Source organism: Periophthalmus magnuspinnatus, chromosome 17 (genome assembly GCF_009829125.3).
Source record: "Periophthalmus magnuspinnatus isolate fPerMag1 chromosome 17, fPerMag1.2.pri, whole genome shotgun sequence".
NCBI classification, from domain to species: domain Eukaryota; kingdom Metazoa; phylum Chordata; class Actinopteri; order Gobiiformes; family Gobiidae; genus Periophthalmus; species Periophthalmus magnuspinnatus.
This window is the reverse complement of record NC_047142.1, coordinates 28,474,370-28,546,458: the sequence shown is the minus strand read 5'-3', so window position 1 is coordinate 28,546,458 and position 72,089 is coordinate 28,474,370. Positions and strand designations below refer to the sequence as shown.

The window sequence follows — 72,089 nt, the reverse complement described above, 5'->3', positions numbered from 1 at the left end:
GGGCACAGATGAAGGAATCTGTGGTTAAAATATCAAGCATCTCAATGTGTACGGCTCTGGAGCACATGCAGGTGATTAGCAAGCCGTAGCGCTTCAGCTCCCTCCGGCCTTCCTTTACATAAAAAGGACCAAAGCAGTCCATACCGCAGTAGGTGAATGGCGGAGTGGCCTCTCTGGGAGGTCTGCCATCTTCTGCTGTTCTGGGCACCTTCTGAACTTTCTGCATTGTATACATCTGTAAATATGAGAGGATACAACCTTGCTGCATCCAAGGATCCAGTATCCATTTGCACGGAGTTCATTCATAGTGATCTCTTGCCCCTGATGGTATGTTTTCTCATGATAGTGCTTGACAAGTAATGTGGACAAAGGGCTATCTCTTGATAGGATCATTGGATACTTCACGTTGGAATGTAGAGCAGCATGCGTGAGACGCCCTCCAACTCGAAGTATGCCTTGGTCATCTAGAAATGGACTCAACTTGTGTAGCTTATTGACCTTGTCTTTGGTTTGGATTACAGTGTGCCGTTGGAGAGACCTTATTTCACGTGAGAAGGCTTTTTCTTGACTCATTCTGATGACTGTTAGCTCTGCTTCCTTTCTTTCTTCAAGATTACTGACTTCACAGGATCTTTTCTTACATTCCTTCACTTCTTTTGCAAGGCGCTTGAGTCTGGCAATGGCTTTGATCATTCTTGACCAGTCAGAGAACTTGTGTAAGCGATCTAGGAGTGACCTTTGTTCTATAGCTTGTGTCTTGAGTACTTGAACCTTTTTGACTTCTGGGTCACTGCTTGATAACTCTCCCACCTTGATTTCACCGCTGAGCATAACCTTTTGTCAGAGAAAGTCTGGACCTTTAAACCAGTTCAAGGCTACAAGTTGTTCAGCTGTAAGGCCTCTAGAGGCATGGTCTGCTGGGTTTTCTTCAGATGCCACATACCTCCACTGTGTAGGCTCTGTGCTTTGTTTGATACGCTCAACTCTGTTTGCGACGAACACATGGAACCTCCTGGCTTCATTTCCAATGTATCCAAGGACAACCTTTGAGTCTGTCCAATAGGTTTCTTGTAAAAGTTCTACTTCTAGTTCCTTTTTCAGCATATCACTGGTGCGAACAGCAACTACAGCAGCTGACAACTCAAGTCGTGGAATTGTTGTGAGTTTAGACGGTGGAACTCTTGATCTACCCATAACCAGAGAACAGTGGACTTCACCTGATGTACTGACTGCTCTGAGGTAGGTACACATGCCATATCCAGATGCACTTGCATCGGAGAAATGATGCAGTTCATAATGCTCTGCCTTAAAGTCAGTTGGAGTGTAGCATCTTTGAATCTTTACCTTTGCCAAGTTTCTCAGATCAAGCAGCCAAGATTCCCACTGTGGTCGAAGACTTTCGGGTAAAGTGTCGTCCCAGCTGAGTTTATCTCGACACATCTGCTGCAAGATCTGCTTTCCTAGCAGTATGAAGGGTGACACAAATCCAAGCGGATCGAACACGGAGGCAACTGTGGACAAAACTCCTCTTCGAGTGAGTGGATTTTCCTTAACAGTCACTCTGAGTTGAAACTGGTCTGATTCCACACACCATTGCACACCTAGTGCTCTCTCCATTTGCACTTCACTCAAAGCCATGTCGAGTTTTTTGGCAGCTACAGCACATTCTTCTTTCGGCAGTGAATCTAGGACCTTGGTGCTGTTTGAGATAAACTTGTGTAACCGAAGACTGCCAGTACTACAGAGCTCACGTGCCTCCTTTACTAGATGTATAGCTTGACTTTCTGTATCGACACTTGCTAATCCATCGTCGACATAGAAGTTTGTTTTAATAAACTTGATGGTTTCTTCACTGAAGCGTCCTTCTCCTTCAGTTGCTAAGTGCATGAGGCCATAGTTAGCGCAGCCTGGGGAGGAAGCCGCACCAAACAGATGAACTTTCATTCTGTAGATTGCAAAAGGAGTGTTGAAGTCACCATTCTCCCACCATAAGAACCTTAGATAATCTTGATCAGCAGCACACACATGAAACTGGTGGAACATGCGCTCTATATCGCACATTATAGCAACCGGGCCTCTGCGAAAGCGACACAAGACTCCAAGCAAGGTATTTGTAAGCTCTGGGCCAGTCAGAAGATAGTCATTAATGGATATTCCGTGAAATTTGGCGGAGCCATCAAAGACAACTCGAATCTTTCCTGGTTTCTGTGGGTGGTAGACCCCATGGTGTGGGATGTACCATGCTGGGGTCTTGGCGATGTCTTGCTCAGGAACCTTCTCAGCGTCACCATGAGCTATGATTTCCTCCATGAACTTCTTATAGTCCAAGTAGTACTGCTTGTTTCTTCTCAGTTTTCTTTCTAAGCACCTAAGCCGATGAACGGCGCATGATTTGTTGTCAGGCAAGTTAGGCTTATCACTTTTAAATGGAAGTGGCATCTCAAAATGTCCATCCTCTTTGAGCCTAATGCCTTCCTTCATCCTTGCAAGAAACCTGAGATCTTCTTGAGAGATATTAACGTCTTCTGTAGCTCTTTTTACAAAGTCAGACTCCAACATTTTGATGACGTCAGCAGGTGAGATAATTTCTTTTATTTGAGTTCTGCACACGTAGTGCACTTCACTTGTTAAGTTTGAAGATGGCTGAACACCTGGCACCACTTGCTTCACAATGACTTGGTGGCTCACTCCAAAAGCATCTCCATAATCAAGGCATGGATTTCCAAAGCCCACAATACTCCAGCCCAGATCAGTCCTTTGTGCAAATGGTTGATTTTCTTTGCCACACACCACCTGACGAGGGACGAGTGCTTGAGGGCAGTTGTAGCCAATCAAAAGGCCAACATCACAACTTTGAAGAGGAGCAATTTCATCAGCGATGTGTTCGAGATGGGGCCAAGCATTTGCAGTTCCTGGTGTTGGAATATGATCTCGATTTGCTGGAATGAAATCTCTTGCATACACTACTGGCAGAGGAATGACTATGTCTGAATAAAATCCTCTTACTTGCAAACCGGAGAGCTTGTGACAGGACACAACTGCGTTTCTTGATGACATTGTGGTAAGTTTTAACTGAACTGGTTGACATACAGTATGCAGATCTCTTGCTGTTTCTTGTAACATGAAGGTCGTGTCACTCTGTGTATCAAGGAGTGCATACACTAGAACTTCGCGCTCTGGCTCGCTTTCAGCTGAAACCCACACTGGAACGATAGAGGACGTGTGAGTATCCTTGACGTTCTGCATTACTCTATTTGAAGTTGCTTCACTTGTTGGTTGTGTGACATTTGTGTCTGGTGAGATTGAATCTGGTTTCCTTTGCTTTGTCTTGTCACCGCTCTTTGCTTGATTGTTTTTTGTCTGAGTTCTTTCTTCTTTAGTGCGAGTGTCATGAAGACTTGTTGGGTGTTTTTTCGTGCATGTGCCACAGGTTTCTCTGTTTCCACAATCTTTAGAGCGATGGCCTGACTTCAAGCAGCCAAAGCATAACTTCTTCTCTTGTATAAACTTTAGTCTTTCTCCAATGTTCTCATTCATAAACTTAAAACACTTTTGTAGACTGTGGCCTGCCTTCTCACAGTAGACACAGCTTCCATTGACAGCCTTTTCATTGGAGTTTATTGCCATAACCTTTGCTCCATGACTTCTGTTTCTTGGCAACCTTGTCCTTTCACCTTCACTTGGTTTCAAAGCATAGAGAGATGTTATGGGGTTACATGCGATTTTAGCTTCGCGTGAGATGAATTCAACAAAGTGGCTGAAACTTGGAAATGTGTGGCTCTCTTCTTGCACTTCCGTAACCTTTCTGTTCCACCTTGATGTGAGCCAGTCAGGAAGTTTCGTGAGCATTTTTTGATTTTCATTGCAGTCATTGAGTACTTCAAGACCTTTGATCTGTGGCATGGCTGCCATACAACTGCGAAGAAAGTCAGCGTATTCTTGAAGTTCCACATTGCCTTTGGAATTTATCCTTGGCCATGCATCGAGTTTGTCTCTGAATGCTTTAGCAATGATGAATGGATTGCCATACCTCTCTTCAAGAATTGTCCATGCTGCATGGTAGGCTGATTCTGTGCCAAGAAGAAAGTAGCTTTCTATGGCTGTTCTGGCAGGTCCACCCACATACTTTCGCAAGTAGTACGTCTTCTCTTCAGCTGGTATGCCCTTTCTGTCAATGAGAGTCTGAAAGGAAATCTTCCAGTCATTGTATCTGAGTGGGTCGCCACTGAATATAATCGGCTCAGGGACTGGGAGACGACTTGCATTGAGAGACTCTGCAAAGGCTCTTACTAGCTCTGTTGTGTTGACTTCTTGTGTGAGTGTCATATTTTGAGGGGCAAAAGGCATTCTGAGGGGTGAGCTTTTGGTTTCAGACTTGACCTCATTTTCCTTGTCAGAGGTGTGCTGGTGAAGCAGACCATATATTTCTTCATCTGAACATTCACTCTGCTCATATGCTTGTTGTCTTGCCTTAGCAGCTTTAAGTCTTTTAATAATCTCTAGCCGGTTTACTTCTCTACGCCTTGCTTCCAGCTCTCTTTGCTTCTGTGCAATTTCTGCTTCTTGTATTTCAATTTCCTTTAATTGATTTTCTTGTTCGAGCAGAACTTCCAAGGCAGCTTCATTTGCAGCGACTTCAGCTGCTGCCTCTTGTCTTTTAATAGAATTCCTGCTTGAATGCCTAGAAAGTGTCTTTGCAAAAGAAGAACTACTGTGGTGAGACCTAACACTCATCTTTGCTGGGGCGGCAGACTTAAACAGTGATTCTGCATCTTTCCATACTTCTTCATCCCCTTGACCTTCTACACTTTTTGCCTTTTGGGACCTTTCAGGAGCTTCAATAATAGTTCTTGTTACTGCATCACACGTGTCCATCCTGCGTCTTGTATCATTGTCAGGAGAGTCAATGCGTCTTAAATCATCATATGCATTGCAGACATTGTTTGCAGCACTTGTTATCTTGGTGACATGTTCATGGAGAAGATCTTTTGAGCATTGCCCATCCATAGCTTTCTTAGCCTCTTTAGTTATAGCCTTCCACTTCTCATAGCACGTGCTGAAGCGATGTGCGGCCTTCTTTACCTGCTCATCGTGCAGCTCTTGCCCTTTTTCCGTTAGCGTACGGACTCTTTGGCTCCTTTGTGCATCTTGTGAGGTAGTTGGGATATCATCTCCAGTGCATTCAGCTTCTGGTGGTTGCTCATTTGACTTAAGTGTTGCATCAGCATCTTCACCAACTTCGGACAAAACATCAAATTCTGCCATTGTTTAGTTTGGGTTTGAGTTTAAGCATTCAAGGGAGTGATTTAGATTAGTAAGTATTTTGTAGTAAGGAAACAGTTAAATGTTGGGTTGGTTACTAATACTAATACAACTTTAACTTAAAGGCATGGTAAAATATAATATTATCTTCTACTATAACTTAAATAATGAACTTAATTTACTGTATGCTATGAGCAACCATTACATGTCTTGAATAAACCAGTAATCTTACATCATCTCATTACTGTTACCAGGAATCATTGACTATGAACAATATCCAGGTTACTTAACACAAAATAAATGTTACTATTGTATAAAAACACTTAAACTTGAACAAAAGGAAAATAAAATTATCTCAGTCCTTTTGATCAAAACAAACTAAAATATCTTATTGCAGTCTCTTTTCAACTTGTCTTATTTGCTTATGAAATAATCTTAATGAAAGTCCTTGATGCAACATTCATTTGGGAGAACCTGGATTTCCCGCGGTTGTTGCGTCTTTACGTGCGTTTGGCTATGGCTTATGGAGGCGCTGTCGTCCCTCCCGTTGCTGGCGCTGGCACCGTCTTGTCTACCCATGCGGAGCAGATGAGTTCTCACTGTAGCACCCTCAAGGATTTAGCATGAGCACGAGGTAGAGAAAACAGGGTTTATTCTTCTCCTTAACAACCCGTGAGAACTATCACGAAAAAGAAATACAATAAATAAATATAAATGAATTTCGTACGATACATACACATTACATAAAACTTAAATTACACAAAAATAAAGGTACACAAACCTCGTGAACCAACATCCACGAGGGGCTAATTGGTATCTTGGGCTCTTTCTTCTTATTCTAAATACATTTAATAAAGATGTCAAATGTTGTTTATTATTTCTATATTTGGCCAATTTATTATCTTACCGGAGATCTTGAAAACGTGGCTGTGGCAAAACGCTGATGGCTGAGTGCGCATCTGATTAGGGTCGGGCGGAACTTTATTTAAAATCGTTTATTCCGTGGGTTTTACCACTAAATGGCGTAAATGCGAAATTTAAAGACAAACATTGCATAGAACGCATAAATGTGAGGGACTGTTACAGCTAGAATTCTGACCCTTAAAGACCTGTTAGTCCACCTTTAAAAAGTCCACCTCCACTCCACTTATTATCCTAAATTACAAACGCCTGTTTGAGGTCATTAGCTGCATAAAGACACCTGTCCACTCCATACAATCAGTAAGACTCCAAATACTAACATGGACAAGACCAAAGAACTGTCAAAATGCACAAGAGACAAAATTGTAGACCTCCACAACGCTGGAAAGGGCTACGGGGCAATTGGCAAGCAGCTTAATGAAAAAAGATCCACTGTTGGAGCAATTATTAGAAAATGGAAGAAGCTAAACATGATTGTCAATCTCCTTCGGCCTGGGGCTCCATGCAAGATCTCAATGATCCTACGAAAAGTGAGGAATCAACCCAGAACTACACGGGAAGAGCTGGTCAATGACCTGAAAAGACCTGGGACCACCGTTTCCAAGGTTACTGTTAGTAATACACTAAGACGTCATGGTTTAAAATCATGCATGGCACGGAAGGTTCCCCTGCTTAAACCAGCACATGTCTAGGCCCGTCTTAAGTTTGCCAATGACCATTTGGATGATCCAGAGGAGTCATGGGAGAAAGTTGTGTGGTAGATGAGACCAAAATAGAACTTTTTGGTCTTAACTCCACTTGCCGTGTTTGGAGGAAGAAGAATGATGAGTACCATCCAAAAGAACACCATCACTACTGTGAAGCATAGGGGTGGAAACATCATGCTTTGGGGGTGTTTTTCTGCACACGGGACAGGACGACTGCACTGTATTAAGGAGAGGATGACCGGGGCTATGTATTGTGAGATTTTGGGGAACAACCTCCTTCCCTCAGTTAGAGCATTGAAGATGGGTCGTGGCTGGGTCTTCCAACATGACAATGACCCGAAGCACACAGCCAGGATAACCAAGGAGTGGCTTCGTAAGAAGCATATCAAGGTTCTGGAGTGGCCTAGCCAGTCTCCAGACCTAAACCCAATAAAAAATCTTTGAAGGGAGCTCAAACTCTGTGTTTCTCAACGACAGCCCAGAAACCTGACTGATCTAAAGAAGATCTGTGTGAAGGAGTGGGCCAAAATCCCTCCTGCAGTGTGTGCAAACTTGGTGAAAAACTACAGGAAACGTTTGACCTCTGTAATTGCAAACAAAGGCTACTGTACCAAATATTAACATTGATTTTCTCAGGCGTTCAAATACTTACTTGAAGCAGTAACAAACAAATAAATAATTAAAAAAATCATAGAATGTGATTTCCAGATTTTTTTTAGATTGTCTCTCACAGTGGACATGCACCTAAGAAGAAAATTTCAGACCCCTCCATGAGTTCTTGTTTTGTCTGATTTTTCCTGTTGTGTCTGATTTTTCCTGTTGTGTCTGATTTTTCCTGTTGTGTCTGATTTTCCTGTTGTGTCTGATTTTTCCTGTTGTTTTGTTTTTTGTGTGTTGGCGGCACGGTGGCTGAGTGGCAACACTCATGTCTCACAGCAAGAAGGTTTGGTTCGATCCCCGGGTCACCAGGCCTTTCTGTGTGGAGTTTTTCATGTTTCTCCTCGTGTCTGGATGGGTTTCCTCCGGGTACTCCGGTTTCCCCCATCAACCAAAACATGAACGCCCTTCGAGACAACTGTTGTTGTGATTTTGGGCGTTACAAAAATAAATGAATTGAATTGAATTTCTAACTGGGAGAACTTGCAAAATCACAGGGTGTTCAAATACTTTTTTTCCTGGGATCTGCTGTAGCCACTCCTCCAGTTTGGGGGTTTCCAGTCCATACTCTGCACAGATATTTCTGTACACTACGCCCGCCACTTGGTTATGCCGCTCCATGTATGTTTTCTCTGCCAGCATCTTACACCCTGCAGTTTTGTGCTGGATTGTCTTAGGGGCCTCTTGGCACAGCCTACACCTTGGGTCTTTTCTGGTGTGGTAGATCTGGGCCTTTATTGCTCTCGTGCTCAAGGCCTGCTCCTGTGCAGGAGAGCAGTGAGCTTCTTTAGCCAGTAGACGTGGTTCATGTCAGGGCCTGGTGCAGTCCAGTTTTTCATACCTGAGACTCTTTCCTGGATGTCTGCCACTGTGATGGTAACTGGATTCTGTTCAGGGAAGTTGCTGTGGTCTTCTCTCAGAGAGTCCAGCCACTGTGCATTGCTGTTATGTGATGCCTCCTTCTCCCATATAACTTTCCAGTTAGTACTGTTTGGTTTCCAGCCTTGGTGGGTCTGCTCTGGTGTTATTACCCTGCCACTGAGCGTACACTTTCACCAGTTGTGTTGTGGACAGACAGTTTATTTGTCTGGCTTCATTATCTTGTGTGTACCTCTTTAGGAGGTTGGCCAATGCTTTGAGCCTTTGTTTGGCAGTTTCTACTACTTCAGGTATGGGCATCTGAAGTGTATATCAGCTCATTGGTTTCTGTGATTGTTGAGGTAGGGATTGCTCTCAATGCTGCATTCACATCTTCTAGAAGACTTTCAGATGGTACTTCACTTAGTCTCTGCAGGTGGCGTTTTTTTAGCTACTTTTATTATGAACCTGTTAAAAATAAACCCTCAACCGTTTCAGGTCTCGAACAATAATAAAAAATACTTTAACTTTTCACTCCATTTTAAAAATGTAGTGGAGTAGAAAGTACAGAAACTGTTCTCAAAAAATGTGAAGTAAAAGTAAGTATCCACTTTAAAATCTACATAAGTAAAGTACAGGTACCCATTTTTTTTATTAGATTTTTTTTTTTTTTTTTTTTTTTTTAGATATATATTACTTCTACTTCATTATGTTCCACCACTGCATTTATGTATTTAAAGATGAACCAGGTCACACCATGATTTGGCATTCAATCTGTGCTTTATGCTACTCTCTACAAATGTGTGGGATTGGAACACTATTCTCTACAAACGTATGGGATTAGAACACTACTCTCTACAAACGTGTGGGATTACAACACTACTCTCTACAAACGTGTGGGATTACAACACTACTATCTACAAACGTGTGAGATTAGAACACTACTCTCTACAAACGTGTGTGATTAGAACACTACTCTCTACAAACATGTGGGATGGGATTAGAACACTACTCTCTGCAAACATGTGTGATTGCAACACTATTCTATATAAATGTGTGGGATTAGATTACTACTCTCTACAGACATGTAGGATTAGAACGCTACTCTCTACTAACATGTGGGATTGAAACACTACTCTCTACAAACGTGTGGGATTAGAACACTACTCTCTACAAACATGTGGGATTAGAACACTTCTCTCTACAAACATGTGGGATTAGAAACACTACTCTCTACAAATGTGTGGGATTGGAACACTACTCTCTGCAAACATGTGTGATTGCAACACTATTCTATATAAATGTGTGGGATTAGAATACTACTCTCTACAAACATGTAGGATTAGAACACTACTCTCTACTAACGTGTGGGATTGAAACACTACTCTCTACAAACATGTGGGATTAGAACACTACTCTCTACAAACATGTAGGATTAGAACACTACTCTCTACAAATGTGTGGGATTAGAACACTACTCTCTACAAATGTGTAGGATTAGAACTTTACTCTCTACAAATGTGTGGTATTACAACACTACTCTCTACAAAAGTGTGGGATGGGCTAAGAACACTACTCTCTACAAACATGTGGGATTAGAACATTCCTCTACAAACGTGTAAGTAAAATTTGCTAATTCAGAAAAAAATGAAGATAAATGTGATTTGAATTGACCTGGCATATATGGTGTATACATCATGAACGACATTATGAAGAGTTGAGTTTGAAGAGCTCAGCACTTCCAAAACACACACAAGTGTGACTATAATCCACAATATAATGATAATTCTGCTTTTATCAATGGCATTGAAACGGTGAGGGACAAAACAATGTGACCTTTCCCGTCTTATCTTTAGATTAAGATGTACGTAATACAGGAAATATTTAAAGTCAAGGCCTGAATTATATTGTTTATCTGATACAATTAGAAGGTCACAAATGTATTTCTTCATTTGATAGGGACAAGTCTGTACATTAGACATGTAACATACTACAGCATTTATAGCTAAGGCTAATTTGCAATGTCCCTCCCTACATGGGCTGTGATGGAAATTTAAGTACATCTATGTTGTATCTTTAAAAGGCTCAGCCTAGACATGAACATGCATAAAGGCTCTGTCTCCATCCTCCAGGAAAGCATTTGTTGTCTTGTCCTGTCCTCAGGTGTAAAAGTTAATTATCTCATGGGAGTGAAACAAAAGTCACTGTTTGAAATGTATTTAGTTTTGTCATTCTGGTATAAATACACAGAGCTCAGATGCTCAGGGGACTCAGACTAGGGACTTAGACTGGGGAACTCAGAGGCTTGGGGGGCTGGCAGGCTACCCGCCTGTGGCCAGGGCAGGCCCGGACCCTGTCCTGTCTGTATCTGCTGTAACAAATAATAAATCGTTTTCTATATTTCAAAACTCATCAGGCTTCGCAAATGGATTACTTTTCATCTAGAATTGTAATTTTTCCACAAAATGGGCTTTTACAATATGCAAAAGTAAAAAAACAAAACAAAAACACACACACACACACACACACACACACACACACAGGGTTCAATTTGTGATTTTACAATAAATAAAGGCAAATGCAGATTTATCCGTTGTCACATGTACGACTTCTCTTTAAAACTGGTTTAAGCTCATGTTTAAAACCAGCCCAGTCCAAGTCCAGTTTCAGCTCAAGCTTTAAGGATTTCCAGAGTTTAGCGCCCTAGACAGAGACTGCCCAAAGGATGTTTTTCTCAGGGCAGCTTCACATTTCCATTGTCCGCGCCTCGTGTGATGGAGCCGTTGCTCTGAGTGGGACTATGAGCTAATGGAGGACACCGGGAGCTCTACACAGCAAACACTTATACATCAAGTTTAAATTGCAAAACCTAAGAACATTTTCAAAGCTAAAAGTGGAATCTCTGCAGTATCTGGCAGTGATGTGTTCTAACTGGTTCTTATCTAATATTTTCATGGCGCTGTTTTAAATCATCAGCACGTGATACAAGAACTGATCTGAGAACAGCTGAAGCCAAATATCCCACAGACTGTCTTTATTTTTCAAGAAGTTTTTATTTATTAGTTTTAGGTCCATCTATAAAACCACTTCATACAGTTTTCAGTAACATTTTCAATAATTTTGCAAGTCGTTTACAGAAAGACATTTTTGGTCCAAACCATGTTCAGCATCCCATAGCAATACACATTTTTAATATACAAATTTAAAAATCAAACAATGCCACAAACATGAGTTTAACGATCCACTGTGTGACTTTTCTGGTGCTTGCTTCCATTGAACTGATATTGCATTCCCTGGAATGTTCCACGACATGGCATTACACTTATATTTTCTTTAGCATTTATTCAACTACAGATGTTTTTATTTGTAGAAAATCCCTAAAATCTTCATGTTTCTGTGAGGGGGCTTGCCATACATCCCACTGGTCACTCGGTCAAAGCAATAACACCTCTTTGGACACACCTTAAAAGTTACTGAATGCATCTTTACGCCTAAGTTGGTCCATTGTCCTCCCTTTAAGTTACCCACATTATAAAAAAAAATCAGTTGTAACAGAAATTAAAAACTTAAATAACTATATTTAACAATCTCTCTCTCTCTCTCTCGCTCTCTCTCTCTCTCTCTCTCTCTCTCTCTCTCTCTCTCTCTCTCTCTATATATATATATATATATATATATATATATATATATATACATATATAAAAAAAATCTTAAGTTATTAAGTTAAGAAATAAAATATGTAAACAGTACAAAACAAAAAACCTAAAACTTAAGCAACTGAAAAGAGTTTTATAAAAAGGCAGAAGGAAAAGTGGATGTTAAACATTTAGTAAAGTACATTTGTAGATAGCAGTTCTGATTTAGCGTTTTTAAAAAAGCCATTGGTTTTGGTGCGAATGTAGAGAGCAGAGGTTTGTAAATGTGTCTATTAGATTCTCTTAGATACAAGTATTATTCTTTAGGACTAAACTGGAGAAGTAGACGGAAGGAGGGATTTGAACATGTAGTGAAGTGTTATATGAAACAAATACATGGTATTCATGGTCCAGAGTTTGATGGCATTATTTCAGGTGGAGGGCAGGGGCATATAGAACTCTGTGGAAGAATGGGATGAAGTGGCAATAAATTGCATTTTGAAACTACTCTACAGTGAAAAACTTTCACTGTAGTTGATTTATACTGACACTAATTACTGGACCTATCTACATGAAACAAAAACTGGAACAGAGATATTAACCATAAACTAGGTCCACATGTCTGGCAGTTAAACACCAAACTCTACCTAAGAATGCTAACCTGTCTCCAGCTCAGGTTAAATCAGGAGTGGACAAACCTTTTGATATATGGGCCACAATGAGTTCTAAAATTTTACAGAAAAGCTGGGCCAGGATATATATATATGCATAAATTACATTCGAGATTTGGCCTGTTACATGTAGCAAAGCATGAATATGCAATGCTCATTGTACAAATTGTTTTCCAAATGCATTAATTAAATGACTAATTCATTTATTAAATTTCAGGTAAACAAACGCAGCAGAAAAATGATCAACAAGTTGTTGAAAATGTAAATTGAATAAGGTTCTATTTTAATATAATTTGGTCACGTTCAGCGGGCCAGATTTAATAAGCCCAAAGGGCCGTGTGTGGCCCCCAGGCTGTAGTTTGCCAATGTCTGGGTTAAACTCTAGGGTTTCTAATAATCTGCCCCTAATAATGAATATTTCCAAATATCGTTGTCTATTTGGTGCAGTGTTAAATACATGTTTCTCTAAAGTGCTTGTTCTGAGGTTGAACTGAACAATAAAAGAAAAGAAACTACATACCAAAGCCACATGAAAGGCCCAAACAGACCAGGGAATTAAACCAACAACCTTCTCCCTAAGAGGCAGGGGTGTCACATTGTAATTATTTGTGAGAGCTCAGTTAGCAGCTATATATAAAGTTTTTTAAAGTTCCCATCTACTTCACCAAAAGTTGCAGTGAATCCTGATGAGTATTTGACCTCAAAGCTCTGCTCTTCCAGCTCCAGTAAAAAAATATGTGTTCAAATGGACTGAATTCAGAACATTTTACTTGATTTGAATAGTTTTGTTTAAGGTTTATTGTTAGTTGTTTTTTTCTGTTAATTGGTTGATTCAAGTACTATGTGACATTATGCAGAAGTGTTCTGATTACAAACACCTGGATGCAGTGGAGATTGAAGTGTGCATACCTGTTAGACCAATCACACTGCTCCTTATACCTCCAGACCCCCACCCCCTTTAGCCCTCCACACCCCGACCCCTACACTGTAAGTGTACATTTGTAATAATGGATGTCAATTACTGGTCCATGGAGTACAAAAACTTCACCACACTGTCAAAAGTTCTTCATCCAGTTTTAGGTCAACTATAAATCTCACTAACTACTGCCTAAAATGAGAATAAAACGTTTCAAAAAGCCTGAATGAGTTGTCAAAACCTTGATATCCAGATACTAATCAATAGTATGAAAATGTGAAACTATTTTCAACAAGTATCAATACTGAAAAGAAAGTTGGATCTTTCGTGAATAATATTGGTTTTGATCTATATCTAGAATAACTCCAGGTGGTAATCTTAAAGAAACTAGCATTAAGTTGTGTTAAAAATGACTTAAATGTTTGAATCATTTTGTTATTATAATTGCTATTGATTATCAAACCTTTTCCTTAGTATCAAAATTGAGTTTGGAATTTTAGCACTACGATAACTACTCTAAAAAAGTTAAGATCAGAGCTTCATTTGTAAGCCAGGAGTTACTGCCCAAAACAGATTTTAAAATGTCTGAGATAGCTGCTGATGGATTCTTAAAATTACATTCTGAATTGTGTCCTTTTAACGTCAGTTTTTGTTATTAGCAGCAGTTGTTGTTATTCTCGATGTTTCCCACCAAAGTTGACACCAGTTTTTCAAGTTGCTTGGCACGCATTCGCCCGGTCTCAAGCACCTCCTCGTGATTGGCTCTCTCCTCTGAGTCATAGTCCATCACTGCTTTGTTACTGATCAGAGACAGAGCGAAGCAGCGCATCCCGGCGTGACGTGCCACTATGACCTCATGCACTGTGCTCATGCCTAAGGAAAACACACAGGATACTTCTTAAAATGCACATTTGTTGTACCACAGTAAGTTCTAAGGTCTAGTAAATGTAACTTGTGGATAATTCATGGCAAAGTACAATGTAATTAACAGTAGAGATCGACTAATATGTTTCTTTTGTCATGGCCAATACCGTTTGTTTAGAGTCCAGGGCAACCGATGACACACAATCTCTGCAGATATTTTTTGGCCGTTATGTTGGTCCAATTTTGATTATTTTCCTCAAATTATGTAATTTAAATTGACTATAAACTCCCCACAAACCTTAAGAAAGCTGTGTAGTCATGTTTTCTGCATCTATCTCTTTGAATTTAAGCATTAATATAAAGCTTTGTGTGTCATTTATAGGCAGCAGATTGACCATAACAAAATATCAACCTGTGCTGTAGATTTAAGGCTGAAAGCTGATGCACAAAAAAGTCCAAATACTGACTTGATATATCAACCGAGTCATATATTGGTCTATCTCTAATCAATAGGAAATACTTGCTCTTGTCAAAATTTCATACGTTGGACTGATGCCTGATGCCTGATTCACTGTTTTTGAAAAAAATATCCAAACTTATGATTCACAAATGTTTAAATGTTTGGTCATTTAAACATTATTTGTCAAAGGCAAGCAAGTCCTTTAAACTGACAACAATCACATTTTGGTGGTTGAATAATGGCACCACTTTCCGAAGCTACTTTTGTGTATTTATTGACAGAGAAGATGTTGAACTTTGCTTCACTTTTGTTCCATTTGGATAGGCCTGGTGATTACAAAGGGTCTGCCACCTTCTTGTTTTCAGGGAGATGTGTTTGTTTTCCCTTAAATGTTTCACAGTATGGTATTAAACTTAGCTAACTCTGTGGAGACATGCGACCACTCCAAGTTACAGGTCAAATCTCTGGAGTGCCAAGCGCACGCACAAACGAATGTATGTTTTTCAAGATGTTTCTGAGCAATAAAAACATCTGTATTTCAATAATGCCATACTGTGAAACTCTGAAGGCAAAGTAAAAATATCTTCATTGAGCAAATGGCAGATATCACTCCCAAAAAGTGACATAGTGCACCTTTACTGTAAATGTGTTTTATCAGTTTCTTAAACGTCTTGACTCACCGACAGCGTCCGCTCCTAATCTGTTCAGCATGCGGCACTCTGCGATGGTTTCGAAGGACGGCCCACCCAGCACACAGTACACGCCCTCTTTCAGGAAGTCACTGAATCCAAGCTCCGCCCCCACTGTCAGAGCCAACTGACGCAGCTCCCGGTCATAAGCGTCAGACATACATGGGAATCGAACCCCAAACCTGCAACACAACAAAACAGTAGTATGAGACACACATATTAAAGTGGCTGTACAGTATTTGAGCAATTTGACAAATACAAGCAGCTCTTGAGGTCAAATCAAGTCAGCTGTTTACTAATTGCCTCCATAAAGCCTTTGTCTTCCCAGATTCAGGAATTGCATTGTTAGCATGTTAGTTGTTATTAGTATTATCATGATGGCAAAAGTCTGCTCTGGCCTCTGAACATTGTGAAAAGCACAACTCATTGTGGTGAATAATTAGGATGCTCAGGATGCATAAGGTCAGTGAAGAATAACTTTGGACCACTGCAAACCGTTTAAAATGAACTTGATGAACAGATGACTTTTAAGTACAATCTGGATGTTAGTAAATGAAATATGTATTCATTATTTGCACAGTTTAGTTATTGACTATTAATGACACGGTATAATATTTTCAAAGTTAATATCAAATCCAAACATGAAAACAAAAGTTCCATAGTTCCCTTTATCAGACCACAGTTCTCTTTATCAGACCACTTTGGTGCTGGGAAAACCACAATTCAAATATTTAAACGTTACGGTTTTGTTTAATGGACTTTAATTAGTTACTAAACCACTGTTTGAGTTAAGACCCAAATTAACCGAGTCTAAATATTAACCTAAAATCTGACGAAACCTGAATAATCATGACTCTGCTGTGCTTTATAGCAGCAGTCTCTTTTCAACATGTTTCTTTGTCCTTATCTCAGTTGCTTTTAGCGAGATCCCAGATAGATAATGCGTAGACCTCAAATCATAAGACTGTATATATCAATGGATTTAGCTGGCATGCCACATTCCAAAAAGGAAGTGAGCATGGCTGTGAAGTGGTTCCTTCGAGCTCTGGTCGCAACTGACTTGAAAAATCTTTGGCCGTCTCTCTGTAACTGCTGCTGTCAAGCTCATTATTCTGACCTTACAATGTTCGTTTGAAGCCGCCATACATGATGCTGGTGTTTTTATTTCACTATTTTGTCCCTATATTAAGATATTAACAATAATATCAGACCAATCCGGTGTCTGCTTTCTCAGAGGTCGCTCCCACTAGCTTTAGCAACAGATTGATTGACAGTTTCATTGCATCAGGAGGCGTGTACCTTCAACAGCCTCACTCCTGACTGGCTCTTTGATTTCACAATCGGATTTCCAAATATGGTCTCTGGTTGTACATTAGTCGCTATAACTGCTAGCCTCGATGAGCGTCATCCCCCTCCCTCTCACGTACCGGTCCTCGTTGTGTCCGCACAGGGGGTTGACTCCAGCGAACCCGGGCATGTTGATGTGGTCCTTTATGAACATGACGTCTCCCACTTTAAAGTCTGGGTTCAGACCTCCGGCCGCGTTGGTCATGATCATGGTCTGGACACCCATCAGCTTAAACACACGCATTGGGAGGGTGATCTGGAACAACAGGTACGACACACGTGAAGGAGGAGGGTCAGTTCAATCACACTGCATTTCCTCTTCCTGTCGCCATCAACCAATCACAGCCTTTACCTCACAGCCAATCAACGCTCAAGCCATTCATATAAATACAATATTTCTCCCCTCAACTCTCTGCCCCATCTCCACTGCAACAGAAGCCCCCCTCAGCCTCTCCATCTCCTTCTCCTCCACCAACACCAGAGTCTAAACCTTAACAAGAGATATTTTCCCTAATAAAGTACTGTCAAATAATAATAAAGCATTGGATTTATATAAGGCCTTTCAATGCCACTAAAGTGCTCTATGTTTTTCGTTCACTCCACACTGCCAATATGTGTCGTCAGCCCCTCCAACCACCAACACTCATGCAGACACTACATTCACAGTACTATAGGCCAGGTGGGTGAGGTGCCTTGCCCAAGGACGCAACAACGCTGCCATTAACATTCCAAAAAGTCTCTCATCCAAGTACAAACGAGGCCCAATTTTCAAGATGAGATTGTATACTTGCTGTGGTCTTACACAATACTAACTTTACTTACTAGTGATCATGGTTATACTGATCACCCCTCTGTCACCCCTCTCTCTGTAATTGCTGCAGTGAGCCTCGCCATTTTGGTTTAAAAATGTTTGTATTAACCCACTCTACATGCTCCTGGCGTTTTTATTTCGCAGTTTTGTCGGTGATTCAAGATATGAACAATCAGGCATCTTCTTTCCCCTCGGTAGCGTTAGCAACAGGTTTGATTGACAGCATTGCTAAGTGCCCACTCGCTGCTAAGCCAGTGGTGCAGGCGGGAAGGGGCATTACCTTCAACAGCCTTGCTCCTAATTGGCTCTTTGGTTTTATTGGTTTTATGATACTGACAGTAGGAATTCCAAAAATGAAACTCAAAATTCACCCCTATAACTGCTAGACTCGCCAAACGCTGTCGCGGTCACAGTCACTTAATCCACTTTTTATACATCTATGATGTGAAAAGCTGGTGGTCGGAGAAGCCTGTGACTTAGATCAGCAGCCTCACCTCCATCAGTCACAGCTGTGACTAAAGTCACTTACACCACCACATATGGAGTGAATAAACAAGTGTCTTTGAGTGTAAAAGCGAAAAAGCACTCTATAAAGAATTCAGTGTACACAGTGTGTTTTCATGTTTGTTTGAGTCTCTCCTGATTAAAATCGTTTTACTCCGAATTATATTTTTAAACGTGATTTCACTTTTATTTACTTGTTGTTGTTTACCTTTTGTATGGGGTATCCTTCATAGAGGTGGAAGCGTCCCTGCATACACACACAGGGCTTTCCTTTGAGAGTCCCAAACACAAGACGACCAGCGTGACCGTGCACTGCAGAAACAGGAAACAGTTTGTTTATTGGAGGGAAAACATGACCTTTGTGTGCTGGCAGTGCCTAAAACACTGAATAGATTATATAAAAAGAATATAAACAAAGTTGGGGAAACCAGAGGAAACTCACACACACAGGGAGAAAAACTCCATGCAGAAAGGCCCGATTACTGAAGTAACCAAGTATCCATTTGGTATTGCATTTGACCTCCAGAACCAGAGGACAGAGGTTTATGTCGGATAGCCTTGTGTGGCAATGTGGTAAATGCACTATTCAGGTCCATGAAGATTTCTTTTGTTTTACAGAATTAACTAAGTCTGACATACAAGTGAGAACTTGTGTTCTGTGGCAAATAATAATCTGGTTCAACATTTGTGGGTGTTTAGTTCATTAACAGAGTCAAGTTCCTTTAACAGAGTGCGGCCCCTTTACCAGAGTGAAGCCCCTTTAACAGAGTGAGGCCTCTTTCCTTCATCTAAAATAAGGATATAATTAAATACTACAATCTGAACTATAAACAGGCCCTTTATTTTACAGCTGTTACATTTCGTTGTATACATGTAGTAAATCTACTATATGAGGTCATTTGTTCTGTGAGCAGCAGTAAAACTGTCCCATTTAAGTAGGACTGAAGCTCTCACAGATAGGTGCATGTGGACAGAGTGTAAACCAATATGTTTTTATGAGGTTTGGGAAGATGAATGAGGGAAAAAGAGAGAGCAAGAGAGAGAAGAGGGAGAGAGAAGAGAGGAAAAGAGAGAGAAGGAGGAGAGAGGTAAACAAACCTGTGCTTTTGGGGAAATTTGGAATATCGGAGTATTTAAAGATTTCCGGGTCCTTGATCATTTCGGCGAGACCTCCCAGACCCGACCCACACACGATTCCAACCACGGGCCGCACCTGCGTCTGAGCCATCAGCCAGTCTGCAGTTGAGCGACATAACTCGTAACTCACACTGGAGAGAGAGAGAGAGAGAGAGCAGGAAGAGAGAGGGAAATAGAAAGAGGAGGACAAAGAGAGGATGAGAGTAGAAAAAAAAGATAGGGAGAGAAATGGGGAGAGAGAGGAGAAGTAGAGAGGGAGGGGAGGAGATGGTGGCAGAAGACAGGGGGATAGAGAGGGAAAGAGAGAGAAGAGGAGGGTTAAATGAGGGAGAGAGAAAGTAGGTCAGTAGGGAGAGAGGGAAAAGAAAAGACAGAGCAGGAAGGGAAACAAGAGATGCAGGACAGAGGAATGGGTGAAAGAGGAGAGAGGAGGAGCAGAAAAAGGAAAAAAAAAGGGAAGGAGTATTTAAGCTGTTTGCGTTACCTGGATAACACTGCACTGTAAACAAGTGTATTAGGTTTCTTATTTTTTAGGATAAGTGTGACTCATCACAGCCTGTCCTCACATAACCCGGTACATGGTTACAGGTTCCAGGTTTAACTGGACATTGAACCATCCACCTATACACACTCACTCCCTTGGTGTCTTGCCCAAGGACAAAACGGCAGGATGATGAACATGCAGAAAGGATTTAACTACCAACTTCAGAAATCCAAAGTGAGCACATTTAACAAAAGAGTTAAAATGTCAAGTTCAAATCCTATTGTGTAGCTGAGCAAGACACTAATTTGCCCTTTTGCTACACGTTTGTGGTATTAGGTCCTTGTCCTGAACCAAAGCCAAGTCTCATGCCTCAAAGCAGCTCGAATTTACAACTTTTATGTATGATTTAACATTTCCTTGTATTCATGCCCTTATTTAAACATTACAGTGTGTGTTTTGTTTTTTTATGTGCGTGAATGGTGTATTAAAGTGGAGCAGTCCCGGAGGTGTGGTTTCCTATGTAGTAAATGGCCAGTGAAAGCACCACACTTCACCCAAATATTTTCATAATAAACTTCCTCACAATGACGTGTCACACCTTACAGGGTTCACAGTCACCTGAGACAAAATGGTTGTGCAAACATGCGTCAGCGTCTGGGGGCCTGAGACATGCATGAACAAAGACTTTACTATTATGAACACATTGTTTATTAATAGTCAGGGAGGCTTAGTGAATAATTAACAACAAACACCCTGCTTCATAAACTAGTTCATGCTTAAAGGTCCGATATTACCCCAAACTGACTCCTGTGAGCTTTAAGCCAGGTTAGCATGTTGTTACCTCCTCAAAAACAGACCTGGAGTTGTGTTTTGTTTCATTCACATGTGTTTGAGTAACACTTTATTAGTCTGTCTACATCTCCAAAGCTCAAAATTCCACCTTGTGATGTCATGAAGCTGTAGTTTTCAATTTAACAGCTCCTTTTACCTTTCAATAGAAACAACTGAATCAGTCAGAAAAAATACAGAAAATGATGCTTGAACATGAGTAGAACACAAAAGAGTCTGAATAGCCCTGGTGCAGAACAGTTCTTTTCACTATTTTCACTATTCTATTAACTGTGTCTCAGTTTTTAATGTTGAAAATCTTGTTACTCTTAGGGGAGCAGAAAGTACAGACACCTGCTCTCAAATGTAGTGAAGTAAAATAAAAAATAAATAAATAAAAAAAAAAAAAAACACTTAAAAATGTACTCGTTACATTCCACTAGTTACTCCCACGTGGACTTTTCATGAGCCCAAACCAAACTTTTCCAGCGCGCACAGAGCGACAGAAAGCCGCACTCATCTGCGCCACGACATAGACCCGTACTCATCTGTGCCACGCTCCAGGTCACCGAGTTTGCACAAGTCACGTGATGACGCTCGTCTCCTCAGCATCACGCCACAATAAAACCATTGATAGTATGTCCCAAAGTCTGGCTCGTTGTTTGAATTTAAAGTTTTGGACGTTGGGACGTTTAGGTTTATAGTACTGCACGTACGCATTGCACGGAAGAAAATATATATAATATAATAAAACATAAAACACACGCACACAATTTCCTTAAAATGAACTACCAACAGGATATTGATGTAACTGCCTCTAGATCAGAACAGAGATGCGCGCGTATCCATCTGTAATCTGTAATGACTGTAATATATATATATATATATATATATATATATATATATATAGAGAGAGAGAGAGAGAGAGAGAGAGAGAGAGAGAGAGAGAGAGAGAGAGAGAGAGAGAGAGAGAGAGAGAGAGAGAGAGAGAGAGAGAGAGAGAGAGAGAGAGAGAAAGAATGATCTTTAAAGGGCGCGTCAGGTCCTCGCGCGCTCTCGAAGTGCGTTTCTGTGAAATTTGGTTTATGACGTGAAAATGAAACGACGAGGCTAAAACGACGTGTCTATGGTGGATTCACTGCAGAGACGAGTTGAACTGATCAGGAGTTCATTTCGTGGATTAAAAAAGATGTTTGTACTCACCCGTGCACGCGCTCGGACATGATGTTAGACGGTTATAGCGGAATTATGGGGCACAGAATGCACCTCCGGGTTTTCCACGATGGCGATGAAGCCGTGGTCGGTTTTGACACAGCAGGGACATCCTACGTGACGTCAGTGCTCTCGTGCGCTCTGATTGGACCGCGCGCAGGCGTGGCTTCAGCGCGGTGCCTATGATGCGCCGGGAGTCATGGCAACGGGGGATTACGGTCAATGTCGTAGAGAAAAGGACCGACAGGAAATGAAAAGAAATGCAACATGGCTAAAACAGCTGCGTAACAAGTGATTGTTTCAAATAAATGAATATATAAGTACACACTGCGGCAGGAGTAGGTCCGTTTATTTTCTATAATTTACCTCTCCTTCTCATGTTTCTTTTGGCTTTCTTTAGTATGCAACAAAAAGCACTTCATATAAACTTAATATCACTGCAAGTAAAGGACAAAAGTAGTAAAGGACTGTTTACGTGCAAGTCCAAATAAAACGAACCTACTTACTAATGTAATAGTATGGACATCAGTACATGCACATATACACACATGCACACATATGTTAAGCTAGTACATGGCTATTTAGGTCTAAGTTATCAAAAAACAAACAAACAAACAAAAAAACAAACAAACAAAAAAAAAAAACAGTTACTTGTTCGTGTCTAGAACAACACTAGTCGACTTTATGCGTGTACATATATAGATATAGATATACAGTTATTTCATCATCTTTGATAACTCTTTCGTCTTCTCCTCTGTAGTGTATTTAGTCATTCTGATAAATGTGGGAGTGAAAACCCCAATGAGTCATTTCAAAGAGCGACTGCCTACGTGATCTTGTTTCTGCACGTGCGAGTAAATGATGCAATACTTCGTAGGAGGGCATATATATATATATATATATATATATATATATATATATATATATATATATATATATATATATATATATATATATATATATATATATATATATATATATATAAATATATATACACACCACCAGGGGGTGCACCAGATGGAATGTACCGGAACTCATGAAAAGTTTGTGCATGTCTCAGGACTCTCTTCTGTCCTTTCTGGAGAGTCCGTTGCTTCATTATTCACACTACCTGTGTGGAACTCATTAAACTCTTCTGACTTTATGTTTCAGGCTCTTGGTCTTTGACGCTTACAATAGAAACAAACATTTCAATTCAATTTATTTGTAGTCATTGTCACAGAAGAACAACGAAATTACGTTTGGAGCATCCCATAAAGTGCAAACCCATAAATAATAAATACCCCTTAAACCCAAGTGTAAACATTAAGCCACTGTGGCTTCAGTACAACATGAGACAGTTCTTGTAGCAGCATGATGGTGTCAATAAGGTGCACAAAACAGGGACATACAGACAGGGACCAGAGAATGATGACAAAATGCAACAATGCAACCAGTTCAGTGTTATTAAGAGTTGGATGTGGTTTTTGTCCGTGAGAGGGGGGCAGAGATGGGCCGAGAGGGGAGAGGGGCAGAGTTCAGGAGCCTCACAGCCATTCTTACATTATTCTTATTGCAGTAATCATTTCTAATGATAATAATGTCTTCTTATTGTCTAGCAATAACTGCACATTCCTTTATTCCATGTAACGCCCCTCCTTTTTAATCATCAAACACACTGTACAAATCTTTATTCAGATTTAACAGTTTCATGTTGCACTGTTGTAGATGAGGTAAACCAGTACGAACATTTGAACCTGTATTGCGCAGCAGACTCCATTTTCTTCTCTTTTTTGTGTAGTCGTGGTGCATGATGGGATATAGCAGTGCGTGAAGTCTACATGAATGCACGCTTCGGTTACGGCCAATCTCCGTGGAAACACTGGTAACGTAGTGCACTTTTTGTCTTACTCATTCAGTCAGGTGCATTGAAATGGGACAGACCTTGTTGCGCTGGAAATTACGTAAATGCCCTTCGACGCACACTTCCAATGGTGAATCTAAGGCCATTTTGGCGACTTGAGGCTGTGGCCGTGTTCCAATTCGCCAAATGCACCCTTTGGAAGGTCCCTTCGAAGTACTCAAAGTGTAGTTTGAAGGTTCCGGATAAGAATCTGCCCTCCTCAGTGTATCTGCCATCTTGCTGAAGTGGGACAGGCCCACACCACGGACCACACTTCCACCACTGTCTTTGAGCGTACGATACGTACATTACGTACGTTATTTTTAATTATTTATTATTTAATAGAAGAAAAGTCAAGATGTCGTTGTCGCAGCCGTTTTGTTTCGGTTTAGATTGAATATCAATAGGCAAATATAACGTTCAAAGTGATTTTTTTCTCAATTGTAGCTACTTCATAACTTTAACAAAATATACCTTGTGAAAACGTAATAACAGAGACAGAGGTAACAATATAATTTTTACATTCATAGTCTATAAACCAGACAACACTTATTAGTTTTACATAAAGTGGGATATTGCAGTTTAACGATTCGGTATTTTGGCCAGTGGCTACACCACTTTAATAACAGTAGAGGGCACAGTTTCCCTTCTATGCCATGCCAGTTCTATTCATATTATTATTGTAAGGTATTTTCTAGCAGTGCAGCGCCACATCAAGCTAGTATCTTGATTTACTAACACGAAGGTAAATAACACGTGCCCACGAGGGGCTCAGACCTATGGAATGTACGGAACTCATGAAGATTTTGTGCACTTCTCAGGACTCTATTCTGTCCTTTCTGGAGAGTCCGTTGCTTCATTGTTCACATTACCTGTGTGGAACTCTTTAAATTCTTCTGACTTTATGTTTTAGTCTCTTGGTCTTTGACACTTACAATAGAAACAAACATTCTTACATTATTCTTATTGCAATAATAATTTCTAATGATAATAATTATTATTGTCTGGCAATAACTGCACATTCCTTTATTTCATGTAACTCCTTTTTAATCATCAAACACACGGCCTGTACTTATCTTTATTCAGATTTAACAGTTTCATGTTGCACTGTTGTAGATGAGGTAAACCAATACGAACATTTTAATGTGTATTGCGCAGCGGACTCCATTTTCTTCTGTTTCTTGCGTAGTCATGGTGCATGATGGGATATAGAAGTGCGTGAAGTGTGCACTGATGCACACTTCGGTTACGTCCCATCTCCGTGGAAACGATGGAAAGGGAAGGGCAGGTTTGTCGGGCGCATTCAGTAGGGTGCATTGAAATGGGACAGCCCTTGTCGTGCCGGAAATTACTTAACTGCCCTTCGACGCACACTTCCAATGGTGATTCTAAGGCCAGTTTGGCGAATTGAGACACGGCCCGTGTCCCAATTCACCAAATGCACCTCTTGAAGGGTCCCTTCGAAGTACTCCTCAAAATGTAGTTTGAAGGTACCGGTCGAGAGTGTGTCCTCCTCAGTGTAGCCGCCATCTTGCTGAAGTGGGACAGGCCCACACCACGGACCGCACTTCCACGCTGTCTTTGAGCGTAGCTTACGTTGTGCCTACTAAAGGTGACGGCTGGTGATTAATTAGCTTTACGCCGTTGGATGTGTGAACATAGGTGTAAAATGGAGAGTCAATTAATGATATTTTAATTTTTAATCATTTAATAGAAGAAGAGTTAAGGCGTCGTCGTCGCAGGCGTTCGGTTGTTTTTAGATTGAATGAAGTAAGTAATTCATGTTTTCTGTGTAATATCAATAGGCAAATCTAAGCTTCCAGGTGATTGTTTTCCCATTTGTAGCTACTTCATGATTACAAATGGGAAATATACCTTCTTAATACGCTATAACAGAGACAGAGGTAACCAATATAATTTTTACATTCATAGTTTATAAACCAGAGTTTATAAACCAACACTTATTACTTGTACAAAGTGGGATGTTGTGTATTTTAATGGTCCAGTATTTGGGGCAGGTTTGATTTGATCCCTGGTTAAATCAGTTTAATACCAGTAGAGGGTGCTGTTTACCTTCTATGCCATGCCAATTAATTTCATCTCATTATTATTACTGCAATAATAACTTGTACTGAGAATAATGTATTACTATTCTTCTTATTGTCAGGGAATAACTGCAAATACCTTTATTGAATATAACTGTTTCTTTCCCCCAACCAGTGCCGAAGACTGTACTGCAAAATTAACCTGAGTGTGCCAGTGCTGGAAAGGTTTTTTAATCATGAAGACACACGCCTGACTTTCAGCTGAGCAGGGAATCCTTGGCAGTGCTAATGCGCCTTCTGGAGCTGGACTGACGGCATGGATGGGGTGCTGAGCTTGAGGTCTTGGTCTTCTTCTTCTGGCTGGCAAGTGGAACGTCATACCGGGTGGTCTCCCGAGTGTTTGGGATACCACGCTCCACTGTCCACCGCATCGTCCACAGGGTCACTGTGGAGGTGGTGGCCCTGCGTCACAAAGTCATCCACCTCCCTACCAATGATGACTTTGAGGAAGTGACCCATGGGTTTGCACGGCTGGCGAGGCACAGGGCCTTTAGGAGAGCAGCTGGGGCAATAGATGGCTGCCATGTAAGAATCAGGCCACCCAGTGGCCCTGATGGTCAGAGCTACAGAAACAGGAAACTGTTTCCTAGCATCATCCTACAGGCTGTCTCTGACCATCAGGGCCGCTTCATAGACACCTACGTGGGGTGGCCTGGTTCTGTTCATGATGCCAGAGTGCTTCGATACAGTCCTCTGTACCGGAGAGGACTGTATCCTCCTCCAGGGCACTTCATCCTCGGAGATGGAGGGCAGCCCTATCTCCAGAATCCATTCCCCCTCATCACTCCCTACAAGCGGCCAGTGCAAGGTGTGGGAGTGTGTGCCTAGCGGTTCAATTTTCATCATTTCAAGGCACGTTCAATTATTGAGCGTGCCTTTGGAATGATGAAAACAGGATTCAGGGCCATATTTTTTCATGCAATGGAGGTCCATCACACCTTTGCACCACATGTAAGTGAAATGTTAAATATCATGAAATATGTGATTATGAAAGACTAAATCATATTTTCTTGTCATAGTTCATCACTGCCTGTGCCGTCCTCCATAACATCTGCCTTGGGGCAGGAGACACTGTGGCCCTGGAGGACGAGCCAGAGGAGAATGTAGTGGAGGACGAGGGGTCAATGGAGTGGAGGCCATTGCTGGAATACAGTGGCGTGACAAGCTGTCTGCGGAGGTCTCTGCCCTGGAGAAGCTTCCCATGGATCATGATTATATCTAGGTATTTACATAATAGCAAGTTTCAAATTCTTATTGGAAGTGTTTGAGGGTGATTACCTTTAAACACTGTAACTGGAAATAGATGTGATGTAACATGAGCAGTACTATCAATATTGTTTCCGATTTCTCTAAAGTGACATGCCAGTCATCTATGGCCCGCAATGCAATTTCTTTGTACGCCGTCATCATCAGTGCCCTGTGAAAGGGTGTTCTACAAAGCAGGGGAAATTATTTCAAAACGGCGCAGTCACCTTGGCCGAAAGATGCTGCAGCAGCTGATGTTTCTCAATAAAAATGAGTGAATGAACCTTGTGCTTGTTTACAGTCTATTGAAGTTGCCTGCAATGACTTTCCAATCCAGCAGATGTCGACATTGATACAGCAACACAGTGTCGACAGTTTGGGAAATGTGCCATACACCCAATGAGACCTCATCTGCCCATCACTAAATCAAACGATTCCTGTAACTGTCAGTGAGACTTCTGCACCCCTCAGCAGGTATTTTAGCTCACTCCTCATGAGCAAACTGCTCCAGTTGTCTCAGGTTTGAAGGGTGCCTTTTCCAGACGGCATGTTTCAGTTCCTTTCAAAGATGCTCAATAGGTCAGGGCTCATAGAAGGCCACTTTAGAATAGTCCAATGTTTTCCTCTTAGCCATTCTTGGGTGTTTTAGCTGTGTGTTTTGAGTCATTGTCCTGTTGCAAGACCCATGACCTGCGACTGAGACCAAGCTTTCTGACACTGGCCAGCACATTTCTCTCTAGAATCCCTTGATAGTCTTGAAATTTCATTGTACCCTGCACAGATTCAAGGCACCCTGTGCCAGATGCAGCAAAGCAGCCCCAGACCATAACAGAGCCTCCTCCATGTTTCACTGTAGGGACAGTGTTCTTATCTCAGTATGCTTCATTTTTCCACCTGTGAACATAGAGCTGATGTGCCTTGGCAAAAAGTTCAGTTTTTGTCTCATCTCTCCATAGGACATTCTCCCAGAAGCTCCTGAAACAATTCTTTCCTTTGCTTTCTCTGGCCCATGTTGAGTGTGGTACACACCATGTCACCAAACAGCACAGTGACGACCTGTAGCCCTATATATAGGCCCACTGACCTGTGATGACCTGTGATGCTAATTAGTGGACACACATTGGATTAACATGTCCCTTTGGTCACATAATTTTCAGTCTTTTCTAGGGGTACTATCATATTTGTCCAGGCCAGTTTCATGAGTGTATTTGTTAAATAATTCTGTTGAAGCATGGTTGAAAAGCAATGTCTGACTTTCATTAGTTGAATTTCATAGAATTTTTAGTTATTATTACTTTTGTCAGATTCAAGTTATTTTTGTGACGATTGTGAGTTTTTCTTTCATTAACCAAAGGGTACCAACAATTTTGTCCATGTGTGTATATCTTTAATTGGTTATTTTCAGACGCCATGTTGCTCATCATTCCTGTTTTCACAGCTACACTGTGATGTATGCACTTCATTATTCAGCTTTATTTCTTAATCGGTGATACTTGTAGGATTCAACAGCTTGGTGTAGTGTAGTCATTTCAGTACATATGAAAAAAAACCTGCTACATGTTAGTGTGATGTACAGCTACCCATAGGGGGCACCGACAGCATGTGGCGCTTTGTTGTGATTACGTTTACGGTGACGTTAGCTCCCATTGGACACCGCAGTTTTCTAATGAGGAAGTCAGTGGATTTGTTTCTGTTATTAAGTTGTTTTAGATGAATATAGTGATTTAAAATGTAAATAGATTATAGCTATAAAGCACAGACAAAGACAATATGTCTGCTTTAATACCTCAAAAATTCCCCAAATAGACATATTTTGACCCCTTTTTCCTATCTAATTATTTTTATTTACTTTAAGTGGAGTGGCCTCCCCACAGATCTAACCACTAACTTGGTAATTTTAAGAACTTAACAAAATCAATTACAATAAGAGTACCCTTACAATACTGAACATAAATACTTGCCATGTAATGCCACCTGCTGTTTTCTCCAGTCAGTGCTCCAGTCAAACTTTTGTTATGTCCCTGGGCAAGACACTTCACCCACTTTCCCTGGTATCAGTGTCGAGTGTGAGTGTTACTGGTGGTGGAGGGGCTGATGGTGTAGATTGTCAGCCTCACTTCAATCAGATTCCACTCTCCAGGTCACTCCAGGTCAGATGTGGCTACAATAGAATGGAATGAATGCATTATGCAACACAAAAAGGCATGTGTAAAAATGTATTGTTCTTATTATTATTAACATGTGTGTTATAATTGTCAGTCAAATAATAATAAAATAATAATAATAATAAAAACTAAATCTATATAGAGACAATGAACTGTCTCTGACCTTTTTCTTGAAGCTGTGGTAACATGTGCATGTCCTTAACCTAACCATGCACATCTTCACATGATACAAACATATTTGACTGTCAACACATTTTGCACACTACAATAAGTAAAATTTTTATTTTAACATATTTGAGAAGTCCTGCATATTATCTCCTCTCTCCCCACACCTCTCCTCCTCTCATTTTCTTCCTCTTTCCTCTCCCTCCACAATCTCCTTCCTATCTCTCTTTTTTCTCCTCTCTGTTGTCTCTTTCTCCCATTTCCCTCCTTCTCTTTCTCTCTCTCTCTCTCTTCTCTCTGTCTTCTCTCTCTGTCGATTCACAGCTCTGATATTGTGTCCACATTAGTTGAGCTCTCTCTCTCTCCCTCTCTTCTCACAGTCTTCTTTCTCTCTGTCTTCTGTCTCTCTCTGTCCCTCTCTTTTCTCTGTCTTCTCTCTCATTCTCTCCATTCACTGCTCTGTTATTGTGTCCACATTAGCTTTAGGGGCCTCAGATTCACAGGAGCAGCTCAGTATTCTCTCTTCTTCTCTTCTCTCTGTCTTCTCTCTCATTCTCCCCATTCACAGCTTTGTTATTGTGTCCACAGTAGCCGGGCATTAGCTGTGCCTCAGATTCACAGGAGTAGCTCTTTATTCAGCGCCGAGTTTAGTGAATCTAAAACAGGGGCCCAAGAAAACACAACAGGAAGCAACGACCATGGAGACCTGAGGAACATGCACACAAGCACACATGCACACACACCCATGCACACGCACACAGGCACACATACACATGCACACACGCACACAGGCACACACACATGCACACGCACACAGGCACACGAACACATGCGCATGGACACATTCACACAGGCACACAGACACAGGCACACATGCAAATGCACACAGGCACACATGCACCCCCCCCCCCCCCCCCCCCCACACACACACACACACACACTCTTTCTCGTGTATTTGTACTTCTTGTTTCTCTAATCATACACTTTCCTCCACCAGATGACTGATGTCACAAGATAGGAGCTATTTGCTCATTATAAATCTTTATTCATGCTTTTAAAATTAAAATGTAATGTGCCAAATGTGTTTTTTTCTGCTGTGAGATGACTAGGGTTAAGCCTGAGTTTGCTTGGACACAGTGGGCAGGTTCTTCGATTACATCATGGTTTCTCCTTTAAACCCTGGCGCTAATGCAAACACTAACACCACCATTCGCTCTTTACATCTCCCTCTGTCATTCTGACCTCCACACTTCCTCACCATGCATTCACCAACGCACACGGGCCCCCCTCAGCACCCACCCAGCACCCTCTTTTCCCTCTCTCCACCCGGACCTCCAGACCACCCCCTTTGCCGCGGCCGTATGCTCCTCACGGATACCTCTTTGTGGGCAGGGACGCGGTGTCCAGATGGGCTTGAATGGGGCTCTGTGGTGGCTGAATGCTGGGTGAATGTTTGGGGGGCTAGTCTGTTTTTGGATGGAGAGCAGAGAACGCGTGCCTGATTTATTAAAGACCAAACTGAACTCAGCTCCTGTCGCTGTAGAGCCCAGTGCAACAAAAGCTCTGCACTATGGCTCTAACCTGCAAATAACCTCAAAACATTTCACTTATCGGGGATATATTAAAGCAGACCTATTCTGCAAATTGGACTTTTCAGAGTTTTAACCACATTATAGTTGTTATAACCATGTTATAGTTTTTATAACCATGTTATAGTTGTTATAGTTGGCTCCTTCTCATTTCATTAATTTCATAATGAATGATAACACATTTCACTTTGCTTTAAAAGCAAAATAATTGTTGCATAGCTTTTCTTCAAATACGGATCTTTGAGAGAAGGAAATGCCATCGCAGTCCCAGGGGCCATACTTTTCCAGGGAGCCTCAGAGGGGAAGTTACTGAAGTAACAGGAATTAAACTTATTAGACACATTAAGAATCATCTATACATTTTTGAACAAATATAGAAACATACCCATGGTGTTCAATCATGTGAGACCATGGATCTATTAAAATCACTGGAAGGTCCTGTTGCTTGGAGTGCCTCGAGTCAGACTAGTGGCCACTCATTGGTAGTACCATGAAAAATGTTTTCTCATAGAGCATAATGTCACAAACTGACAGGTACTGACAGGGGCTGACAAGGACTAACAGGGCACCTACAACTTTCACAAAGGCAACTTTTACCTATTTTTAGATCATAAACTTTTTCTCAGCTCCAAATCCGTCTGCTGTCTTAAAAAAAACAAACTCTTTTTAATCATTAGCGTCAGCTACACTCTGTCTGCTCTAGGTAAGCTCAAGCGCTGATGGATTAGAGCGGTCACATGGTATGACATGAACGAGCTGTGTGAATGAGCTGCAGGTTTAAAACATGGCTCAGAAGCTCCTGGAAGCACAAACATTATAATTTGCAATTTATTTATTATTCCCTCACCTCCTTCGTGGTCGCTCCACTCGCTCTTGTCGCTCAAGCCTCATGTGGTGTAGTTGGTGTGCATGGTCCATGGGCAGGACCAGATGTATGTAGCCGTACATCTGGTCACTAAAGGCTAAACTCACGACATGTGCCATTGAGAATGGCCCATTGACTTCAGCTGGTGAAAGTATAAGCTGGTGGTGAAGTCCTTAAGGAAAACCTAACAACAGAAACTATTGTTGTTTACTATTTATTGTTGTACTATTAATGCACTGATGCCTTACATAAACCCGGGGTCCTAAACATGGCAACTTGGACCCCTGTTTAACAGTTAAAATGACAATTTCAGTTGACAAATGATTTAAAAACAATATTTTACCATGAAATGTTGTTGTGTTGGAGTGATTCATGTTTGAGTGATCTTTAATCTCTTTTTTTCAAGATACCATTTTGCCAATCAACTCCTATTTTCATCACATACACCCACTGGTCTCTGCTTACTTTGTTCTCCAATATTATTTTCATAGAATTCAGCAGCCTTGCATAGTCATTTTGGTACAAATGAAAACAAAAAAATGCAGTATCCATAGGGGGCGCCATCAGCTTCATGGCTCTTTGTTGTGATGATGATGATGATGTGATGATCAATGAAACCAAATCAGACTGATCAAATAGATAAACTTAGTGCCTGTGTGAAGGACATCAAAACCTGGATGACCTTGAATTACCTGCTCTTAAATCCTGAAAAAACAGAGGTCATTGTCATTGGTCCCAAAGGTCAAAGAGATTCTCTGTCGGACCAGATAATCTCACTCGACAATGTGAGTATAGCTTGTAGCCCTACTGTAAAAAATCTTGGAGTCCTATTTGATCAAAATCTCTCATTCACAGCCCATATAAACCTAGCTTGTAAAACCGCACACTTTCACCTGCGAAATATAACTAAAATTAGAAATATTTTACCTAAAAACGATGCTGAAAAACTCATCCATGCATTTGTTACTTCCAGACTTGATTACTGTAATTCTCTGCTCGCCGCCTGCCCCAAAAGTACTATAAGGAGCCTCCAGTTGGTCCAAAATGCAGCGGCCAGAGTCCTAACAGGAACTAAAAGAAGAGACCACATCAGTCCTGTACTAAAATATCTGCACTGGCTTCCTGTCGAGCTTAGAATCAAATTCAAAGTCCTCCTCCTGACATACAAAGCACTAAACGGTATGGCCCCATCCTATCTGCAAGATGCTATTGTCCCGTACCAGCCAAACAGAGCACTCCGCTCTCAGAATGCAGGACTATTAGTGGTTCCTAGAGTGTCCAAAAGTACAGTGGGAGGGAGAGCATTCAGTTACCAAGCTCCTGTGCTATGGAATCAACTCCATGCTGATGTTAAACAGGCCCCCACAGTCTCTGTATTTAAGACAAGGCTTAAAACCTTCCTCTTCGGTATAGCGTATGACCAGGTTACATAGTGAGGGAGTTAGGGACATTAAAACCCGGGATAAGATAAGCTGCAGTAGGAGATAACTAGCTGGGGGAAGTATGGCAACCTGAGCACTATCCTCTGCTTTGTCCTATTTTCTCATCAGCAATGCTATTCACATGTTGTCCCCTGTCCCACTCCCCCTGTGGAGTGTATCTCTTTCAGATGCCCTGATGACAGCTGGACCATCTCCTCCTCCCCGCCTGGCCCTCCTCCTCGCCCGGCTCTCCTCGCCCGGCTCTCCTCGCCCGGCTCTCCTCGCCCGGCTCTCCTCCTCCTCGTCTGGTCTTCCTCCTCCTCGCCTGGCCGATTTTTCTTGTTTTGTCTGATTTTTCCTGTTGTTTTGTTTTTGTGTGTAGGCAGCACGGTGGCTGAGTGGCAACACTCATGCCTCACAGCAAGAGGGTTTGGTTCGATCCCCGGGTCACCAGGCCTTTCTGTGTGGAGTTTTTCATGTTTCTCCCCGTGCCTGGATGGGTTTCCTCCGGGTACTCCGGTTTCCCCCACCAACCAAAACATGAACGCCCTTCGAAACAACTGTTGTTGTGATTTTGGGCGTTACAAAAATAAATGAATTGAATTGAATTGATGATGTTTACGGCAACATCAAGTCTTACTGGGCACTGCAATTTTCATCTAAATGATTCTAGTGAAGGTGTATGAAGTTTAAAAACACACTGGAGCACCTCCTGTATTACCACATGGTGACATCACAAGGTAGAACAGCGTTTTCTATTTGAGAGAAGAACATGTGTTGAAGAACAGTGTAATATGGGCCCTTTAATAAAACTATTTCTATACTATATTATACTATTACATAACTTTGTATGACTGGTAACAAAGTAATCAACCAATTCAAATCAGGTTAAAACATTATCGACTAGCCTCTGAGAAAAATACTATTGAAGTGATAAAAAAACTCTGGTACAAGAGTCAAATATGCATGAATACACAACACTTATATATTTATTCTGCATATCCATACCAATAAAGTGAATCTAACCTGCATGTTCCTAGAAAGATCATTTGTCCTTTATTGTGGTAACGACCGGATCTCAGGGTAACTCTGGTGATCAATTATCCCACAGTGACCCAACGAGAGGAGGGGGGGCGAGGAGCTGGTGCATGCCCACGAGAGGGTCCAACGCTTGGGCACTGAGCAGCAGCAGCACCCCCTCCCTCCTCCATACATGCTTCTGTGAGGCTGAATGGGGCCGAGTTAGCTTGAGTCCAGTCCAGGTCCAGTTCTGGTCCAGTTCTGGTCCTGCTCTGGTCCAGACAGTATCGGACGGACAAAGAGACATGTGGACCCAGGCCTGAGAGATCTCCATTCTGCACCACTCAAACGCACTGAACCAGCGAAACACAAGGAAAGGTAAGAATACAATCCAAACTGCTGTCAAGTGGTGACAGGAATAAAACAGGTTTGAAACAGGGCTGAAACAGGGCTGAAACAAGACTAAACCAGGTCTTAAACAGGTGTAAAACTGGTCTAAAGTAGGTCAGAAACAAACAAGAATCAAAATCAGGCCTAAACAACACTGGGACTAAACCTGAACTGAACAAGAATTAAACCAGGGCTAAACCAGGTCTGAAACAGGACTAAAATACGGCTAAACCTGCACTAAAACTGGTCTAAAGCAAGACTAAAGCAGGTCTAAAATAACACTAAACAAGGACTAACGCAGGTCTAAAACAAGTGCAAAACAGGTCTAAAACAGATCTAAACAACCAAAATCACTGGGACTATACCAGAACTAAACAAGGGCTAAATCAGTTCTACAGGTTTACATCATTCAAGGTGTGCAATATTCGCTATATTACAATGATCTATATGTCTTTGTGTCACCTTTTTGGCTACACACAGCACTTTTTATTCTTCTGTAATTAAATCAAAGTTGAGATTTTAAATGGTCATGAGTGATAATCAACAATATCTTGGTGAGTTGCTATATGATATGACTTAGGATTATTATTACTATTATTATTAATATTACTCATTTGAGATGCTAACAGACAGAAATCACAAACACTATCTTACTGTGTATTGTGTTTTTTATTTGGACTTCCATCGGTGCGGGTTTTTCCCTTCCTCTCCTCCAACACACCTGCTCTCAAGGTCTAAAACAAGACTAAAACATGACTAAAGCAGGTCTAAAACAGTTCTAAACCAGTACTAAAACAGGTCTAAAATGGGACTAAAGCAGGTCTAAAACAGGACTAAAAAGGTCTAAAAAAGGTCTAAAATGGGACTAAAGCAGGTCTAAAACAAGACTAAAACAGGTCTAAAGCAGGTCTCAAACGGGACAAATAAGAACTAAAACCAGGTCTAAACAACTTGAAACTACACCAAAACTAAACCTAAACTAAACCAGGACTAAGCGAGTTTAAAACGGGTCTAAAACAGGTCTATTATTATTATTATTATTATTATTATTATTATTATTATTATTATTATTGTTGTTGCTGTTGTTGCTGTTGTTGTTGTTATCATTATTATGCCCGAGCCCCTACAGGGTGTACCATGCACTTATCATTGCAGACTGTTTTGACAAAGTTGTGCATGAAACCTATGGCCTGAGATATGCCCATTGACTCAATGTTGACAAAGGTAGCGCGAAGTGCTCATGTCTCCCAAACACACTCCTGGCATCAAGCCCTATCCAGGCCGTATTTATTAGTGCTAAAATAAATGGAAATCAATGGGAAGCCAATGGGTGACCCCGACGTCATGGCGAATGACTGGCATGTTTTTATGTGCAGCTCTGTTAAACTGTATTAAAATATACATATATATATATATATATATATATATATATATATATATATATATATATATATATATATATATATATATATATATATATATATATTTATTTATATCTCTATATATAACATCTCTATATATAACTCAACATTTTGAATGTTTTTGACTAACTTTATATTTCAGACATTTTTGCTTCTCTTTAAAAGTCTGTTCCATGGTCAAAGCTGCATCTCTTGTCCATTTATTCATTTATTCCAACATTTTTGCTTCACAAATGTCCACTCCAGTCCAGTCGCTGTGGGCAGAGCTTTGATTCTTGCTTAGTACCGATTATTAAAGAAGCTCTACTTTGTCACCAATGATTTAGAGTTTTTCTTGTCTCTGGTTTTGTTGGTGTCTGGTCAGAGCCATCCAAACTTTACCTTCCATAACTGTATCTCCAAATGGACACTGTCCATTCAGGCTTCACCGGCACAAAGCAGCAGCACAAAGAAGCTCTGTGAATGTCTCTACTGTTCCTTTATCTGCGCTGTAACAAAGCATTCCTCTGTGAGAGAAGAGACGAAGAGAAGAGGAGAGGGAAGGAGGAGAGGAAGAAGGAGAGAGAGGAGAGAGACAGGAGAGGGAGTCAGATAGAAGGAGAGAGAGAAGAGAGGAGAGGAAGAGAGGAAGGAGAGAGGAAGAAAGAGAGATAGGAGAGACAGACAAGAGGGAGAGAGAGGGAGGAAGAAACAGAGTGAGGAAAGAAAGACAAGAGGGAAAGAGGGAGGAGAGCGGAAGGAGAGAGAGAGAGAGAGAGAGGAGAAACAGATGAGAGGGAGAGGGAGTGAGGAGAGAGGAAGAAAAAGAAAGGAAGGAAGAAAGAGGGGAGGAGGGAGAGAGGGGAATAGAAATAGATACATGGAACAAAAGATGAGAGAGAAAGGGAGGAGGAAGAAGTCAGGATGTAAACATTGGACTGAGCTCATTTACACAATTGTCATGATGACTGTTCTGCAGAAGATGTGGAGTTTTATAAAGATCTGTAATGTAAATGGTAAAACGTTTACTGATAAGATTATGCACAGTGTAAATACATACAGTATGTGCCAATGAGATGCCCACAAACGTTAAAGAAAATTCAGAGCATTGAGCCTTTCTTTAAACTGGGACAGTGACGTTGACCACAGTGATGGGATTTTTCAAAAGACTCTTTCACTATATATTTATATGACAGAAGCCAATGTGAGAACTCATTTGATCTATAGAGATCTAGGTAGAAAGTATTTGAATCAGAAACACTTCAGCTGCTCCTGTCGAGGAGGAGCAATGACTCTAGTCCAAGCTCCTCTCCATATCTCTAACAGCTGCAGGCCTAAAGAAAACTTATTGCCAATAAACACTGCAAAACATTCAGTGAAGGCATAGACAGAGCTGGTATGTGCTATGAGGAAGTGTGACGCCTCCTTCCTGTGAGAAGCAGAGTGGCAGGGGACAGTTCAGAGAGCAATCCTGTGAATCATGTGATTGTGATAATTAGTATTCTGAAAGGAGCTTCTTGCGTAATATGCGTTGTGCTGTAATTAAAACAGAGATTATATAATGTCATGACTCAAAATGCTGTACATGTGAGGCTCTGAGTGCACGCACACGGCTCTGGATCTGAGGCACCTCAGCGTCTGCAGAAAAGAAAAAAAAAAAAAAGGGAAATTAATGAGGGGGACACTCTCGGGTATTAACTGTCAACACATCACATATTTAGATTACATTACTTTTGTTTTGAAAATTCTACACTATACACTCCAAAAAACAACATATTAACATCATTATAAACATACAGATTAACATTTGTAAGTTGGAGGCGCTCTCCCCCCTTCGGAGCACTATCACAACACAATCAGCTGCATCCCACTAAAGAAACAACCGCACATCACATCAGGTGGATGATGGACTATTAGACAGAATATTACTGCTTACTGGGGTTCAAATAGAGAATACTCAGAGGTGTATGAATGGCTTCTAAAGCTTCTTCAGGCGTGATTTTGATAAGAGAACAACCTGTTAACTAGTTTATGGTCTGAGTAATATATCCCATTTCTCATTCTCTTTTGCCTTTCTTTACCTGATTTACAGTGATGTAATGGAGATTCAAAGTTTACCCCAAATCGATTCTCTTGGGCACAGGTGGTGACGGGCCAGTTTTAAATGCATCTTTCTCCTTAAACCCAGTGAACTGTCTCTGGTTTCAGTGCAGGCTCTTTGTCCAGGTCTGGCCTTTCCAAATGTCTTTATTTGAGTGGACTCAGATAAATGTGCTCTTAGCTTCATTCACTTCGATTCAATCAGGCTCCACAATCAGGACTCTGTTGGACAAGAACATCTCATTCACTGAAAGTTTCCTCTCCTTGTTTCTTATCTCTTCTTTCCCCCTGTCTAATTGTGAAACTTAAAAAAAGCAATGTCTAATGTATCCATGTCGTAATGACTGACAGAGGGACCAAAGAGACAGGACTTGGGGAAAAGCTTAGCAATGTTTATTATTTTCCATCCATCAATTTTCTTCCGCTTATCCGGGGCCGGGTCGCGGGGGCAGCAGTCTAAGCAGGGACTCCCAGACTTCCCTCACCCCAGACACGTCCTCCAGCTCCTCCGGTGGGACCCCAAGGCGTTCCCAGGCCAGCCAAGAGACATAGTCCCTACACCGGGGCCTCCTCCCGGTGGGACATGCCCAGAAATCCTCCCTAGGGAGGGGTCCAGGAGGCTTCCTGAGCAGATGCCCGAGCCACCTCAGCTGGCTCCTCTCGACGTGTAGGAGCAGCGGTTCTACTCCGAGCTCCTCCGATGTGACTGAGCTCCTCACCCTATCCCTAAGGGTGTGCCCAGCCACCCTGCGGAGGAAACCCATTTTGGCCGGTTGTATCCGCGATCTTGTCCTTTCGGTCATTACCCAGAGCTCATGACCATAGGTGAGGGTAGGAACGTAGATTGACCGGTAAATCGAGAGCTTTGCCTTCTGGCTCAGCTCCTTCTTCACCACAATGGACCGATTCAGCGACCGCATCACTGCAGACGCTGCACCGATCCGCCTGTCAATCTCATGCTCCATTCTTCCCTCACTTGTGAACAAGACCCCGAGATACTTCAACTCGTCCACTTGAGGCAGAGACTCACCGCCCACCCACCTTTTTCCAGTCGAGAACCATGGCCTCGGATTTGGAGGAGCTGATTCTCATCCCAGCTGCTTCACACTCGGCTGCAAACTGCCCCAGTGCCTGCTGCAGGTCCTGGCTCGAAGAAGCCATCAGGACCACATCATTCGCAAACAGCAGAGATGTGATCCTGTGGTTCCGGAGCCAGACCCCCTCTACCCCCTGGCTGCGCCTAGAAATTCTATCCATACATATAATGAACAGAACCGGTGACAAAGGGCAGCCCTGGCAGAGTCCAACATGCACCGAGAACAGGTCTGACTTACTGCCGGCAATGTAAACACAGCTCCTGCTCAGGTCATACAGGGACCGGACAGCCCTTAGCAAAGAGCCCTGGATCCCGTACACCCGGAGCGTGCAGAGTATAGAGCTGGTCCATTGTTCCGCGACCAGGACGAAAACGACACTGCTCCTCCTGAATCCGAGGTTCGACTATCGGTCGGATTCTCCTCTCCAGTACCCTGGAATAGACCTTACCGGGAAGGCTGAGGAGTGTGATTCCCCTGTAATTGGAACACATCCTCCGGTCCCCCTTCTTATACAGAGGGACCACCACCCCGGTCTGCCAGTCCAGTGGTACTGTCCCTGACCGCCATGCGATGTTGCAGAGACGTGTCAGCCAAGACAGTCCCACTACATCCAAAGATTTGAGGTATTCGGGACGGATCTAGTCCACCCCCGGAGCCTCGCCACCGAGGAGCTTGCCAACCACCTTGGTGACTTCAGCCTGAGTGATGGTCGAGTCCGCCTCCGGGTCCCCAGTTTCTGCTTCCTCCTCATGACGGGGGGATTGAGGAGATCCTCAAAGTATTCCTTCCACTGCCCGACAACATCCCCAGTCGAGGTCAGCAGCCCTCCACCCGCACTGTAAACAGTGTTGGTGAAGCACTGCTTCCCCCTCCTGAGGTGTCGGACGGTTTGCCAGAATCTCTTTGAGGCCGTCCGATAGTCCTCCTCTATGGCCTCCCCAAACTTTTCCTAACCTCGAGTTTTTGCCTCTGTGACCGCACGAGCCACGGCACGCTTGGCCCGCCTGTACTCATCGGCTGCCTCAGGAGTCCCACGAGCCAACAAGGCTCTATAGGACTCTTTCTTCAGCTTGACAGAATCCCTTACTTCCGGTGTCCACCACCAGATTCGGGGATTGCTGCCGCGACAAGCATAGACCTGTGTTAGGTGTCACTTTTATTCAGTTTTTAAATGTGCAAATGAAGGTAGATAGATCAGAGAGGTGAGAGTGGGGTTGTTTGCCGTGGTCCAGGAATACAGCGTGAGCAGCGCTGACAGAGACGAGGTGAGCAGTACCAGTAGAGGTGAGCTGGATCGGAAGATGTGAGGTTCGTACCAGTTGTGGAGAACTGGGTCGAAGACAGAGGAGCTGAGCAGCTCCATGGAGCAGGATCTGATGAGGAGCAAAAATGTCAAAGTTAGAATGAGTAACAAAATGCAAAAACATGCAACTGAGTCAAGCAGAGTTGTACTGTGGCTATGCGGACGATCTAATGCTGAGTCTCAGTTCCTGGCTCCCTTTGTTCTCCCCAGGTGCAGCTTGATTACTGATTACATGTAGGTGTGCATGGAAGGGGCCCAATTCTCTGCCCAGCTCAAGGCTCAGACACAGAAGGGAGGGGGGAAACAGTACAACAAAAGGCAGGGCAGACTGGGTTCATGAAACCATGATAATATTACCTCTGAATTATCTCATGAATTAACATAGTCTTCAGAACAGGCCTACAGTCAAAATTCTATAGGAGTTGGATTTTAACTGTCAAAATAAAGATATTTTAACATGGTTAATATCTTTAAAATGACTTTAACCTGTGGGATGACTCCCGCTGAAAGTAAGAAAAGCACAGACAGCTTTCCCTACACAAATACACAAAGTGCACAACTTTCACAAACAAGATTATATTTCCAGTCAAAAAGTCTGAAGTATGTACTGTATGTTGGCATCCATGTTTGTTTTGGTTCATTTGGGTGCTTCATCTTTGGCTTTGCCAAAATGTCAGTGATGCTCTGTGATTGGTCCAGACTCTCACCCAGCACCAATGGGAGCCTGGCAAGATGGATTCTTGTTTGACTGAGCAGCCAGTCTCTTCTACATTCTGTTCAAATGCAGAAGGGTCTGGAATGCAACCACAGAGTTTGACCTATGGACAGTCCAACCACAGGCACTAATTTGTCTAATTTCTCTCAAATGCAGAAGACATCTTCTCTCTAAAACTCATGTATCGTTCAGAGCAAAATATATCACTTGTTTTACCTGAGATAAATAGTTTGGTACATCAACTGTTGGATTTGCCAAAAATCTACATGCTTTATTTTGTGTTTTATTTTGTGAGACCGATGCGTTTCTCTGATAGGTTAGTCCCCTTGCCCATCTGAAATCAGGGAGACAGAAAACAGCTCCAGACCCAGAGAGCTTTGTAAATTATCTGGATTACATATCTGTGTTACCCCCACTAAGAGGCAATACTTTGTGTACTGGCCTTGTAGAAGACGATGGCCGTGTCCCAATTCGCCAAATGCACCCTTTGAAGGGTCCCTTCGAAGTACTCTTCAAAATGTAGTTTGAAGGTTCCGGTCGAGAATCTGCCCTCCTCAGTGTAGCCGCCATCTTACTGAAGTGGAACAGGCCTACACCACGGACCGCACTTCCACCGCTATCTTTGAGCGTACGATACGTACATTACGTACGTTATTTTTACTGATTTATTATTTAATAGAAGAAAAGTCAAGATGTTGTCGTCACAGCCGTTTCTTTCTGTTTAGATTGAATATCAATAGGCAAATATAACGTTCGAGGTGATTTTTTTACTCAATTGTAGCTACTTCATAACTTAAACAAAATATACCTTGTGAAAACGTAATAACAGAGACAGAGATAACAGTATAATTTTGACATTCATAGTCTATAAACCAGAGAACACTGATTAGTTGTACATAAAGTGGGATATTGCAGTTTAATGGTTCGGTATTTTGGCCAGTGGCTACACCACTTTAATAACAGTAGAGGGCACTGTTTCCCTTCTATGCCGTGCCAGTTCTTTTCATCTGATTATTATAAAGTATTTTCTAGCAGTACAGTGCTACATCAAGCCAAGTCTTGATTTACTAACACGAAAGTAAATGACACGTGCCCATGAGGGGGTGCAGACCTATAGAATGTACGGAACTCATGAAGATTTTGTGCACGTCTCAGGACTCTCTTCTGTCCTTTCCTGAGAGTCCGTTGCTTCATTGTTCACAGTACCTGTGTGCAACTCATTAAACCCTTCTGACTTTACGTTTCAGTCTCTTGGTCTTTGACGCTTTCAATAGAAACGAACATTCTTAAATTATTCTTATTGCAGTAATAATTTTTAATGATAATAATGTCTTCTTATTGTCTAGCAATAACTCCACATTCCTTTATTCCATGTAACTCCCCTCCTTTTTAATAATCAAACACACTGTACAGATCTTTATTCAGATTTAACAGTTTCATGTTGCACTGATGAGGTAAACCAGTACGAACATTTGAACGTGTATTGCGCAACGGACTCCATTTTCTTCTCTTTTTTGCGTAGCCGCGGTGCATGATGGGATATAGAAGTGTGTGAAGTGTGCACGGATGCACACTTCGGTTACCTCCGATCTCCGTGGAAACGGTGCAAAGGGAAGGGCAGGTTTGTCGGGCGCATTCAGTAGGGTGCGTTGAAATGGGACAGCCCTTGTCGTGCCGGAAATTACGTAACTGCCCTTCGATGCACACTTCGAATGCTGATTCTAAGGCCAGTTTGGCGAATTGGGACACGGCCAATAAGTCGCTGGCGGCAGGGCGGGTTTAGACTGTTCTTTATGTGGTGCATGAGTTAAACACCTCCACACAATAAGTCACTGACAGCAGGGTGGGTTTACACTGTTCTTTATATGGCACATGTAAAACGGTACCAACAAAATACAGTAAGTATACATTAGTGATCTTGCAAAGAAATACAGCAAACCACCTTTTAAAATACAACTGCTAACCCAAATTCACGCTAGTAACTCAATATAAGTTAACATGTAAATATGCTTGTAAATAGTTCATGTTCATAGACTAAGTTATTGTATACTATGGGGATTGCCTCCATGAACTTATTACAGAGTAATTAACACATGTCAGCCAGCAGAGAGCTTTACTGCATGCACTCCTGTGCACTCCCCTCATGGCCTTTTATATTAAAGGCAAAATAGACAGATCAGAACACGTCCTGTTTAAACCTTTGTTTAAACTGCTAAATAGAAGTGCTATTTTTCATTTATTCATAAAATCTTGTTATAGGTCATCCCCAGGTCATCTCCAGTTGTTCCGTAGGTAATCTCCAGGTCATCTCCAGTTGTTCCATAGGTCATAAGTCATCTCTAGTTGTTCCATAGATCATCTCCAGTTGTTCCATAGGTCATAGATCATCTCCAGTTGTTCCACAGGTTATCTCCATTTTTTTGTGGTTGTATGAAAACACTGTTTTTGAAAGTTCATTTTATCACATGGTTTATATTACACTTCTTTATTCCTAAACTAGGGTACTAATTGAGTCTTACTTTGTACATGATTTGTAGTGTTTTGAATTTGATCAAGTCTAAGGTGCATGACTTCAAAAACACTAGGCTTGTGCCTGTATTCTGTTGCCTTTTCTGCAAAATAAAGAGGGACTATGAATTGGTTCAAATAAACAGGTGAATTTACTTTGCGGCAAACAGAAGTGGCATTATTCAATCAAGATGTCATGATAAAAAAAAAAGACAAAAACTGAAACTAAACCGAACTAAACCAGGAACAGGCCTGATAGTGTGCAGGAAGTGGTGCTGTCACATGACCCAGGTCAAATTTGTGTCATTTGGTGATTTTTGGAAACTTAAAATGGCATATGGTGGGATTAATGTATTAATGAATGTGTGGAAAATAGAAACTTCATCAAAAAAGTATAGTGGGCAGCTGTGGTGCAACCCCCATGACCCGTGACCGCATCACACATTCTCATGACTCTTCATATAACTGATTCTGATCTCTAAAGCATGAGACATTACTGCTGCATTTAGGTTTGTTCATTTCACAGGTAATGTTATGGGTTACAGCTTGCAGTACATTTGTCAAGTGTGTTTAGCGGGGGGTTAGTAACTGTGGTGTATGTCTCTCTCTCGCTCTCTCAATATAGCTCCACCCATTGTGGCAATCACTGCACACTTTGTATTCCACAAATGAACCCTGAAGTGAAAGTGAAAACCATTTCAGGAGACTCCACATGAATTTCATAGAGAGAAGGACAAAGGTTTTCCAGCACTATAAACAGAGCAAAGAGTGGACACTCTGAGGACCCTGAATCTAAAAATACAAAATTTAACACCTATTGTGAATGTTTTTTTCATTGCTACATAATTCCATACATCTTGCATCATATATGTGTTTAACATTTGGCAAATAGTAAATATAAAGAATGAACATTGAATGAGAAGGTGTGTCCAAACTTTTGACTTTCAGCACTTTTTATTATTTTTTTTCAAATGAACAGATTTTTGATATAGTCATAATATGGCTTAATATCTGGATATTGATTTTTTGACAACCCTGCTGAATATGTTACAATTCAATATTCAATATTGCCTGGGATCCAGAATACACATACACATTGTCTGTCCATTTCAAAACAAATATGGAAGGAGGAAGGAAGAAGAGAAAAAAATATCACAGGGTTAATGTAGAAACATTGCAGATTGAGAAATGCTGCAGAAATGAGCAAAACATTAAACTGTGAAGGGAAGTTTGATTTTGTTTGTAAGTGACAGATGACCAATGAGCTTCATTTCACATGCATCACTAAAAAAAACAAAACTGATTGAATGTACGTGTTTGGTACAGAGAGATATCATTCTTAATATGAAAGGCATTTAAGACTATACTATCACAAACAAGATCTGTTTACAATGAATTTAATATTATGTCTTCTTGTTTCTTTGTCTAGATGACGTCATCCACACCCTCCTCATCTTGTAGCTCCTCCCCCAACAAAGTGTGCCACTCTCAGACACAAACTGATGTACTCAAGCCTCTACTGGGTGGGGCTATCGCGGGAGTGGGTGGAGCTCTCAGGAAAAGGAGGCGTGTCATGTCCAAAGATGGGCGGAGTAACATCCGCATCGAGCACGTGAGCGGCCGCAGCGCCCTCTACCTGCGGGACCTGTGGACGACCTTCGTGGACATGCAGTGGAGATATAAGTTCTTCCTGTTTACGGCCACGTTCGCTGGGACCTGGTTCGTGTTTGGAGTTCTGTGGTACCTGGTCGCTCTGGTGCATGGAGATCTGCTTGGTAAGACTGAGGGGACTTACTATTAAAGGGGCACTATAGAACTTTTCTGCTTGTAGTGTTCAGGTGCACCAAGTCAACACTGCATCGACTCTCTAAAACAGGCTCTAAAACAGCTCATGGAAAATAATACAGGCCGAATGACAATGGCAGCATCCACAGCAGTAAATAATATTGCTGTGAATCTAACCCATTTTTCCTGTTGTGGTGTGGCAGAGTTTGACCCTCCGTCCAACCACACCCCGTGTGTGATGCAGATGCAGTCTCTGACCGGAGCGTTCCTCTTCTCTCTCGAGTCTCAAACCACCATCGGCTACGGTTTCAGGTGCATCACAGAGGAGTGTCCTGCTGCCATCATCCTCCTCATCGTGCAGCTTGTCATCACCATGCTCATGGAGATTTTCATCACCGGAACCTTTCTCGCTAAGGTATGCACTGGGGTCAGCTGATGTTCTGTGTTTTATGGTTTCACTGTGTTTTTTTTAAGCAATAGCCTGGTGCAGGGTATCTAAATGTTATTTCACATGTGAGGAAACTTCTCTTCATTTGACCCATCCTTCACTGCTGCTGGGCCTGAGTGTGCCCCATCTCCAGAGGCCTCATTCATAAAGCTTGTTTACGTATTGTAAGCTAGAACCCTGGCGTGTTCTCTCCTAGTCTGAAGACACTGGGAAAAGATGACACTCAGGGAGAGGAGAAGAAGTGAAGAGAGTTTAAGGAAATGTTTGATCAGGAAATCATCAGAAAATAGGCTACATCATACAAAATAATAACATTCAGATTCGCACATTTAAGCACATGGCCAACACATGGGGAAGGACTGTTTATTCCACTCATTATTCTCAAAAATATTCTGCATTTCAAGCCATTTTCTCTTGTGCACAAGTGTGTGCACTGGATCTCCCTGAGCCTGTGCTGTGACCATAGATCACAGCCTATGGCTGTGATCCAATGCAGACAGGATGAAATAACCTGAGAGAAAGCTCTTCCCTCAAACAGAGCACATGAGGCTTCAGTTTAATGAAGCCCCGGGGGTAAACGCAGTGCAAACACTTCACGTTTGCCTTTGTGCCCTGTGTGCCAGTGTCTGTGCATGAGCCTATTGTCTGAACCTGAACAGAACCTAAAATTTTCCCTGCATTTTTTCAAGAATTCAAGCAAATAAGAGCTTGCTCTCAAGGGCCCTCCCTGTCTAAATAAAGGACATAATTATGTCTGTGTCAGTCTCGACCCAGGCCCATGCACTCAAACACATATGCAGAGTTTTGATGTTACGTGCAGAGTTTTATTGCTTGGGAGACGAAGCGTTTGTCTCCTGGCTGCTGATCCACCTATCCCTCTTTCACTCAGGGAGGCCATCTGAACAGAACCTGCCCTAGCTTTCAGAAGGCCCTGAACAGAATTTGTCTCTGGGGCCCTCGGCAGTGAATGTACCCTGGCTCAGCTATTGATGATTCACATTTGACAACATTACAACTATGGTCTCATCACCTCTGCCAATTATATTTTTATAATATGACCAACATCAGACTGAAAATATCCAGAATGTCAAAACTACTACATGTAAGGGGTTGATATTTAAACTGCTGTAAACACACAAGCCCTGTTTCATATTTTATTATTTTCAATATAAATGTATGGGCTCTTTGTATGGGCTCTTTGTATGGGCTCTTTGGTGCTCTGGGGCCCTAAGCGGCTGCTTAGTCTGCTTATAGGCTTATACACGTTCACATCCCAGTCCTTTAACCATTCAGGTGTTTATGTTTGTGAACAGGGCCAGTCCTCCGGCAGATATCATAAGCATACTTGAAAATAGCGATTTACAAGTCTGAAACACAGCAAAAACAACTTTACTGTGGGCTTACCTGTGATGCACTGTGTAAATATTATGATGTATAAGTACTATAACGTAATTTTCTGATTAAGATTAAGAGATGAGTGGTTGCTATAACTTTTATTTGTGTTTATTTGTAATAAAGTGTGTGATATAACTGCTTGTTGCTATGTGGAGTGCCTCCCTTTCTGGTTATCGGCTCATGTTAAGCTGAATCTTATTATTATTTAATCTATACTTGGTTGGTATGGTTTGTCCTTTTATGGTGAATTGGAGGTGTGGAAAGGGTGTGGCCTGTCCTTTTATGGTGAATTGAAGATGTGGAGAGGGCGGGATGTGAGGTGGATTCAGGTGTCCAGATTTCTGTAACAATTCTTTATACATGAGGCCCCAGAACTTGAATAGAGACAAGATCCTTTCTACAGGCTGTATATGAGCAGAAAACATTTAATTATATGACTAAACAAAATAGCATCTTAAAATATTTATAATATTGCCAAATGTTTTCTTTCATGTGTGTCAGGTGGCGCGTCCAAAGAAGCGTGGAGAGACAGTGAAGTTCAGTCAGCACGCCGTGGTGTCCTCTCACGATGGCGTGCCCTGCCTCATGATCCGAGTGGCCAACATGCGCAAGAGTCTGCTCATTGGCTGTCAGGTCAGAAACATCTTCAGATCTGATCATGAAACAACACTAATCTGAGACAAGAGTCAAGACTACAGCAATAAGAGGGTTCAATGTTGCTGGAGAATATCTATTCCATTCATCATACCCTTCCGTTGTGAATGAGGTTTTACAAAAATCAAACTGACTTACTGTCAAAGCCAATTCATTTTGGACAGTAAAAACAATGCCACTGCCAAGGATGGTTAGAAATATCCTTTAGGTGAAAAGCAAGGAATGAATGATTGTGAATGCACCCTGCAGAGAGTAAACTTCAGAACATACCGCAGCACCATGTAATGCACAGTTTTTGTCTTTTAGGTGACAGGTAAGCTTCTTCAGACCTCCCTGACTAAAGAGGGGGAGACGGTGCGCTTGGATCAGAGGAACGTGCCCTTCAGTGTGGATACCTCAAGTGACAGCCCCTTTCTCATTCTCCCCCTTACCTTCTACCATGTGATTGACGATACCAGCCCGCTCCGAGCCTGGGCCAACAAAGGTGAGCCACATGGACATGGTATATGTGAAAATAACTACTTAAAGAGGGGATATTATGCAAAATGTACTTTTTAGAGCATTCAACCATGTTATACTGTTGTTTCCTCATCAAAAACATACCTTAAGAGGTTGTAGATGCTACATCGCCCATGATTCTGCACAGCATTAAGAAACAACAGTATGATACAAAACAATACACTACAACTTCACAAACATGATGAGATGTGCTCATCTGAAGCATCCCTGATGGGCAAGGGGGGACTCAGAATGTCAACAATGAAAGTGGAAGTTATTAAGCATATTAGTACGTTGTTTTCAGGGAATACAGCATTTTCAAAACAATAAAAGGAAACTAAATATGGTATATGTTATAGTTAATGCCCCACAGGTGTAATAAACTCAGTTTAAGGTTTTTGTAACATACTGATTGTCTTGTTTTATGTGGACGCCGGGAAGAATTCTTATTGCTGAGGTAATGATGGGGGCCGTACATAAAGAATTTAGTTCACATTCAAAATGTCAAACATGTCAAAAACACCTTGATATTAACTGATAGAAAAACGAGTATCGATACAACAAAGTTTGACCTTTCCTGAAGAGTTTTAGAATGATCTAGATCTATATCAGTACTCAGATATAAGTACTATATCAATGCTAAGAGCACAGGGCTGATTTATTGTCACAGTCAGAAGAGGAAGTGCTTACTTCCTGTAGCTGAATTCCTGTTTTTAGATGTGGCAAAGTTTGTTTTCAAGAGTCATATACTAGTGCAGTTTTTTATTTGCATTTCAAATTTGTAATAAAATATTCAGCAGCAAGGGCACTCACCATAATCTGTTTTGGATTGTTATTAGGATGAGTGTGTGTGGAAAAGTAGACATCTTCGTACACTGATTTCAGTTGGCATGTTCTGAACTTATTATATATATTATATATATTCCCTGAACTAGGGATGTCATGATATAAATCTTTTGTCTTTTAGTCTGATATTTGATTATATGTTCACGATTATTGGCACCACGACAAAGCAACAGTACAGTTTTTATTCACATCATCTAATCGAGCATGACTCCTCAAGTATATGACTATTAAAAAAATAATAATTATATATATATATATATATATATATATATATATATATATATATATATAAATATAAATATCTGAATAAGGAAATTAAGATAATATAAATTAAAATAAAAGCATATAGGTTTGGGGTGTAGATTCAATTAAAATGGCTTAATTTTGCTTCTAAAATTTTCGTGATTATTTACAATTATTTTGTGATCTAAAGGATCACAATTAACAATCAACAAATAATCTTGACTTCCCTGTAGATTGTATAGAACATTTGCCTGGCCAGCCAAATCCACATGCTTTGATGTATTAATTTGACAAAGACGTGGCTGCTCAGACAAATAGGACATACACCTTAGAGATCAGAAAACACATCTTTAAATTTGCTTGTTGTAAAACTCTCTTGTGTCCAGCAGGGGGTGGCTGGACTGACCCAGAGCTGTCTGACTTTGAGCTGTTGGTGATCATGAATGCCACAGTGGAATCAACCTCTGCAACCTGCCAGGTTCGTACATCCTACCTGCCTGACGAGATCTTGTGGGGCTACGAGTTTCCTCCCGTTGTCTCCCTCTGCCCCAACGGCAAATACGTGGCTGATTTTGCTTTCTTCGATAAAGTGGCTAAAACAAAAACTATGCCAATCTTCAAAAAGCCCGGCAGTTTCCAGAGCAATGGAGGTGGGACGATTTCCGAGGGAACCGAAACCGAGAAGATCCGATTGGAGCAGAGCTACAGGGACAAGGGGGAGGAACATGGCCGCCGACTGAGTGTGCGCATTAGTAATGTGTGAGCAGGGGAGGTATCTATAATATAAAGGACACTAGAGACTTTATAAACAAAATGCTATGCACTGTGCTTGCTCTTCATGGACATGTTATTGCTTTGCCTGGAATATTTCACAGTATGGCATTAAATATATCTGTCTTACTCGTATTCAAGTACAGATGTTTTTTATTGCTTAAAGTACATTGATAAACATCTATTGTTACTGTGAGTGGGCTTACCTCTCCACAGATACGACCTGTAACTTGGCCTGTCTGGCTTTTCTCCTTGTCTCCATCTATAGAAATATACAAGTTTAATACTATACCGTGGAACATTTAAGGCAAAACAATAACAGCTCCATGGAGACAAGAGAGAGTGGACCCTGCACCAGAAAAGTTATGCAAAATCCACTTTTAATTACATTTTAAACATGTTATAGTGGTTCTCTCATCACTAGATTACTCCACACAATTCTCACTTTGCACCTATCTCATGTACGTATCAAAAGATGTGTACATTAGATCAGGTCGTCTGCAAGTGATTTAACACCAGGTTCTCCACAAACATGAGATACGAGATAGGAGAGGGGCGACCCGTCTTGGCTGCACCCCAGTCCTGTCACTATTACTTATTGCAACAACACTATTGCAACAACACATCATCGGTAGGGTAAAACTAACCTGTTGCATTGTCAGTTTCACAAATAAAAACCCTTCCCTAGCAAGGACCATGCCACAACAATGCTTTTCAATAAAGACATGGTGGTGTGTGAAGATGTTGTGGTTCGCTGGAGAGGAGCAGTAGTAGTAGTAGTCTGCCCCTGAAACTCAGTCAATCATATTAACATATCCAGTAGTTCATAGAAATCTGATATGACGGGGGCCAGCTGTTTGGTCCAACAACAGCCCTGTTTAGTGATGTTAGGTTAAGAGGCAGGCAAGAATCTGAAGTCAAACTAGAATTAAAAGTCAAGGGATCTGTCTCTATTATTAAGTGGGTTGCGTTTTTCGATTATCAAAATGTAAAGTAATGATCTGTTGACTGCCACTTCTATTATTTACTAAATAGTAGAGAAAATATTAGGTCTTATGTAACATGCAAAATGGAAATGTATATATATTTTTGTTTTGTTTTGAGAGTTTTTGTTTGGGAGCATTATATGGGCATGTTCTGGTCATTTTGTAGATTCAACAAAATTGATTAAAGTAGGAATAGTAAGAGCCCAACTGTCCTCCTCAACCTCATTAAATAAAGTGGAAAATGGGATGATGTCATAGTCGCAGATGGGGGCAACAGCAAAAGTTCCCTAAAGGTTACATGTATTCTCAAAAATAACAATAATACTACTACTACTAGTACTACTACTGCTGCTACTACTAATAATAATAACAATATACATTTTAGCTGCACCCATCTGTATTGAATATTATTCAGCTGTAGAATGTTGACACAAGAGCATTTTTCTTCTTTCACAGATGAATTTCAATTAAATAATTCTGTTCCTTTTTTTTTTTGTTGACTTCATTAAATATTCTTGAAAATTGTAAGTAAGCATGCTAACTTTGTGATCTTGTAATAGTCCTTTTTTGTATGAATGGGGACTTTCATTGGTGAGCACAAACTATAAAAGCTCTTGCATCACATCCATTTGCACATGTAACATCCCTTTGAGTTAGATGAAGATGAGCCATTTTAAAGTTTCCCTGAGCATTGGTGCAGTATTGACTTGTTGGTCACATGAACAATAAACATTTTACACAAATGAAGGATTCCCACTTAACTGGAAGTGCCACCACAAAGAAAGTGCAGTTTAGTCGCGTTTATGGAAAAAGTGGGAGGGGCAGAATAAGGTCAATAGTGAGCTTTTCTTTATTTTTACTGCACAATTTTGTACACAAAGCAATTCAAAGTGCATTTTCAAATTTGAGGCCTGTCTCACATCTTCAGGAAGACTGTTCCAGGCTTTAGCTGCATAAAACGGAAACGCTGATTCCCATGTTTAGTCCTGGTTTAGTCCTGGTTTAGTCCTCAGTGTGGGAGAGGTACTTTGGTGCTGGTCCATGGAGAGACTTGTACACAAGCAGAGCTGCTTTAAAGTCTGTTCTCTGAGCCACAGTATTTCCTGGTTCTAGTCAGGTCCCGAGCAGCAGCGTTCTGGATGTACTGCAGCTGTCTTAAGGCTTGTTTGGCGAGGCCAGTGAGCAGGCCGTTACAGTTGTCTAACCTACTGGAGACAAATGCATGGATGAGTCTCTCCAAGTCTGGTTTTGACAGTATATCTTTAAGTTTTGCAATGTTTTTTAGCTGCAGATGTTATTGATGTGGCTGTTAAAGTTCAAGTCTGAGTCCATTGTTACCCCTAGATTTTTAGATTTCTGCATATTAACTAGCAGCAGGTTTGACCCCTGGGACAGGTCAGAGACATTTTATCTGAGACACATTTTCCAATTTCAACAAAGTACTCCCTGTTTTCTAGATAGCACTTAAACCAGTTCAGTGCAGTACCAGAAATGCCCACCCAGTCCTCTAGTCTCTGTAAGAGGATCCCGTGTTTGACAGTGTCAAAAGCGGCACACAGATCTAACAGAATCAAGAGTGAGACTTTGTCTGCATCAGTGTTCAGGCGGATGTCATTTGTCTCCTTAATAAGAGCAGTCTCAGTGCTGTGATGGAGTCTAAAACCTGACTGGAAAATATCAAAGGAGTTGTTCATTTGGAGAAACTTAATAAGCTGTTGGTAAATAACTTTTTCAAGGACTTTGCCTAAAAACGACAAATTTGAGATTGATCAGTAATTGTTCAATATTGTGGCATCAAGACTGCTCTTCTTTAGGAGAGGCTTGATAACTGCAGTTTTCAAAGCTCTTGGGAATGTTCCAGATTGAAGTGACATGTTAACTATGCGAGTGAGTGGGAACAACAAACTGTTGAGCACTGACTTTAGAAATTTAGTGGGTAACACATCGAGGCAGCATGTAGATGAACTCAGACTGGTGATCATCTCTTGGACAGTTTTGTCAGTTACAGGTGCAAAATGAGTCATCTCTAAGTGTGTAGGCGGCTGCAGGCGTGTTATTTGCATTGTGTAATTGATGGTATTTTTAATGCCGTGAACCTTGTTATTAAAGAATACTGCAAACTCATTGCACTTAGATGTGAAAATTAGTTCTAACGGCAGCTGAACTGGGTTTGTTTATCTGTTTACTGTTGCAAATAGGGCACGATAGTTGTTATTCTCTATTTTCCTTTAGTTAATTTCTGCCTTAATACTTAAATAAATGTGTAAAATCTTTGATAACAAGTTGATGATCTAAGTTAGCCTATTGGTACTAGGTCTTAATATTACTTTTTCTTTCAGACTCATTGAATGTAAATATTTTCCAAAATGTGACAGGCCTTAAAGGGGAAATATTTAGTCACATTTTGTCTTTTTTTGTTTTTTTCTGTGTTAATCAAATATTTTTTCCTGTAAGTTGCTGATTTATTCAGCTTTTTTAACTGCAGGTTTTTCTGGTAATAACTTTGGTATAATATAATTGTATTAGGCACTTGGTACTTCAAGATGGTATTTTACTTGTATCTTTAAAACAAGCTGAAATTGTTTGAAAATGTGTACTAGTAATTTTTGTGATGAAATTACGCTTTCTCACATGGAATTTATCTTACGCAGAAGATGCCTCGACAGGAGTAGAATCCTAACCTACCAGTATTTCTATGTTTACAAGTCATGGAGGTAATACAGATTCCAGTTCACATCAACCTAGACGCTGGATAGCACTTTAGTTAGCCCTCAAATTATGAGACAGTGTAATCTCTCTTTCGTCCAGTAGTCGTTCGATGTAAAGACAGTTTCAATAGTGGTCATTATTTTTGTGATCAAAACCATTCATCATACGTAAGGTTCACACTAAAACTCCTCCCTTTGGGGCTGCTGGGCTTAGTAAACTCAGGTTTGGATAAAGCCCAGTGCTTCAAGCCAGTTCCATGATGTGTCGAAACCTCTTGATCGCAAAGCCATGTCCAGTTGACCATCATTAAAACACTGTAATTATCTTTTTCTTTAAAAAAAAAAATAAAAATATGAATAACTTGTAAAATTTTGTGCATACTTGTTGTATTTCCATTGATCTGTAAATACATTTTTGTAACTAACAGTAGAGTTTATTTTTTTGTTTTTTTTTGTTCTATAGTTTCTGTGTTTGATAATGTTGAATGTGAGAGGCATGAAGACCTAAAGTGCAATAAAAGGGCAGTGGACTGTAATTTGAATGGGAAAACGTTATGTAAAGTGGCTTATCATAATGCGTAAGGCTGTGTTTGATAGTGGCAGGACTGACCTCTTTAATATGTGTATTTTTGTACATGTAAAGATTCTAATAATAACACAATTTAATAAAAAGTAATAATTTTTGTGTTATACTGTTTATAATTTCATTCAATGGATCATGTAGTAATTCACATCACTACCCCAATGGTGGAACATAACAAAGTACAAGTAGTAAAGTAGGAAGGCCTACTAAGTATACATTTTAGGAGCAGCCAGGGGCCGGAGGGGGTCTGGTTCGGGAACCATAGGATCTTATCTCTGCTGTTTACGGATGATGTTGTCCTGATGGCTTCATTGAGCCAGGACCTGCAGCAGGCACTGGTGCGGTCTACAGCTGAGTGTTAAGTGGCTAGGATGAGAATCAGCTCCTCCAAATCCGAGGCCATGGTTCTCAAAAGGTGGCTTGCCCTCTCTGGTTTGTGGAGAGCCTTTGCCTCAAGTGGAGGAGTTCAAGTATCTTGGGGTCTTGTTCACGAGTGAGGAAAGGATGGAGCGTGAGATTGACAGGCGGATCGGTGCAGCATCTGCAGTGATGTGGTCGCTGTATTGGACTGTTGTGGTGAAGAAGGAGCTCAGCTGGAAGCTATTTACCGGTCAATCTACTTTCCTACCCTCACCTATGGTCATGAGCTCTGGGTAATAATGACCGAAAGCACAAGACCGTGGATACAAGCGGCCGAAATGAGTTTCCTCCGCAGGGTGGCTGGGCGCACCCTTAGAGATAGGGTGAGGGGCTCAGTCACACGGGAGGAGCTTGGAGTAGAGCCACTCCTATACGTCGAGAGGAGCCAGCTGCGGTGGCTCGGGCATCTGTTCAGGATGCCTCCTGGACACCGCCCTAGGTAGGTGTTCTGGGCATGTCCCACCGGGAAGAGGCCCCGAAGAAGACCCAGGACACACTGGAGGGACTATGTCTCCCGGCTGGCCTGGGAACGCCTTGGGTTCCCACCGGAGGAACTGGAGGACGTGTCTGGGGTGGGGGAAGTCTAGGAGTCCCTGCTTAAACTGCTGCCCCCACGACCCGGTCCCGGATAAGTGGAAGAATCTGGGACAAAACTTGTTTTGTGGAATATATTCTTGTTCCATGTAATATATTCTTTCTTTCTATTTCAAACCTACAAACACTTTAAGATAGAAAGTGGTTCGCCCAAAGGACAAAACCCCGAGCCATAAAGAAAGTAATGTAGTCTACTCCATTCAGTGTAGTGAAGAATGCAGAGAGTGTTTTACTGGAGAAACTAAACAGCCACTGCATAAGAGAATGTACCAACACCAGTGGGAGAGCTCCTCGGAACCTCCTCGCAGTCTACTGTACATGTCTATCTCAAAGACACTAACCACCCAAAGCAAACAGGAACAAAGAGAATAGTAGACAGCCATTACAGGTTGAACAGGGTCGTTAAGGCTGAAATTGGACACAATAGCTGTTTACAGTTTCAGTGTAGTTAGCTCCTCCCTTCTGACAGATATAATGCAGTGTCCAGCAGCAATCTGACCAGAACTGAAGAAAAAGTTTGGATGAGCAGCGAAACGTCTTCACTCCTAGTTGACAAATTTAAATTTAGTCTTTTGTTCTTTTCCTTTGGATTGTATGTGTGAATTTATTCCTTTCGGTTTGAATTATTGAACACAATTTGATGCCCGGATAAAGTGTGGGTGCATTCATAGCCATGGGAATGTAATTTTGGAAGGAGGTGCTGAGATATTTTTTCTTTATTTATTTTTCAAGGAATGCAGATACAATTTTGCGTTTATACTGTCGGCCTTTGCCACAAACACAATCAGCTTCTGGACCCTCGTAATCATGCGTACAAAATAAATCAGACCACAAAAATCAGAGCATTAGTGCTCTTTCTCTCTAGGTCAGAGCAACAAAAATGAAACTTGCACTCTACATGTGAAAATGTCCCCACTCTTTTGGCAATAGTCAACAGGGTACATGCCAAACATAAATATCATTTTTTTAACAGCATAGCGTTATGGCAGTGTAAGAAAGTTCGTTTCTGGTGTAAGCATCAAAGAGGACCAAAAATCAGAAATATAAAGGGTTTTAATGAGTTCTACAAAGGTAAAGTGAAAAATGAAGCAGAGGACTGTCAGGAAAGGACAGGAAGTGAGAGTCCTGAGGTGTGCCTGTTGACAGTTTTTACAGAGTCTCCCAATTTATGTGTGTGTGCGTATGCATTTGAGAAGGGTCCTTCTTCTGGTCTGCACGGCATCCTGGTAAGATCCACGCGGGTCTGCACAGCATCTTTATGAGTTCCCATGCATCCCCTAGTGTCCACGTGTCAAAATACCAGTTTGATGTAGCGCTGCACTGCTAGAAAATACCTTACAGCAGCAACACATGACTTATCGGTCTTTATCTGGCTGCACTGCCCACATGTGGGTCACTGCTGACCACACCTGTAACCTCCCTGAACCTAATACATCCATGCCCTGGATGTCCACCATCATAATCTGCTCTACAACATTGTCATGCAGGTCTGTGCCCAGCATGTAAAAGCAAGTGGTGCACCAATACTGTCCTGCTCAGTTGAAGACAAATCCAACTCTGTGACAGAGGTTTTCTCACCATCTGAACATTTAGCCCTGCTATATCACCCTCACTTTAACCTTCAAGCAAACAGTTTACTGCAGAAACGATTCAAATAAGGTAGTTTTCAGACTGCCACTAGGCAGGTCGATGTAAAAGAGCACTCCTTTGAGAGCGGTGCTCGGGCCGGTGTGAACCCAACAGTTGGCCTCTAGACCACAGTAAACGGCCGCTTCGAGACCACTTGATAGAGGAGCTCTGGGAGTGGCTCCACCCGCATACTGGAGCGGGACAAGTGCGGTTTGAACGTGGCCAGCCTCGGGCCGACCAACGCAGTTTGCGACGGTAAAACTGCTTGATTTTGAACAAAAAAGTGCTGGGACTAGTCTCCTCCTGCCTCTGTCTGCACAGGTATGCCTGGGTCTGTCTGTGTATCATTCAAAAATCTTTTTCTCCGCCACCACCACTCGACTGTAAATCGCACCAGTGTCTGCTGCAGGTCCTAGCTCGATGAAGCCATCAGGACAACATCATCTGCAAACAGCAGAGGTGAGATCTGTGGTTCCCAAACCAGACCCCCTCTGGCCCCTGGCTGCACCTAAAAATTCTGTCCACAAACACAATGAACAGAACTGGTGACAGAGGGCAGCCATGGTGGAGTCCAACATGCATTGGGAACAAGTCTGACTTACTGCTGGCAATGCAAACACAGCTCCTGCTCCGGTCATACAGGGACTGGACAATCCTGAGCAAAGGGCCCCAGACCCCATACTCCTGGAGCACCCTCCAAAGGACACCACGAGGGACACGGTCAAATGCCTTCTCCAGATCCATGCGTACAGTTCTCACGATGTATTTAGCCACAGGTGAAATAAAAGACCACCTCGTGCAGGGGAAGCGAGAGTGTGTGCAGGTATTCATGGGGCTCTCTCCGCTTTAAGCGCATTGTCATAGAATTAAGTTCTTTGATCAGTTGATGAACTCTTACGAGGGTCACGATGCGTGTTTGGGGTGAATGATGTGTGTGAACAAGGCCGACCCAGAAGTAAAATAACCAGAACTAAATCTAGCATGCACTGTGGTCGCTCCAGAGCCACGAAAATGTGTGAAAACCACCTCAAATTTTGCTCAGGGCAGATGCAGCAACCAACAGCCTTCTTGTGGTTTTCTTGTAATCTAGCAGGAACACCCCAGCACCCCTATTTCCCACAGTTAGGGGTGCGCCTGGGACTTGTCACCAGGTTTGGACACTGCAACTGTTATAAAATCTTAGCACAGTGGTTCTTAACCTTGTTGGAGGTACTGAACCCCACCTGTTTTATATGCACATTCACCGAACCCTTCTTTATTGAATATAAAATATGATTTTTTTTTTCAAATTCAAGACACATGCAGAGGCATGGGGCTCTTTAAATATGTTACTGTCATTACGGTAATGTCCTTCCGTGGTCCCTCGAAGATGTCCAATCAGAGCGTAGTTGTCGCCAGGATCCTCCCAGTCAATGCTGGGGCATCACTTTGGCCGAGTCTCATGCTGTATCTCAGTTCACCAAAGTGCCCTTAAATGCGCCGTAATAAGTCGGATGGGTACTACAATAGGCACATCGAAGGGTGCATTTGTCAAATTGGGACACGGCCGGCTTCTGGAGATGCTCGCAGTCCGCAAATCATATGAGTCGGGTGCGTGTCTTGACCTCCGCTGAACCCCTGAGACTGACTCACCGAACCCCTAGGGTTCAATCGAACCCAGGTTAAGAACCACTGTCTTAGCAACAGAGCTGTGTTTGTTGTTGGGTGATAAGTGATTTTCTGTTTGAGATTTAAGTAAATGGCTAGAGGCCGCACTGCAACTGTTTGATTTGATGTTTCATTACTGTTAATGGCAGTAAATGCAGGCATGGCTGCATCACTTTACCCTTAGTGCAAAAAGGTAAGGAGCCGTTACACTGTAGTTTGAGCAAACAAAAATATACAAATAAAAACAGCTAGCGAAAAAAAATCTATTCAATTGTTTCTATTGAACAAAATTCAACACAATAAAATAAAAATCGCTACATTTGAAGCATTTATAATCTGTTTGAAATACTTATTACATTTTTAAACGGGTACTTCAATAGTTGTTCCGGTATACATCACTAGACTGCACATGTGCACATTAGCTCACTTCCTCATTTAGTGTCGAAGTGTTGTAGTGACTTGCTGCAATGGGATGTCTCAGTTTTGGTACATGTTTATTTCTCTGCTCTCTTGTAATTAAAGGTAAGTTAAATAATATCCATTCATATCCATGCAGTAGTTTGATGTTCAGATGTTAGAGTTGTGACAGTTTCATCAAAGGGCTTATCAATCACATGCAAATGTTTAACAATGTGTGCTTCTTCCTTGTTCACAGTACAGGCAGATATAATCTAGCAGCAACTAGAATGTTAACTACATAACACCACTTTGAAAGCTTAAAGATGCATTATGTCATTTTTTGGTGTGTGTCTCAAATCAAAAGGCAACCCATCTTAATTTTAGGATGCATGTTTTTCAAGATCATAATCTTATAATTAGCTACAACTTCTCAATTCAATTCAACTTTATCTATATAGCATATTTAAAACACAACGGAAACCACCCAAAGTGCTTCACACAAAAGTCGTCTTCTGAGCCGTGTCTGTGGTCTATTGAGAAACACAGTTAGTAAATGTCTAGATGCCATTTGAGGTTTGTTGACCAGAGCTTGGCGTGCGTGCTTTCTGCATGTAGTATTTTAGAGTATTTTATTATTCTGACTATCCACTTATTGGGGTGTGGTGTTGCGGGTGTGTTACTTTGAGTTTAAAATGTGTGAAGACTACTAAAGAAATGTATTAGAATACTCTTCTAATTCTGACCAGTTGAGTAATGGTAAATTATTTATTACACTGATGTTGATGGGCCTCTTTCATGAAGTGTTCTTTAGAGCAAATTTGTGCTTTAGAGTTTCTTACAAACATTTTTGGCATTCACAAAATATTTTCTGAACTGAAAATGTTCTTCTGGAAGAACAAATCCTACAAATCCTAGTCAGAAGCACTCGTAATAACAAACAATCCACAGTTTTAGAATATTATTACTCTGATAACGCAACAAAAAATGTAATTCCTCCATGATTGTTCATGTTATACATTTTCTTAAATTATCTTTTATAAAAATATTACTCTGTGATCTAATAACATTTATGAAGAGTTTTAGAGCCTGTGATCTTTTGTTTTTCTTCTTTTAATAAATTTTTTCAAATACAATGTACAATACATACTATATAAAGATATATAATTTATAAAATAAACAAATCAAAAGTACAGAGTACATAAATTATTATTAATGATAATAATAATGATTATATTATATATTAATAGTCTTAATGGGGAGATAGTTGTAACGCCAGGGGAAGGGTGAAATAGTCAAATGTCACATAAAAAATTTACATTTATAAATAAAAATGTAAAAATTCAATTGTTCCAGGATTTCCAGGGCTCTGACACCTTTATATAAAATATTCACAATTACAGTCTCCTAATGGGTGAAACAAGTGACATACAAAGAGAAAGGTACAGATGGCTTCATACAAAGTTAAATATCTCTTCCAAATTTTGGCTGCATCTCCTAAGAAAATTATAAGTAGGAAATGGCTTAACCCCAAATACCAACGAAATCACGAAAATGACCCACGCACACAGGCTCGACAGCGCCAAATACAAAAATCTAAATTTTCAAATGAATTGGGAGCTGACTCGCATATTTCGCCATATCAAAGCCAAATTTGCACCAGTGATAGAGCTCATGGAGCCAAGCAAAAAAAAGCCAATCATAGTGCTGCCCTAGGGCGGACATGAAGCTGGCCATATTGAATCGAAAATTCGCCAATCTTTTCACTGCATGTATTCAAAATGTATCTACTCCCAGGTTTTTGGTCCAAATGAGCTCAGATTTCACAGGCCACATCTAGACACATGGGGTTTCATAAAACATCCATGTTTTCTCCAAATTCCACACGGTTCGCCCGTACGCCGCCGCCGAAAAACACCTTCATTTCCTGTTTTTTCGATGTCCTCTCACGATTAGGGGCACTGGTCTACAGAGCTCACATTCACATCACATATGTGTGATTGGGGCATGAATGGAATGCAATATTAATTTTAATCAAAATGAACACTATAGCGCCCCCTACCATGGGGGTGAAATGCCAACATTATCGAATTCCTACGAAATTTGGAGAATAAATTGGCTGCAAGATATGGACCAAAAAATAATATTATGGGCATATGTCATTTTTCACGCTTGGCCACCAGGGGTGCAAAGACTCCAAAAAAAAAACCACTTAAAAATTTCTTACACGCACATACATTGGTCAAGACAGCTGAAATTCACATCACACATGTGATATGAGGGCATTAATATTATAAACTATTAATTGTTATAAAAATGTGCACTATAGCGCCCCCTACCCCAGAGGTGAAACGCCAACATTATCCAATTCCTACGAAATTTGGGGAATCAATTGGTGACATGAGAAGAACCAAAAAATGACATTATGGCCATGGGTCATTTTCCAGAGTTGGCCACCAGGGGTACAAAGACTCATTCATGGGGCATGAATGGAATGCAATATTAATTTTAATCAAAATGAACACTATAGCGCCCCATACCATAGGGGTGAAATGCCAACATTATCGGATTCCTATGAAATTTGGGGAATGAATTGGGGGCATGACGTGGATCAAAAAATAATATTACAGGCATAGGTAATTTTTCACACTTGGCCACCAGGGGTGCAAAGACTCCAAAAAAAAATCATTGAAAAATATATGACATGCACATGCATTGGTCTGGACAGCTGAAATTCACATCACACATGTGACATCAGGGCATTAATAGAATGCAGTATTAATTGCAATCAAAATTAACACAATAGCGCACCCTACCATAGGGGTGAATCGCCAACATTATTGGATTCCTACGAAATTCGGGGATTAAATCGGTGGCATCAGAAGAAACAAAAAATTACATTATGACCATCAGTCATTTTCCACGGTTGGCCACCAGGGGTGCAAACACTAAAAAAAAAATCATTAAAAAATTTCTTACTCGCACATACATTGGTCTAGACAGCTGAAATTCTCATCACACATGTGATATCAGGGTATTAATAGAATGCACTATTAATTGTTATCTAAATGAACACTATAGCGCCCCCTACAGTGTTGGTAAAATACACAACTTTGTCCGATTGGCATGAAACTTGGTGAGATCATTATGGGACTCAAAAGGGGCAAAAAAGTTCATTGCACCATACCTGTATTATGCACGAGGTTGCCGGTTCAACGCCGTGGACAGCCATTGTAATGCGATGGCCACACTGCGCCATAGAAACTGTGTGAAGGGGGGCGGATAGCGGCCGTGGGCGCAGTGACCGGCCCCGGGTGGTCGCGTGTGTGGGGGGGGGGGGGGTTGCGCGGGGGGCGAGGGCCATCATTGCCGCTTGCGGCTTTAATTACCTTTATTCTGCCCGGCCCACTTTTTTCATAAAATCAACTAAACTACACTTTCTTTGTGGTGGCACTTCTAGGTATTTTCTGAATTCCGTTCCTTTCAATGGAAAATATAGGAAAAGTTTTGGCGCCAATATATAATATAAAGTAGGCTGATTTGTGTCAATTGTTCAGTGTTTATGTGCAACAACAAGTCAACATTGCACCAATTCTCTGTAAGCTTTAAAACAGTTCTATCGTCCTATAGAACTTATTTACTGCCAAGATATAAGAGAATAAGGTGAATAGAGGTTATGCAGATGATGTCACAACATTCTGCATTTTCAGAATGAGTGGCAACATTATATAAATGTCAATGGTACATTTCAATTTATATTTTCATTTACATAAAAATGTATATGTATTTAGTGAGAAACATCATCTAAACTTCCATATAGGGGCAATATGGGCTTTGCATTATGACGTGTGAAAGAGTGAGCAAGTGAAAGAGGAAGCAGGAGTGCATCTACAGACTAAAAATGTCCAAACACGAGCACACTGTGGGTTATTTAAGTCACTAACTTACTGAAATATGCCACAGCTGTCAGCTTTTTTATCATGCTTTTCACAAGTAGCAGACTCTGGGGGCACATACGAGACAGCTCTCATTACTGATGGGACTTGTGGCTCTTTGGTGTGATCCGTTCACTTCAAAAATCCAATGTGAGAAATCATTTTATCTACAAACTAATCACAGAAAAATGACCAAGACTAAGATGTGTTTAAAATGGTTCAGACTGAGAGTGGGAGGGTATAATCTTTGAAATGATGCATAACCTAAAGAAAACTTTGCACTACAATAATAATGTAGGTAATGTAGGTAACATGGTAATGTTTGACATTATTTGTGAAAATACATAACTTACAATTATGGAGAAATTAGAATTTTGCTTTAAATTATCAGAGTAAAAATATTCTAAAACAGCAGATTTTTTTTTGTTTGTTATGAGTGCTCCTGACTGTTCGTAGGATTTGTTCTTCCAGAAGAATATTTTTAGTTCAAAAAATATTTTGTGAATGCCAATGTCAAAAAGCCTTAAGAACAAAAGTGTTTGTAAAAACACGACATGAAAAGTCCCATTTTTGTCTGTAATGCTCAGAATGTGAAATGTTACTACAGTTTAATAATATATGTAAAAACTAAATATGTTGTTTGTACATGACATTTAAAACAAGAAAATCAAGTCAGCAGTAGTATTCATTGTAGACACACTCACATTTATCACGGACACACACTCTACATCAGACACACTCACAGTTATCACTGATCAAATCTGATTCAGACACACATCAGACACACTCACTTTTATCACTGACACGGACTCTGTATTGGACACATATCAGACACACACATATTTATCACTGATACACACTCTGCATCAAACACACATCAGACACACTCACATTTTTCGCTGATACACATGCTAACTCACACACACACGCATAAGACACACTCAAATTTATCACTGACACACACTGCATCACACACACACATCAGACATACTCACATTTATCACTGACGCACACTCTGTATCACACACACATCAAACAATCATATTTTTCACTGACACACGCTGCATCAGACACACATTAGACACACTCACATTTATCACTGACGCACTCTGCATCACACACACACATCAGACACACTCACATTTATCACTGACGCACACTCTGTATCACACACACATCAAACAATCATATTTTTCACTGACACACGCTGCATCAGACACACATTAGACACACTCACATTTATCACTGATACACACTGTATCACAAACGTCAGACACACTCGCATTTATCACTGATATACACTGTGCATCAGATGTCTGTTATAGACCCTCAGTCATCCAGGTCTGATCCATAGCAAACAACGAAGTTCAAATCTGTCAACTGAACAAATCGTTGTAGGACCGAAGACGTTTCGTGTTCATCCAAGCTGGTTGTCAGTTCTGGTCAGAATGCTGGTGACCACTGCCTTATATCTATCTGACACACACTGCATCAGACACACAGTGCCTGCAGTAGATTTTGTCCACTCCTTGGCCAAAAGAGTGAGACGCTGAAGACGAGGAAAGCGGGCAAGGGCCTTGGTGCGCCTTCGGAGACGCGGCGCTCGCACGTCCTTACCTGGGATTTTCCTCTCTAACGTTTGCTCACTCAGCAACAAGTCAGACGAACTGGCGCTGCTGATGAGGAGAAACAAGGACTTTTCTTTCTCTTGCGTCTTATGCTTCACAGAGACATGGCTCAATGAGCGTATACCGGACTGCGCGCTTCATATGGAGGGATTCCAGCTCCTCCACGCGGACAGACAACGAGGACTCTCCGGGGGAAAGACGAAAGGTAGAGGTGTCTGTTTCTACATCAACAACGCCTGGTGTACGGATGTGACTGTGATCTCCCAACACTGCTCTCCCGCCGGAATATCTGTTCATTAACTGCAGGCCTTTCTACTCTCCACGTGAGTTCACTTCATTCATTCTGGCCGCTGTTTACATCCTTCCGTGCGCGGACACGCACGAGGCCCAGCGCGTGCTCGCGGAGCAGATTCTGAATGTGGAGCGAACCTTCCCGTACTCTTTCTGATCGTCCTGGGGGATTTCAATAAGGGAAATCTGAGCCAGGAACTGCCCAAGTACAAACAGTTTATTAAATGCCCGACGAGAGAGCAGAAGACGCTGGATCACTGTTACACAACGGTCAGTGGAGCCTACAGAGCCGTGCCCCGCGCTGCTCTAGGATTGTCTGATCACGTCATGGTTCACCTCATCCCTGCTCACAAACAACGGCTGAAACTCTCCAAACCTGCTGTGAGGACTTCTAAGAAGTGGACCAGTGAGGCTGTGGAGGAGCTTCGCACCTGTTTGGACACTACAGACTGGGATGTGTTCAAGGCTGCCACAGACAGTTTGAGTACACAGACACTGTGACACACATTCAGTTCTGTGAGGACAGCATCATTCCATCAAGCACCAGGGTGACTTTTAACAACGATAAACCCTGGTTCACACCTAGACTGAGACATCTGAGGAGGGAAAAGGAAATGGCTTTCAGAGCAGAAGATCGTGAAGGCTACAGGCGTTGCAAGTGTGCATTTAGCAAAGAGGTGGAAAAGGCTAAAGCTAAATACAATACACCTCTGGAGCAGCATTTCTCCACCAACGACTCTGCTTCTGTCTGGAGAGGGCTTAGGCAAATCACCTACTACAGGCCCAAAGCCCCTCCCGCTGTGGACAACAAACAACTAGCAGAAAAGTTAAACAGCTTTTATGTGAGGTTTGAGGTCTCACACCCCTCCCCCTCCTCCCTCACCATCATGGACATTACCTCCAAACCCACCTCAGATCCCTCCTCCTCCCCCACTGCGCTCACAGTTTTGGAGCAGGACGTGACTAAGCTTTTTAGGTAGCACAACCCCCGTAAGGCCGTGGGTCCAGACGGTGTCTCTCCTTCCACCCTTAGACACTGTGCTGAGGAACTGGCTCCTTTCTTCACTGGACTTAATGACTACAGACCTGTGGCGCTGACGACTGTAGTCGTGAAGTCATTTGAGCGCCTGGTCCTGCACCACCTCAAGTCTTTCTCTTCCCCCCTCTTGGACCCTCTGCAGTTTGCCTACAGAGTCAATCGTTCTGTAGACGACGCCATCAACCAGCATCTGGACTCCCCGGGAACCTACGCCAGGATCCTGTTTGTGAACTTCAGCTCTGCGTTCAACACCATCCTCCCTGCTCTGCTCCAGGACAAGCTCGCTCAGCTCAATGTGCCTCTCTCCACCTGCAGGTGGATCACAGACTTCCTGACGGACAGGAGACAGCGCGTGCGGCTGGGGAAGAATGTCTCGGACACTCAGACTATCAGCACAGGATCTCCATAGGACTGTGTACTTTCTCCCCTGCTCTTCTCCCTGTACACCAACTGCTGCACCTCCAGCCACGACTCCATCAAACTGGTTAAGTTTGCGGATGACAACACCCTCATCAGACTCATCTCGGACGACGATGAGTTTGACTACAGGAGGGAGGTGGACCAGCTGGTGTCCTGTTGCAGCAGGAACAACCTGGAGCTTAACACCCAGAAGACAGTGGAGATGACTGTGGACTCCAGGAAAGTCACAGCCCCCCTGCCTCCCCTCACCCTGACGGACTCCCCCATCACCACTGTGGACTCTTTCCGCTTCCTGGGCACCTGCATCACCCAGGATCTCAAGTGGGAGCCAATCGTCAGCTCCCTCATCAAGAAAGCCCAGCACAGGATGTTCTACCTGTGGCATCTAAGGAAACGCAAGCTGCCGGTCCAGATGATGGTGCAGTTTTACACGTCCATCATTGAGTCCATCCTCACCTCCTCCATCACTGTGTGGTTCGCTGGGGCCACAGCCAGAGACAGACAGAGACTGCAGTGCATTGTGCTGAGAAGGTGATTGGCTGCAGCCTTCCATCTCTACAGGACCTGTACCTATCCAGGACTCGGGGGCGAGCAGGCCGTATAGCAGCTGACACTTCTCACCCTGGACATGAACTATTTGAGCCACTTCCCTCTGGCAGGAGGCTACGGTCCATTGGGACCAGAACCTCTCATCATAAGAACAGTTTCTTCCCCTCTGCAGTTTGTCTCATGAACACTTTATAATATTTGCACAAAACTGGACTCTTTTTAACACCGGTCACTTTAATAAGTCATGTTTGCACTGTTGTTCTGATGTTGCTATCGTATATATTTTCTACCTTTAAGTATTTTATTTTATTTTTTAAGCATATCTTTTTTAACTTCGTGCATGCTCTTATTTGTATTTATTCAGAGTATTTTATGTTGCACTTTATCACTGAAGTAAGTTCCTAGTTTGTGAACTGTGTTCACAAACGATGGCAATAAAAGGATTCTGATTCTGAGGGGAGGGGCTAAACACACTGAAACTGTAAACAGCTGTTGTCTCCAGTTTCAGCTGAGACTACCCTATTCAGCCCTTAATGACCCTGCTATTGTTCTGGATGGTGTTATAGATGGGGGAGAGATTATGTCTCAGACCCCCATTCCTGTTTAAGGAAGGATTTCTCTTTCCTAACAAAAATAGCTTCTTTAACTCCCCTCTCAAACCATTTCTTTTCTCTGGCTAAGATCTGAACTTCACTATCTTCAAAGGAGTGGTTAGTGGCTTTGAGATGGAGATGTACGGCGGACTGGGGTCCAGAGGAACTCTCCCGCCGGTGTTGGTACATCCTCTTATGGAGCAGCTGTTGTGTGTCTGTTGTGTGTCTGAAAAACATCAGAGAATTTTCAGACAGTATGAGATTCCTGTCTTTTTCAAACCCACAAACACTTTAAAGCAAAAATTGGTCATCCTAAGGACAAAACCCCAAGCCATAAACAAAATAATGTAGTCTACTCCGTTCAGTGTAGTGAAGAGTGCAGTGAGAGAAAACTAAACACACACTCTGCATCAGACACACAGACATACTCATATTTTTCACTCATACACACTCTGCATCAGACACACATCAGACACACTCACATTTATCACTGACACACACTCTGCATCATACACGCATCAGACACAATCACATTCATCACTGACACACACTGCATCACACACAGACACATCAGACATACTCATATTTTTCACTCATACACACTATGCATCAGACACACTCACGTTTATCACTGACACACACTTCGCATCACACGCACATCAGACACACTCACATTTGACATTAACAGAGACTCTGCTTGAGACACACATCAGACACAATCACATTCATCACTGACACACTCCATATCACACACACTCACATTTATCACTGACGCAGACTCTGTATTGGAGACACATTAGACACACTCATATTTATCACTGATACACACTCTGCATCAGACATACTCACTTTTATCTCTGACACACTCTGTATCAAACACACATCAGACAAACTCACTTTTATCTCTGACACACACTGCATCAAACACACATCAGACAAACTCACTTTTATCTCTGACACACACTGCATCAAACACACATCAGACAAACTCACATTTATCACTGACACACACTGCATCACACACATTAGACACACTCACATTTCTAACTGATACACATTGTCCATCAGACAATCACAGTTATCATTGACACAGTCTGCATCACACACTCATCAGACTAACTCAAGTTTATCTCTGACACACACTCAGCATCAGACACACTCACATTTATCACTGATACACATTCTGCATCAGACACACATCAGAAACACTCACATTTATCACTAATACACATTCTGCATCAGACACACATCAGAAACACTCACATTTATCACTGATACACATTCTGCATCACACACATCAGACACACTCACATTTATCACTGATACACATTCTGCATCACACACATCAGACACACTCACATTTACATTCAAACCCTATGTAAAGTCCGAAATTGTGGCAGATGGTAATGTGGGTATGTGTCGCGAGTTTAGCCTAAGTACATGTATTTATTTATATATTTATTTGACAGGGACAATGCAATCTGACACAGTTACAACATGAACATTGCAGCTGATGTGATGCATATAGAGTTTATAGCAAGAGCTAATTCTCAACTCCCGTCCCTGGTTGGGCTTCTCCACAATTCACCAATATGCAAAGTATATTAAAACACCACACCACACATCCTGCCCATGGACCACGCACAGTAAAGCTACCCCCCATGAGACTGTGAGCGACCTCAAAGGGGAATAATAAATAAATGACAAATTATAATGTTTATGCTTCAGGAACTTCTAAGCCATGTTCTAAACCTGTGGCTCATTCATAACAGTCAGGCTCATTCACATCGCTCACGTGCTCGTTCATGTCGTACCATGTGACTGCTCTAACCAATCAGAGCTTGAGTTTAGCCAAAGCTAATGATTAAAAAGTCATGCGTCATTGAACACGGCCCATTTACTTCAGTGGGTGCCATGTTTAGGACCCGTGCTTGCCTGCAGCTTGTTCATGACAGTTGGGCTCATTCATATCACGTAGCCGAAGCTTATATTGAAAAGCGTTTTTTTTTAAGACAACAAACGAATTTTGACCTGAAAAAATGCTTGTGATCTGAAAATAGGTAAAAGTTGACACAATATCGACCTTTGTGAAACCTGTTGGTGCCCTGTCAGCCCCTGTCAGTCACAGAGTGCACTGAAGTATTGTCCGTTTAAAACAACTATGAAAAGGACTGTTGGTAAAGGTGACTATTCATACTAGTATCTGCATCACAAACACACTCCACATGTTACTTAAAAAAATAAAAAAATAATGTTTCTGCTGTCCACTTATGACCCAATAAAGATTTTTTTAAAAGATATGCAAAATTAGAGCACTTAAGAAAAAAGATGTTACTTGTTTTTTTCTCTTCTGTTTCAGGTTCCAGTTCAAAACAAATATTTATACAGACCAACCACAATCTTGAGTTGCATGTCTCAAATAGTCAAATACAAACTGGTGCATTTTTTTGGAAATTCAATACCAGCAAAAATATAATAACAATGTATCCAGATAAGTCCAAATACACAGGTTCTGAATACAAGGACAGAGTGGAGTTCTTGCCTCAAAATCTGTCTCTGATACTGAAAAATCTCCAGCTCAACGACACTGGGTGCTACACAGCTGTGGCATCTAAAGATAAGGATAGCATACTCGATACATTTTTCATCACAGTTGAAGGTGAGTTCAAACATATGTCTATAATAATCACAAATACAGAGATAAATCTGATCAGTTCCATGTTGTCTCCACAGCCCCAGTGACTAAAGTAAACCTCAGCCTGGACTCTGTGTCCAACAGCTCAGAGTGTAACTTCACTGTGAGCTGCACAACTGAGGTCTACAACATCAGCCGCTCTTTCACCTGTGACACGCAAAGCTGTGAGCCCCACCCACAAACACCTGGACCCACTGAGCAGCCCCACCCACAAACACCTGGACCCACCTTTCTAGACCTGAAAAGGTCCAAGGATTCAATCATCTGTAACCATAGCAACCATGTCAGCTGGACCATTGTCACCAGGAACTATCGAGAGTTGTGTCCAAAAGGTAATGAGGCAAAAGCAAATCTGTAAACGTATAATGCTCATTTATGCTCGTGCACTTTGGAGGCACATACAGATACACAGATATAAAAACTGCACCTGTGGGCACATCTATATTTGTTGTTTTGTTGGTCTATTTCTTACATTTTGGCCAGTTCTCTAACTGTCTTTGGGCGCTCTGTGGTGGACACAGAACACAGACTTGACATTAGAAATGTTTTGGAAGTATAAATGCAGTGACTATTACTATGCCTAGAATGCATGGATCATTTACGTTGAGAAAATTGAGCATAAATGAGCTCTATGCTGTGTTCCAGTTGTCCTTGGAGGTCAGATCTCAGAGTTAAACATTGGATGTGCATTGCAGTTGAAGTCAGAAAAAACAATGGCCGGTATATTACAATAGAGCTTTTGTTGACATTATCTCCGTGTACACACAAGCAACATTGGCATAATGGTGTCTAAGAGCAAATTTATAACTGCAGAGGCTCAACCGCTGCAGGAGCATGGTCACCGAAGCAGAGAACTATAGGCAAAACAACACAAGTACCATCAAAATTTCAACTGTGGGGTAACTGAGCAGAGCCATGCTGGATTTTCTAACTCGGGCTCCGAAATGTTGAAATTCTGAGATCGCAGGGTGGTCCATATGTCATTTGACGTGGTGGAGGATGTACTTTGTTGTTGCTTAAGTAAAAGTACAGATATGGAGCAAAAAAAAAAAAAAACCTCAAGTAGATTTTTTCATGTGATACAATTTTCTTTTACTTAAGTAAAAGTATTAAAGTATCTTTTTAGAAATAGACTTAAAGAGTAAAAAGTAAAAGTATTTTGTGCAGACTTTGAGATTTAATGAAGCTTCAAATGTGGTGATTCTGATTTCAAGATTTCAGCTGAATTTTTTAAAATAGAAACATAGCAAAAGACAAAATTTAATCTGTCAACTGGACAAATCATTGTAGGAGTGAAGACATTTCTCTGCTCATCCAAGCTGCTTTTTCAGTTCTGGTCAGATTACTGCTGGACACTGCATTATATCTGTCTGAAGGGAGGAGCTAATTACAGTGAAACTGTA

General features: G+C 41.6%; 3 protein-coding genes across 4 annotated transcripts in view; 2 read left to right on the top strand and 1 right to left on the bottom strand.

Annotated features, from left to right (window-relative positions):
* Positions 1 to 14,267: 14,267 nt before the first annotated feature.
* On the bottom strand, positions 14,268 to 21,989 carry LOC117385535 (purine nucleoside phosphorylase-like). The gene is made up of 6 exons (XM_033982823.2): positions 21,955 to 21,989; positions 19,401 to 19,570; positions 18,511 to 18,614; positions 17,068 to 17,243; positions 15,632 to 15,822; positions 14,268 to 14,500 (listed from the first exon to the last, which is right to left on the bottom strand). The coding sequence occupies exons 1-6, from the start codon at positions 21,972 to 21,974 to the stop codon at positions 14,283 to 14,285; spliced, it is 879 nt and encodes a 292-aa protein (XP_033838714.1). The 5' UTR covers positions 21,975 to 21,989; the 3' UTR covers positions 14,268 to 14,282.
* Positions 21,990 to 34,662: 12,673 nt separating this feature from the next.
* On the top strand, positions 34,663 to 54,956 carry LOC117385534 (ATP-sensitive inward rectifier potassium channel 10-like). Of its 2 annotated transcripts, none has more exons than XM_033982822.2 (6): positions 34,663 to 34,798; positions 45,363 to 45,708; positions 45,922 to 46,133; positions 48,063 to 48,194; positions 48,522 to 48,699; positions 50,189 to 54,956. In XM_033982822.2, the coding sequence occupies exons 2-6, from the start codon at positions 45,363 to 45,365 to the stop codon at positions 50,563 to 50,565; spliced, it is 1,245 nt and encodes a 414-aa protein (XP_033838713.1). In that variant the 5' UTR covers positions 34,663 to 34,798; the 3' UTR covers positions 50,566 to 54,956. The 2 variants fall into 2 exon arrangements, with proteins under 2 accessions (XP_033838713.1, XP_055084493.1); XM_055228518.1 differs by having other exon boundaries at positions 34,669 to 34,798; positions 50,192 to 54,956.
* Positions 54,957 to 59,586: 4,630 nt separating this feature from the next.
* The window catches only part of LOC117384820 (uncharacterized), a 15,361-nt gene continuing 2,858 nt past the window's right edge, over positions 59,587 to 72,089 (top strand). Inside the window, exons 1-3 of the mRNA XM_055228521.1 lie at positions 59,587 to 59,662; positions 70,351 to 70,650; positions 70,725 to 71,018. Coding sequence (XP_055084496.1) covers positions 59,608 to 59,662; positions 70,351 to 70,650; positions 70,725 to 71,018 — 649 coding nt within the window. The 5' untranslated portion in view covers positions 59,587 to 59,607. The remainder of the gene's footprint in view (positions 59,663 to 70,350; positions 70,651 to 70,724; positions 71,019 to 72,089) is intronic.

Coding starts and splice junctions, on each gene's coding strand:
- LOC117385534 (XM_033982822.2), top strand. CDS start 45,363: ATGACGTCATCCACACCCTCCTCATCTTGTAGCTCCTCCCCCAACAAA. Junction 45,709..45,921: donor GGTGCATGGAGATCTGCTTG/GTAAGACTGAGG, acceptor GTGGTGTGGCAG/AGTTTGACCCTCCGTCCAAC. Junction 48,195..48,521: donor GTCTGCTCATTGGCTGTCAG/GTCAGAAACATC, acceptor TTTGTCTTTTAG/GTGACAGGTAAGCTTCTTCA.
- LOC117385535 (XM_033982823.2), bottom strand. CDS start 21,974: ATGTCCGAGCGCGTGCACGG. Junction 17,244..18,510: donor AAGGATACCCCATACAAAAG/GTAAACAACAAC, acceptor CTGTTGTTCCAG/ATCACCCTCCCAATGCGTGT. Junction 14,501..15,631: donor ATTAGGAGCGGACGCTGTCG/GTGAGTCAAGAC, acceptor TGTTTTCCTTAG/GCATGAGCACAGTGCATGAG.